This window comes from Caenorhabditis elegans, chromosome X, assembly GCF_000002985.6.
Source record: "Caenorhabditis elegans chromosome X".
Lineage (NCBI taxonomy): Eukaryota > Metazoa > Nematoda > Chromadorea > Rhabditida > Rhabditidae > Caenorhabditis > Caenorhabditis elegans.
The window spans coordinates 12,536,152-12,592,101 of record NC_003284.9 but is presented as its reverse complement, the minus strand read 5'-3'; the positions used below and the strand labels follow the sequence as shown (position 1 = coordinate 12,592,101).

Genomic DNA, 55,950 nt, shown 5'->3' with positions numbered 1-55,950 from the left:
GTTCTACCCTATTCCTTGATATCGTTCTTGTCTCACAGGTCGACACGAGCCTGACTTTTCAATCGCTTTTTTTATTGTTGTGTTCCAAATATTATTCTCAATTTTCTGCCCATCTGTCTTGTTTCCGCATCATATCTGACAGGAAATGTCAAAAAAGGTCGTTTTTGCATTGACGGCAGTTTTGGACATTTGTTAGCTCTACATCATCGTTTCCTGAGCAATAAATCAAGACAAAAGTGCAAATTTGCAAACAAGTAATCTATGAACTTCATAGTGGTAACTGCAAAAACATGACTGATCACTTTGTAATTACTCAGTTTTCCTATTTTCTACGCATATTATTTTTGCTCTCCATTTTCCAAATTTTCGTGTGATTTCTGCCAAGAAAATTAAATGTTTCATCTGTTTGATTTTTCAGGAAAAATCTAGGTGGCACTCTCAAAGGAAAACCGGTTCCCAATTTTTAGGCGCAATGAATTCTATGTAGTCATGGAACCTATGTTCTATGTTCAACCTATAATTTTGCCTAAGAAAACACTGATTCCGTTTTTTTGCAAATTTGGTCTAGATTCATAAGATTTTGGTTTAAATTTTCTCATTTTGTTTTAGTGTGATTTGTTAGAAATTTTAGCCTTTTAAGAAAATTTGCACTTTTCAAAAAAGCAAAAGTGGGAATATGACTCAACCCAAAAAAATCTGAAGTGGTGAAATTTTGCAAATCGAAAGTTACGAGACCCTTCCTTGCTATTTTGCACACTTCAAAATTTGCAGAATAAATAATCAGCTGCTCTACTAATTTCCGGGTATAGAAAAATGCAACGAGGTAGATGGATTCGAAAATTCACTAAAAGCTGCTTTTTTGGACACTTAATTTCTGTTGAATTTTGTTATTTTTGTTGCTGCTAACGTTTTGATTTTGTGAACAATATAGTTCTAGAGAGAGCGAATTTAAGCTCACTAAGATCTGAAAATCAAGTTAAGAAATTATCAGTCACAAGGAGTTTATTCATAAGTGACCTAATAGTGATGTTGCAAAAAATATTCAAGAAATATTTCTCATTTTTGTCCCTACTTTCTTTCTCATTAACCAAAAATAATTGACTTGTTTGCCAAAGATGGAAACCTATCAGATAACTTTTTCCAAGAAATATCTTTTTTTCCTAAATATTTTCTGATCATCAATGATCAAGAACGAGAATAGACTGCCATGAGAATGGTAATTTAAAATCCGCCAATTGCTATCCAATTTGTGGGTGTTTAAAGTGTGGGACGGAGAAGCTGGGTGGGTGGTCGAACATCGGGCGTTAGTTTTTTCAGTTGATTACACTAATATATCCGGATATTTAAGATGACAGTATTGTAACAGATGAAAAATGAGATAAGATATTGTTCATAAATATTATTTCTTACTATTTTATTGAATATGTATTTTTTGTGGATTTGCAAAGTTTTTCAAACTGAATTTTAGCTAGTTTATTATCTTATCAGCAGTAACAAAATTATTTCTTTTTTGAAATTTCAAGTGCAGTTAAAAATATGGTTTATTTTGTGAAATATTGCGGTAGTTTTTTTCAATCTAATGCGCGAAACTTCTATTTTGTCTCCTCATCGCTTTTTATTTTATTTTGAATACACCATTCTGATAGATTTTCTACAACAATAATAATGTCAGTTCTGTTTTCTTTAATTAAGAAAAATATAAAATTATGTTTTCTAAGGCTCAGGAAGTAACCATGTTTTAACCGAAATAGAAACATGACACGTGGTATTGAATTGAACAAATTTTGACAAATAAATAAAAATTGAACTCATCGTGTCCAAATTAAAAAGTGCCGTAATTTTATTCAATTTTTAGTGTTAGAAATCTTTTTTATATCCCAATTTTTGAGATAATTACAAAAAGGTGGCCAATTGTGCTAATAAAGAATGTTTTCTGCGCACCCCAGAGAATCAAAAATTTTTGATAAGGCCTTCCTGAAATGAATATTAAATACGATTACCTCTTCTCTCATTAAAATGTAGTTTTTATTCGAATTCCGTGACTATTAGTATTCCAGTGAAAATGACCAAATGAAATAATTGTTGCATTAATTATTGATACAAAATTCGCTTCATGCTTTGGAAAGTATTCACCAAAAAAAGTTGCTCCTTTTTTTTCTCTCAAAAACCCAACACTCCTTCCCGTTTTTGAAAAACCCAAGAATAGTTGAGTTTAACAAGAACCCAAGTGGCTAGTTTCTCGCTAAACATCTAAGTTTTTTTCATCAATCTGATGCACTTCTCAAAAGAACCACCGCCATCAACCGCCAGACGCCAGCCGCCATCACAACTCTCACACGTTTCCCCTGTTTCATCAATCTTTTGGCTGGCGCGAGTTCCACCCCCCCCCCCCCATCTTTCCATCCAACAAGAAGGTTTTTTGAGTAATCTTTCCCCTTCTAGATGGAAATCTACAAAGCCTCCAATCTTCCGCGCAGCTCCTCCTTTGCTTTTCTCCCCCACGATTCCCTGAGACCACAATAAAGTATGTGCCACGCCACTTCTAGTAGACGTAGAAGAAAAGAAACGCGTAATATGTTTTGCCCGGTTTGAAGATGAAGAAAGAATATGTCATAAATTTGAGAAGTGGTGGGGGGAGGGTGCCCTAGATGCTCGTAGTCGTATTCATTTTAGTGTGCTGGTTGGAACCACCCATAACTCAAACTTTATTTCGTACATTTTATCCACCTGTCATAAAACATAAATTCAGCAACCTCCAACCTCTTGTCAAAATGAATTTTGAGCAAGAAAGAAAAATCTTTCTCACAATTTTTTCCAGATTAATAAAGGTCCCACGGTTGCTCGTTACGTGTGATTCACATCACATCTGCTCAATCCGCTTACGGCATGAATGTGTCCAAGTAATCTTTGAGCACTTAAGGAAGTAAGATTCAAATGATATGTCTCGTTTCTATCTCAGAAATCAACTTCGTAACAAATTAATACATATGTACTATCAAAAGAAAGAAACAAGAATTTTGAGGAGGCGTGCCGAGCAAAACAGATTCTACATATTATTTATAAATAAAGTATTAATTTGATGAGTTAAAGTTCAATCTAATTTGGGCCACGATATTTGCGGAGGCGTAATTGTTTTAGAATTTAAAAAGTCTAAATTTAGTATTTCTTTTTTTTGCCAAATTAAATCATGTATCCACTAGGTTTCCCTCTTATCTTTAGGGCGAGCAAAATTTGAAAAAATCACTATTTTCGATACAAATAGTTATGAGATCAAACGTGAAAAAACGGTTTTTCAAAACAATGTGTTTTTTCCAAGTTTGAAAAATTTTTGAAAACTGGGTGGGGTCGCGACCCCAACCCGGCCGACCCAAAAGATTTTAGGCTACCCACACTACAGGCCTAAGCGACAGTAAGCAAGTTGTTAAAAATCACTCCAAATTTAGAAAAAAAGTGGAAACAATTTGTATGGTAACCTAACATAACCGATTTTAGAAATTTCTAGAATATTTAGACCAAGTCCCTACTGGCCCTTAAGTGAGATATTTTAAAACTACCAATTTTAAGAGCCAAATCATAATCTAACAAACGGAATCATGGTTTCGGTTTGCGAAAACTACAATGAAATACAAAATTTTGTGACGTAAATACACACAAATTTTCTGTTCTGATCAATGCTCTGCATTCAATCGAATAAGGTATTCACGTCCGGTTAATGCGAAATCCGAGAATCATTGCCTGATTAGGTAGTCAACATCGGAATTTTTGATTATTTTTTTGTGCAATTGTTATATGATATCCAGCACACGTCATTGGAATAGACTGTTGAAAAAAAAAAGTGTACTTAGGTGAAAAAACGTTTTCATGGCCTTTTCCTGTGTGTGATTCTATGCGTTACTCTATACCAATAACATACGGTTTTAAGAAAAATTCAAGCTTGCCAGCAATGTGGCCAATTATGAAATTCGTAAAAAAGACTGCATTAGCAACTGATTGCATTCAACTATTTCGGTATTTTTTCGTTCCATAAACTATTGGACACGAAAAAAAATTCATAAACCCTTAACTTTATTTATTTATTTAAACTCTAATTATTAGATTATATGATGTCAACCGATGCACAAAATTGTCTTTAAGTAGAGTATAAAAATGACCAGGTTGATAAAATTACCGTATTGTTTCCATTAGTGCATCACCACTTTGCTCAACTTTAACTGCTCATGTTCCTGTTGGTTTTAGCTGTGATAAAAATTAGACACTTGAAAAAATAATTTTCAACATTTTTCTAAACTTTCGCAGTTAACTATTTATTGATATCTTCCAAGTCAACCAAGGAATAACTTTTCAAATTTGAGCAATGGGGAGCTGCGCTGATAGGAAAAAACGGAATTTCATAATAATGGGAAACTAAAAAAGTGCATTTAATTTTAATGATCACATTACAAAATATTTATCTAAAGCTCAACGATTACTTCCTCACTATTCCATCATACAACCTTTACTCAGCCTATAATCATTGCTCTCTTCTTGACATTTATCAAATGCATTGGTTTTGGTATAAGAAGTTTGACTTCTCCTGGGAGCCGCCAGTCTGCTGTTAGCTCTTGCACTTTCCCGCAGTATAACCCCGTGATACTTTTTTTGTAGACTACGTCTGTAGTCAATCACATGCTCGTTGGAGCAGTTTTGTACGTTGATGATTTATTAAAACAACATCGTAGTGTATCGGGTCTTGTAGACGTCGTCCTTTGTCACCAGAAGCCCGTAAACAATTCACTCGGAAGCTTATGTTCATTCTGACTCAACGAGCTCTCTTTTTCTTCGGTTCTCCCCATATTATTAGTATTTCCATTTACTCATTCCCTTGTCATTTTCATTTCTTATTTTTCATTTCTAATTTTCATTCGGTATCCGCAATTTCCTAATTTTGAATTTCTCCTCTTCGACAGACCATTGGTATCTTGGCTTGCGTGTCAACTATATTAAACAAGTGACTCTTTGTAATGGGGGCTCAATGGGTTCTTTTTGTGAGCTTTTTAGACATGCAAGATGAGGAGTGGAGCTCTTCGCATGCTTTTCTGGTTTTCATGCGTTTCGCTCGAACGTCTTGTACTTAGAGACTTCTTTCCTATCCTCATTTTTCTTCTTCGTTCTTTTTCTGTTTTTTCTGACAAATCCTATTTCCAATTCCACTTCTCGCGGTGGTAGGCGCCAAGACGAACAAAAATGCCGACACCCAAGAAATTCATTTTGTTAAAAGGGTTGAGAGCTATAGTTTGATGACCTACTACAGTATTCCAAGACCTTTTTGGTTGCCAGCTCTTTCTTTCAGCGCCCGCCTCTTCTTCCGTTACATGGCTCCTCGCTCCGCCCTTTTTCTTAGATGTTGTACTTTACGATAGCAAACGCCTTCATTTCAGTTTTGTGTCTAGAACTCGAGAATCTCGATGCCCATAAATTTCTAGTTCATGGTTTTTTCAGAGCAATAATTTTTGCATATACTCTGTTGCTTAGCGGCCGCGACTACAAGGTCCTAGCTTTTTCTTCTCTCTCAATGGGCTCAATTGTGCAAGCGACACTTGTCGCGTTCTTTTTTGTCCCTTTGTGACGACACGCATTCACATTACGCTCATTCCAAATGTAACACCTTTTTTTTAGAACGGCAATGGAATCTTGTGCGCTAGTTCAGTTGGAAGCAACCGAAGAAAAAAACTTGCTCAAAGACGAAGAGGACAAGGGAATTTCACTGGAACAAATGCTTGGCTTGGAGAAGATCGGTGTCGAATTGGAAAGTGACTCAGAATACGATTTTGTGGAGGAGTCCGTGGAAACTGATAAAGAGAACGAACTGGAGCATTCTCCAGAATACGCAGAGCTGGTGCATTGGAGGATTAACTTCAGAACCCGTAATCACGTTCCAAGTGATCATATTTTTGTGGATACAACTTCATCAACCGAAGAGTCGTCCTCAAAAGCAATGAATCAGTTCCTGAAAGGACCAGACGGGTTAGTCAAGAAAATGTAGAAGAAAAAAGCAAACATTCATACTTGTCGTGCAGTCTTAAGCCTCACATAGCACATTTTTGTTTTTTAGATTAGGGAGCGTTTTTAACCCAATTTTGCTATTTTTTTTTTAAATGATTGTCACGTATTGGGCGCCAAATTTTGGCTGGAAAAATAGTCGTTCTATGCGTTGGACACATTTAGTAATATTCATCATATATTTTTATCATATATCTTTTTTTCAGGGAAGTTCTGGCGAAATACTTTCAATTCTGTCACGAGCTCAAAAACACTACATATAAAAATGTAAGAAACTGCTGATTTGTCACACAATCACATCCTCATATTGCAGAAATACACAATTCGGCTCGACGCCTACAAAATGACGTTCAGTGAGCGCGACGACAGCATTCTCATACGTAGCGATGGTGACTCCACCGTCCACATGGGAATCTCCAACAACACTCTGTTTCGCAATCGGAATATGGCAATTGAGGAGCTGAGAAATATGCTCAGCCAGAATATTCGCGTCTACAAATCATTGTTTGTAACCAATCGCTCGCAGCAGGTAGATAATTGCTAAATTCGACAAGGTTACCTAACATTTTAGATGGGAGAGATGGATCTATCAAAGTGTGTAAGTACAATTACCGCCGAAAACCTTACTGTTGTCATGGATTCTTTCCCGAACATCATTGAGATTGTGAAGCTTCATCGTCCAATGCTCAATAAGTTCACCCTAATGTGCTCCGGCGAGTACGGAAATATCATGGAACTAGAGCAAGTGCGCAATGCTGCCAACCTGAAACTAGACGGACTTTCAAAGATTACTGATGATCAGCTCAATTCCATCACTGCCACAAATTTTGAGATCACTTCTAATATAATCACTGATCAAGGAATCAATAGATTCATTAAGGTAATGCGGGAATTCATAGAGCAACTTGATTAGTTAGACACAATCAGCAATGCAACTTATTTTCTATAATCTTCATGATATCGCTTGTCAGTGTTATAATTTTGAGAAAGATGATTGATTTAATTAATTAAAAAATTCTCATGAATAATACCAAATACTTTTTTACTTAGGATACTTAGTCGATCCGTTCTTTGCCTACGGCCTGGAGCACAGTTTTCCAAGCTTTTCGGTTCTTTGCTTTTTAGTGTTTATAGAAAAAAGAACTATCCGATCAACATTTATTTTGTATAGAAATACAACTAATTGAACGAAAATCTTCTTCTTTCAAAATGTTAATGATTCTAGATCAAATTAGACACAAGCAACAAAAAAACTCCCAGAACCATTAGTCCTCTTTTAAGTGAAACGAAATAACTGTAATTTGATTTCTAGGCGCGTCTTGCTGATGATATTCCGGACAACTACTTCGCATCAGTGGGATGTCGGCACGGAAACTGGAAGATGAAGGAAGTGCTCAGTGGCTTGAAGTACACCGCATATGACGACGAGATGGCATATGTCCGCAAGAAGTAAATTTTCCAGTACATTTTTCATCTAATAGTGACGTTTTCAGTGGAATGATTCCAATCAACGTCTTTGAAGCTGATTTGGTAAGCTTGCCAACCACTAAACCAAATGAACGATTGGTAGTGATTATCAACAAATATTACTTTGAATGCTTCAAGGAGTCCATGAAGCCAGATCTTCTCGTCCATGATACCACCCAGTTGCCATAAAATCTTTGATCTCTTAACCAAATATCATTAGAACAAATTTTTACGTTCATTAGCCGTAGTGTTTGAAACTTGAGATTAATTTCTAAGTGCTAAACTTTTTTCTAAAGTAATCAAATTTCCATATTTCGAACTCATTCTAGTGGTAATGCAAAACTGGAATTCAAACATTCATTACAACTAGAATGCCTCCAGTACCGTTAGGAGTTCTCTTAACATGCCAATTCACTATTTTTGTTTAAAGTTTACAAGCTGTCTGTCTTCCGTTCTTGAAACTCCCATTTCCCTGACCAAATGGCATAACCTGAAAACCCTGCTTACATAACGATCTATCCCTGATTTTTTTACTTTTAAATGTTCCATCCATTTGTCTTAATCATAATCATAATTTTCCCACTGCAATTTTTACTCCTTATCCGTGCTTCTTTTTTCTTGAGACATTTTCAAATTAGTCATGTGTAGTAAAACCCCCAATATCAAACCATAACACTGTGAAACCCTCTGGAATAATGAATACGAAAGTAGTAGCAAGGTTGCCGTGTAGTCCTGTCCCTTCTCCTTTTGTCTTGTTTGTAATTTGCAGCTGCAGATCTGAAGTTTATGAAATCAATAAATCTGAATATATAAAGTAATAGTTGTTTCTGTTTATTAGAAAACAACAGTTATGATTTGGGAGATAGAATATAAAAAATGTGAAAAAGAGTGAAGATATTATACTTGTAAATGTTAAAGGACAACAGTAAGAAAAAATGAAAGAAAATTGAAACGTTCGGAGCCAACTTGAACAAATAAAATGAGAAAGAAATTAAGCGGACCGAAAAGGGAAGAAACCATATTTGAGCTTGAAATTGGAGTTGGACGATTTTAATCAAACGGAACGTGAACAAACTCCGATGGTTCAATTGAGGTCGTGAATCAAGTATGAGATAAATTGGTCCGTTCAGAAAACAATAGATCTGAATAATGAAATTGCGGCCAGGGAAGAAGAAAACAATGGAAACGGTAGAAGGGAAAGGATGTTTTTCGGGAAAAGAGAACATCTGAGCAAGAGAATAAGAGATTTAATGACGGGAAAAAAGAGATTAAAAGTATCAACAATATTACATAGTAATGAGGATAGTATCAACAAACAACAACAATTTTAAATTCTAAAAATTTAAATAGGATAATCGGGAATGTCAAAACCGATTTGGAATCTAGAAACACAGTTCAGCCTTCATCGCAGCCTCTAGAGCGGCAAAATCCGCGGCATTCAACTGCCGAAATTTATTCTCCAAATGAAGAACAATAGTGAGAAGGACTGGATTATTTTCCTTCTTCAGTTTATTTTCCAAAACATTGTATAAATAAACTTTGAGTTTATCATCCTGCTCAAGCTGACCACGCCGAGCCTCGATAAATTCTTCAGCGATCAAAAGATCCTCAGCAATTTCTGCTCGCTTGAGAGATGCTCGGTCCCACACTTGGGCGGGCAGGCTTTTGAAAATTTCGTTAGCGTGTTGTTCCCCTGTAAAAATTAAAGTGACTATTAAAAACAGGGCAATGTGTGAAATATTTATAAACAGAAAATGTATTTATCAAATTCAAACCTACCATTTTCACAACCTGAGAGATATTTCAATTGTTGCATGAGAAATTTCAGATTGGCTTTGATACGGCCAATGTGAAACTCTTCCGGCTGTTCAGGAAGTGTTTGTTTGCTGCAATTAAAACCTTTTTAACACTAAAAACAATAATAGGCAAAAATGTGATTTATCAGAAGAAAATCATTCTAAGTAGGCTTGATAACTTCAATTTTAACATTTTAAAAATTTTTCCTTAATTTCGACTCTGGAAAAGTATGTATGTATATTCTTCATTAGCACTTTGCTACCGCTAGTCCTAATTTGAAAACGGCTAATTCTAAGGAAATTATGGGAAAAATTGTCTTAATTTCAAAAAAAAAGTAATTAAATTCGAATAAGATCGTGAAATTTTTTTGAATTTTATTTTCATTTTGAAGAATTAAAAAATTTAAGCATAACCCGAAGAAGCCAAATTCAAAAGTTCGCGTTTCTGTTGAAAGAATATTGAAATTTAATTTTTAAAATTGTATTAAACTTTTCGACTTACACTGGCAATTGGCAGTTTTCCTCGTTTTCCCAGATTTCGATTCCATATTTACAGCTAAAAATTGACTTTTTTGTCTTTTTCGTTCTTTTCATGTTTAAATCAAAAATGTTCGTTGTCGTATTTGAAAATAAAATTTTTTATTCGTTCCAGTACTATTTGTAAACGTGAAACTTAAAACCGATTCGTATTACCTGTCCTCCGCATCTGAAGAATCACTGAGTTGACTGATGTCTGGTTGGAGTATCACCCTAAAATGTTGTAAAATTAGAATAAAACCTTGATAATAAAATTATTTCACGCGCTCTAAATTTTCTAAATGTTTACCCCAACAGGCCTTCAGAAAGTTAGTGCTGCACCCCTTTTTTATTGCGAGAGTCATCTCAACAGTTTCGAAATTTTGGGTAATGTTTTTGTTTATTTTGTTTTTGATTACTTTTAATTTATAAACATAATTGAAGTATCATTTATTTTTGCTACACAAATTCACACTCCTTATGAATTTGTGTTTAAAATATGAGATTTTGTGACTAAAAGCTAGCGATCTCCAATTGACAAAGGGGTGCGAAAATTAGTGCTGCAGCCTCCAGTAGTACTGAAGTCTATAATAGTGCTGCATTCAAAAAGTTTCTGGAATTTAGTGCTGCATCGCAGCACGTATAGAGAATATACGGTAATAAACGCTTACTTGGAGACCGGGTTCTTTTGCTTCTGGACTGACGATTTGAACGAATTGTAACTGCAAATATATAAATTGGATAATATGACAAACGGATTTAGTTTCGGTTTAGGATTTAGTATAATTCAAATAAAAATTTTTTTAACCCAAAAAAAAAAAAAAAATTCTACTCACCTGTTTCCAGTTTCCAAAAAGACATCACGTTGGTTGACGTCTGGTTTGAGCACGACTCTAAAAATTTAGAAAATTAAACTTTTAAAAATTTTGATATGTTTAATTAATTCAAACATTACTTCTGTTAAGAAAAAATTTGATATATGTAATAAACACTTACTTGGAGTCCACGTTCTTTTTTTTCTGGGGTGACGATTTGAACAACCTGAAATTGCAATTATAATATATAAATGAACAGTATTACAAACGAATACAATGCCAAAATAATTTAATGACTGTAATAAAACTTTTCAAAACAAATTCGAAACTTTTTTATTTCGAACCGACAAGTAGTGGAAACTGAGTGTGTCGAAAACTTTAAAGCAGTGTCGCAGACAATATTGAAGTATGAATGTTTCAAAACTACCTAGAACGTGAAACTGGAAGAAAACACATTTTTTGATTGACGACTTCTAAAAAATAGTGCAAACTGAGATTTCTCCGTTTTTTTACTTGAAATAATACCAATTTTTTTTTGAAAATGCTTTCGTGATCTTTGATCATTTTAGCTCGATTTAAATAACTTTTAATCATATCCCCACAAGCCGTAGTCCACTTTTAAAGAAATCAGTATGAAGCGCTTTTTTCATTTTTTAACCTAAGGACTTACATGTATTCGGCATTCTTTTTCTGGATATTTTCGATCTCAAATAGTTCATCAAGCTCGTAGAGCCAGTTGTTTGATTTTCTCCTTTTTGCTAGCTCATCGTGTTCGTCGTTTTTATTTCTGAAAATAACTTTTATTTAATGTTGCATTCAAAACAATTATATTTCAAATGTAAGATGTATATATGTTGGATACTTTTAAAAAAATTGAAAATGTAAAATGGGAACTACTTTTTTTCAATGTTGGTTGTGACACCAAACATTTAAAAAACAAATGGAGCCCCTCCCCGAAAAATTATTTTGAATGAAATTAAGATAATATGTGTATTGAGTTGGTCCCAAAAACCCATACATAAAAACCCATATACTGGCGTGGTCCATTTTGAATGTTAAAAAAGAAACGAGTTTCCTCAAACCATCAGTTACTGGAAAACAATTTCTGAATTTATTTTCAAATATTCCCTTTTTTAGAGTAGTAAAGACTTATTAAACTTTTAAATTTTATAAACTAAAACTATGCCAACTTACATACAGTTAAAACTCCGTTTCAAATATTTCTTATTTAACTAGATTCAATAGCTTAGAAAATAGCCGAGTTTCCTGTCTGAGAACAAAAGCATATTAAAAGCAACAATTATTCGTTGCATTAGTTTTTTTTAATTTTCAAAATGTTTGCAACGTTGAAATCACCTAGGATAAAAAATTTATGAAAACTAACCGCTTGGGCATGTTGATTGTTTCCAACAAAAAAAATTGACGATGAAGTTTTCTGAAAAAAATTATTCTTGCCAGAATGTTTACAGAAACATAAATTAATTTTTAAAGGGATGATTTCGTACAGAAACAGAAGTGGAATCATACCAGCGGCAATAACAGAGTCACTTAAACCGAGTAAATGCAGTTTTGAATGAATTTCTTTGCTCCGTTCGAACAGCCGATATAAGTTACTTCCATACAAAAACTAGTAGCGAGAAATGTCTGTTAATTTGTCCTGAATCACAATTAAAGTAAAAAAAAAAGACAAAATAAAGATGAGCGACATGGTTTATGTTGATCAGTTAGTGTGCTAGAGATAGAGTGGGAGAGAGATAGAGAGAAAGTGTTATGGGCATGGGCGCAGCAACAGTTGAAGGAAGGAGGCCTGAGAGGAGAGGGGCTCACAGTAACGAAAGCGGATGCACCAATCAATGAATATGTTTACATTACTGGAATGGTGAACGCGCGTATCCGAAAGGTGGTAAATCAAATTACATATCTCGTTAGTGAGATGGTTATTGTTCGTAAAAAAAGAGTTCTCAAAAAGTCTTAACCACAAGGTCATAGTTACTTGGGGATCTAAAAAAAAGTATAGTAGAAAATATGTATGAAAATCAACAGTGTGTACATTCAGCCTTTATTCTTGATTTATCTTGATTTGAAAATATTTTCATTTGACAAAAAAGGCCAAGGAAATAAATGCATAAATATATGAATACATTTGTCAGAGCACAACATTGCAATTTATAACCATAATTTTCTCAAATCAAGTTGCCTGCTTTTTGGGAAACATAAAAGAATTTGAATTAGTGTTATTACGTAGTCTTACAAAAATCCGAGGACGAAAGCCAATGTTTTGAAAACAAAACAATTTGTTGCCAAAAAAGTAAGCCGGTAAAACGGAAAAACTGTGGAGAAACATTTTTAAAAAAAAGTATTTCATATGCTGCAACTTTGGTAAAACCAAAAATGACAAAAGTACTAACTGATAAAGTGAAGCGATAGAGCTATGAGACAAGTTGGAAAAATACGGTAAATTTGTATTTCGCAATAAAAAATTAGATAGCTTCCTGAAGTTGTTCAAAATAAAAGTCTCAAAAACTTTGGATGTCGATTTTTCAATTGTTCCTTTTGTTTTTTCTTGTTTACCTTGAAACTCTCAAATTCCTGAAATTAGGGGTGGCTATAGGTCGACCTAGGTCGACCTGCGACCTAGAGGGTTAGGTCGCGTCGCGACCTAGGTCGCATTGCGACCTGCGACCTAGCGACCTGCGACCTAGCGACCTGCGACCTAGCGACCTAGGTCGCATTGCGACCTGAATTACCGACATTTTGTTCTCTTTCGGTTTTGCTTCACTTGAGTTGTTAAAATCCGTATAACTCGAAAACTAAAGATTGCAGAATATGTATACTAACAAATTGCTACAAATCATTGAAACCCATAAGTACCATAGTTTTCAAGTTGAAACAATTTTAGTCAGCAGCAAATCCGGCCTATGTCGGCTGTTCTAACTTTTTTCGACAAGGTGTCTTATGGATAAGAAATCGAAAACAATGTAAAATAAATGATTTGTAGCAATTTGTTAGTATACATATTCTGCAATCTTATGTAGTTTTCGAGTTATACAGATTTTAACAACTCAAGTGAATCAAAACCGAAAGGGCACAAAATGTCAGTACTTCAGGTCGCAAAGCGACCCAGGTCGCTAGGTCGCAGGTCGCAAAGCGACCTAGGTCGCTAGGTCGCAGGTCGCAAAGCGACCTAGGTCGCTAGGTCGCAGGTCGCAATGCGACCCAGGTCGCTAGCTCGCAGGTCGCAAAGCGACCTAGGTCGCTAGGTCGCAGGTCGCAAAGCGACCTAGGTCGCTAGGTCGCAGGTCGCAATGCGACCTAGGTCGCTAGGTCGCAGGTCGCAAAGCGACCTAGGTCGCTAGGTCGCAGGTCGCAATGCGACCTAGGTCGCGATGCGACCTAAATGAAAACAGCGACCTAGCGACCTAGGTCGCACTCTTGCCACCCCTACCTGAAATCCATAAATCTGAATATATCGAATCAATGTTTTTATGGAAGAACAATAAGTTTAAATCAAACATGCACAAATACAAAATCGGGGAAGCCACGTTGAGAAAAAATTGAATGGGAATGAAAATCAGAGAATACATAAAATGTCAGTTTAGTACAAGAACACTGTAAGTTTTGAGCAACACATTACATGCAAAGTATGAACGGGATGAAGATATCATAAATGAAATGATTTACGGGTAACGTTGAAAAAAAAACATACATGAAGAGGTCAGAGTTTTGAGCCAGCCGGAGCAATTGGGATGAGACAAGAATCAAGTGGAAATTGAAAAAGATCAAAACAAAAAAACAATCAGTTTCGTGCACGAAAATTGTTTGAATGAACTTGTATAATTAATCAAACTGTGTAAAATATTGCAACAAAATAGAAACGGGGCGAAGTTATCATAATTGGAAAGGTTGATAGACAAAAGTAAGGAATCGAAGACGGAAAATTAAGAAATTAAAGCAAATCGGAGCTGCAAGGGAAGAAATCGGGTGGAAATGAAAATCAAAAAGATTCAAAAACCAGATCTGTGCACAAATTACATAAAATCAGTAAATTTTTAATCATTGGTAAATTTGGAAAGAAAATATCATCATGGAGGTGGTAATTTCACGGAATAATAAACATGATCGAGAGAAATGGTGAATCACATAAAATTTGGGAGAACAGGTTTAAGTGTCGAAATTTGAAAATTTGAAAAACTAAAACACCAGAAAAATCTCAATATTAAATTAAAGAATACGCAAAAAGCGTCCAACCAGCTCACAATCTAAAGACCCAGCTCAGCCTTCATTTCGGCTTCAAACGTGGCGAACTCCACAGCATTAAGTTGACGGAATTTAAATTCCAAATGGAGAATAAGACTGAGGAGAACTGTATCAAGTTCAATTTTGATCTTATTGCTCATCAAAGTGTAGAGAGTAACGGCATGATCATCGTTTCCATCGAGAAGCTGGCCAAGTCGGAGTTCAAGAAATTCAATGGCAATAGGCTGATCGTCCAAAACTTCGCTTTTCTCAAGATACACGCGCCTTTTAACTTCAGTTGAAAAGGCGCGCAGGATGGGTCCCATTTCTTCTCCTTCTGTAAAATGAATAAATGATACAAATTTAATGAAAAAACTTAAACTGTAGTACTCATAGTCAGTCAAAAATTTTAAAGGAATGTCTCAGTATCGAATTCGCTCTTTTGGAGCCATTCCAAATTTGAAAGCAAAAAAAAATTTTAAAAATGCTCTCTCTTCAAATGTGTAAAATGAAAAAGCATTATTTTTTTTTCTATTTTTTTAATTAAAAAAACATACCGTTTTGATTTATCTGAGGATCTGAGAAACGCTCCAGTTTTTCGAGAAAAATATTTAGGTTGCATTCGAGGAGGTAACCATCTTGATCTTTTCGGGGAATTTCGGGAGCATGATTCTGGCTGAAATAAAAAAATATATTCAAAAATTAAAAACTGATTTTTGATTTACGGTTTTTTTACAAAAAAAATTCGAAATTGCGTATAGCTTTTAACTTTACAAAAGTGAATTTCTCTTATTTTCAATTGAAAATAGTACATATAAGTTTCAGAGTCATTTTTTTTCTTGTTTTCTTTATGAGTTTTAAGCAATTTTTAAGTTTTACAAAAAAAACTGAAATTTCATTTCATTTCAAAAATATGATTATGCTTGATGTTTAAATGTTTTTTACTTTCAAACTCACATTGACTGTTGGCTGTTTTTCTCATTTTCCCAAATACTGATGTTATACTCGATCCTGAAAATTGAATTCTTGTTTAAAATTAATAAATTTAAACTTAAAAAAAAGTAAAAATTATTCTCACTCTGGACTGTCCAAGTCTCGTGCATCCTCTTGAGAAAACTGGGCGCTGAAAAATGTTCAATTTTTTTCAATGAACTTAAGAAAGAAGTTGTTGAAAGAAGTAAGAGCAATATTTAAAGAAAAATACGGTAGCTTTACTAACCTTTCTTCAGTATCTGATTCAATACCGAGATGAGCAACTTCCACCTTGAGTGATGCCCTGAAAATAATTGAAAAATTAAATAAGCCTCGCAACGTTGACATGATTTCTGTTCTAAGGTAATTTTCATAGCAACTTTCATAAATGTTTAATTTAAGTTTTTAGTTTAAACTTTTAAAAAAAGCTTACATGGGATCATTGGCATGTGGTTCGTTGGAGGCTTGAAGGGCATAGAACCTACAATAAGGTAAATTTTAGAATTCAAATTTTTCATACGTGTTCATGTTTTGTCAAGTTTTTGAGCCCTCCTTCGGATCTCCATGTATAACTATAAAAAACTCTGTATTTGAAATTCTGGACAACTCACTGATTTTTCAACGGAAACAGGCTACTTTTTGAGCTTTCATCTTTTTCTCGGTCAGCTCCATCATTGTTCTGGTTTCTGAATAAAAAACTTTAATAAACGGTGTACAAAAATGTATCGTACCGCTTAGTCTTTGAAATAGCCAAATTTTGAAAAATGAAATAATAAGAGCCTCCTTGAAAAAAAACAGTTCAAAATTATAACAACTTACATGGTGCTTGGGTTGATTGGTTTATTTGATGGCCGTGAGGCGACGAACCTTAAAAATTGTGTTTGAAGTTTGAACATAACTAACATCAAGATCTGCTCTTGAAACTTTCATTATCGTTGAATAAATTTTTAAAAAACACCATTTTAGAAATTCAAATAATAAATCCTTATCGTATTTCTTATAACAATGTTTGAAGTTATGAACAACTTACTTTTGTACAAATTCGAAAATCCAATCGTTTACGCCATTCTCATCATTTTGATTCTGTTCATTTTTCATTTGATACCTAAAAAAATCGATTTTCGTTGAACACATCTGCATGGAATGAGGAATTCAAAACATTTGTGATAGATGGAGTTCTGATGTTTTGATGTTGGTAATGTATGTTATTTCTTAGTGATGACGTTATATGGAGTTATTTTTTAGCTTTGAGTTTGTTAACTTGACCAAAAACGCATTTCGAAACTGTATTCTGAATCCAAGTATTTCAGAATTTTTGAAGAGAAACCAAATTTCAAAATTGGGACGTGTTAATAAAGATAATCACTGTTATTGATTATTCTGTCTCTAAACTAAAAATCGGTATTTGCGATAGTTTTCGAGTTTTTTTTAACGTTACAGCACATAGTCTACAAAATAGAAATTCATTAAAACTTGCTTTTTGTCCATTTCGATATTTTGTGGAAAAAGTTCCGACGACGCTTTGAAGTGATTCTGAAAATAGTAAGTTTTGAACAACTTTTTTATGCAAATGATATAAGAAATATAGAAATATCAATAAAATGATGATAAAATAGCAGTAAAAGCGAGTCTTATGTAAAATTTTCGAATGGTCCAAAGCAAAAATGAGGATCAGGCTAACCTTAATAAATTAGAAACTCAGTTAAAAAGTAAGCAGTTGTTTTATGTAAAGGACTGTCGGATCAATAGTAATCTCCACGAATAAACGTAGCTTGTAGCAATTTGATAATGGCAAACTGTATTCTCAACTTGAATGGAAAATCATGCTTTATATCTCGTTCATTCAACAGCGCGGTATAGACAAAAATGTGCTGGGCAGTGTTAACTACAAAAACTAATGAAACTTTAGGAATGAGAAGCGGAAATGTATCAACCAGGTGGCCTGGTTTGACCCTGCGATGTAGCAATCCAATACCAAAACAAATGGTTGTGGTAGCCAAAATCAAATTTTTTTCAACTAGCGCGAGCCAAATATCTGTGAGAATTATCTGATAGAAGTCCAATTAGAATTGTATAAAAGTGACAGAAGACAGTGCCATACGTGCTGACAATACAGAGTTATCTAGATCTTCAAAGTTTTGCTGAATTCCAAAAGCGATGACAACCTTTTTCTGCTCACAGTAAAAAGGCATTGTCCTGAAAAAATAGTTAGAAAAAATTTTAAAAAAGATGAAATAAAGATGAGTGGCATGGTCCATGTCGATCAGTTAGTGTGCGAGAGATAGAGAAGAAGGGGATAGAGAAGAAAGTGTTATGCGCGTGGGCGCAGCAACAGTTGGGGGAAGAAGGCTTGAGGGGAGAGGTGCTCACAGTAACGAAAACGTCTGTACCAATCAATGAGTTTGTTTACGTTACTAGAACGTCGCACGCAGGACAAGAAAGCTGAAGGCAATATTATTGTAATTGGCAAGCTTGCAAAGATCCCTGTGTTCATAAATTTGAATACCAGATGAGCGGCTTGTTTGACCAAACTAAAAATATGAATCCGTGAAAAGTTTCATGAAAAATCTCCGAGGACAAGGCCAAGGATGCCGGATGTTTCAAAAAATACGGAAGTGAAAGTTTAAGGGAAGAGGCCATAGCGGAGAGGTCCCGGCAGTTTTGCTTGACCCGGGAGATCAAAATATGTAAAAACAGGACGGGGACTGATGATAACTAAACTGTGCCTAAGAAAGGACTGAATTGGCCGTTAATGCACCTATCTCTGATGAACTGAGTTTATTAATGTAATATGCGACTGTCCCCGATATGTTGAAAAAAATCACAAAAATAGAGAGGAGGATGTCAAATATCTCATTTTTCTTGTAACATGACCGTCCCGCAAATTTGAACACTTTTTGAAAAACGGCAAAAAATTAAAACAGTGTGGCATAGACTGGTAAAAGTCGAAGACGGCTGGAGGAAAGCGTGTTGAAAGCAAAAACATTTGGTATTCAAAACGGGAGACGACTAAATGGGCATATTGTCAAAAAACGTTTCCTCAATTGGAAATGGGAATCAAAAGAGAATCATTAATTGTTTTGAAAACTAAATATTTCGAAAGTTAAACACATTTAAGTCTCGAAGTTTGTTCAAAGATTTGGAGAGAATTATGAAAACCACCTAAACTACTCGGCATGGTCATGAGAGTGATTACCAGTAGATAGTGTTTGAATTTCAATCAAATAATGTAAAAGAAAAGTCGAATATTGTTATTGAAAAGAATGGGCCATTATGATCAGTGAGAGATTGTTTCGTTTTAAGGATAGAGAGCGAGAGAAACAATGAGGAAAAGTTATGAGTCACAGCACAGTTAATGGGATAGGAGACTGTGCTGATGTCTGCACCACAAAGCATTTCGGTGCTAGGCTACGAGATACAAAAATAAAAACCGCCCGGGTGGTAAAAAAATATTATTTGACTAGGTCAAGATATGTAATAGGAATAAGTGTTTAAACTCTTATAATTGTCTTGTTGAAAAACCGAAACATTTTTGTAGTGACATGTATTTATTTAACCTCGTTTATCAAAAAAAAAACCAAATAATATGTATTTTACAAGAAAAATTAGATAACAATCACTTTTTCGTGCAGTTATTTTAATCCAATTCCATTTTCTTAGCCTTCTTTAATGCACGTGATCGGTGCATTCTTTCCGCGTTTTTTTTTCTTCGAGCATCTCTTTCCTCAACAGTTTCGTATTCCAGAATTGAACGGCGTTTTTGAGTTTGGTGTACCTTGCGCTGATGAATATCTTCAGGAGTTTTAATTTTCCGTCGCTTTCTTTGGCGATGATTTGCTATTTGTCTAGGACTTTCTTCCATTCTATTTGAATGCCAGTCAGATTGAATAGCATAATATTGTGGACTCGAACTCACTGTCTCCGAATTATTGACTTGGTTTTCGTTTCTTATTTTAATAATTATATGATGAACGGCTTGTTTTTTCATTTGTTCCAGTTTTAGTACATAATATTGGTAATTAGGAACAGATCGTGATCACTATTGCCCAGTGATGTGACCTCAAATCAGCAAAGATTTCAGGATGATACTTACAGTGTGGTCTCGGCAGGCAATGTCAGAAACGACTACTGGTTTGAAGTCGAAAACAAGTAGAAGCAGAAGAAATAAATTCAAGATTTACTGTTCCCACGATTATTGGTTCATTTGGAAAAGGTTTTATGTTTCAACAACTTTTTCAAATATAAGTTGTGTCCCAATTAATTCCAGCTGCTTACCAGCAGGTTTGTGATCCTATTCAAAGTCAAGTTTTCCAAAAAAAAAAAGTGATTACCTAAATGGTAATATCTTATCTCATTGCAATGATTAGGATATCAATTTTTACACTGATATAAACCACAACTGGAAGAGCAAGATAACTTTAGTAAATACATGAATACTTCACGCTCATACAGTTCCCGCGTCAAGCTGAATGTGTGCTGTCCATGCTACTCTGAGTAAACATCATTCGGTAAATGACTTATACCAATTTTAACGCAACCTTAAATAACCAGGTAACACCAGACTTCGACTATTGCTGAAATTCGAGTAATCATCAATAAAAATCCGTTTCCGTTTGATTGAAAACTGACCCTGGATTGGTACCTGAAATTTTCTACAGAAGATGCTTGTGACTGTTACGCCTGCTGCATAAAAGCTTCTGAGCAACGGATATGACAAAATGCTATAATATAAATTAAAAAAGTTTTTGATCATATAGATTATTGTTCCAATACAGAGACAGTATGAATTTTGTAAAGTTCAGTATTTTTTGAGTTTTTTTCCCATCATCTTGAAAATAAATTAAATCTTCATTCACATATCCTTTAAATAAAAATGTGAAATTTTTTAACCTTCAGGCTCAGAAATAATATTTTACGAACCATCTCATCAGAATTATAATTTCATTCTTCTCGAAACTGATAATTTCAGCAGAAATGCTCCCTTAATTTGGACAAAGGAACCCAAAGCGCAGTCTGAAGAGGAAAGTGAAGGCGACACCGTAGTAGGTATACTCGTGGGAGTCGTGTTTCCTGTTCTCGGCATTAGTCCTTATTGCCGCGTTTTTTTTTCCGAATTTCGCGCTTGAAGTCACCGCCACCGCAGCAGTCCGTTTTCGTCTTCTTCTGCTAGGAGGGATAAATAGTAATTGCCGCTTTGAATGTAATACTTTGAATTGTGGATTTCATGTTTGAAGTATGAAGTAAAGTGTTGGATAAGACTCCACAACTTGAATTTGACAACACAATAATATGCTTCATAAGATGAAGATTTGAGTAACTAATACTTATGGAATCAATATTATCCTAACACTGAACTGATAATTAAATTTATCTGAAATTTCAATGATATCTAACAAGCTGTTGTCAGAATACCCTCCAATTTTACTAATTCATAAGTTTCCTTAAATTCCCGAGAAATCACCGATAGTTTTCCCACATTCCAAGAACCCAACAACATTCGACTTGTAGTCTTAAATACTTATTTTTGAACAACAATTGACTTTGTTTATTTGGTCGGTAGTGCATATGCGAAGTATTAATAATATTTTCCTATAATTTTTTTTGGAAGCTAGAGAATAGTTTGAAATGCTATATGTCTTTTTGATCAACATGAGATTGAATTTTCCGGATTTGTTTTCGATTTTTATTCCATCACTTAGCTTTGAAATTTGTTATGAAAATATATAATTTATTTATAAATAACTCTCATTTCAATTACAAAATTTTGGATTGATTCTCAAAACCTTCTCCAAAAACAATAAAATTATTTGGAAAATGGTAGCTTTATTGCAGGTTTTGTCTCTTACTTTTAAAAAGCAAAATGAAAGTTATTTTCCAATGAATGTAAATTTAACATATTAATTTAAAAAATCGATTTGCTAGTTTTTAGCTCCAAAAGTGCTACATTGTGAAATTGAAGTTAAAATTTCTAAAACTTTTTTAAAATTTCTTTGTTTATAGTAAAAGAGTGATGAAAATACAGTTTCTATCATCTTAGCTTTAAATGCCGACCAAAAAACTTTTTTCCAGCAATGGGGTTCTCTATTATAGCTTGCTTCATTTCTGAGCCTTAGCTTATGCCAAAATATTGGAAATTGAATTTTCTCCACACACTCCAATAACAGTTACTGGTTTATGAGTACTGTAACTAAATTTAGGACTAATACTTCTTTAGTGGTAAATTCCAATTTTTCATCTAATTGAAAGCTTCAAAGATCTATCCGAGGTCCGTTTTTCTTAGAATACACCTCTCTCACTCTTTCGCTTCACAATTGAATGGCACAAGTTATAACTTTCATTCATATCCTCCTCCTTCCATCTTTGTCCTTTCCTTCTTATTTTCACTTTTCTCAATACACTAATGACGCGCACATGTGAGAAGTACGAGTCGAATATATACATACATGCATAATAAAAAGGAAGAAGAAAAAAGGCACAGGAGAAAGAAAGTAGAGCCAATTAAAGTTTTTCACACTGAAACATTGCTTTGAAGAGTGAAAATAGAGGATGGAAAATGGTTTCCTACTTTATGGTTACTCGTATTTCTAATTTTGTTTGTTAGGAAACTGGTGGTCTTCGGATACTCTGATTTTAACCTCATTTACGAGAAGAAGTGTTTTTATTTCAAAATTAAATCATTAGATTAAAAATGCACAGTTCCAATCTATGACTTTGTCTATTTGTTTCTCATAGTCGTCAACGTTTAAAATCCCCAGCCAAAAAATCTCGATATGGGAATCAAGAAGAGTCTGTGAAATATTCATTAGATTGTTGAATTGTGTGTGAGCTTGGGGTGCTTCTCTCAAAGGAAGATGAGCGCCGCGTTTTTTTTTCTATTTTTGTCAGTTTTGGGTATTTATTCAAGTCTTGTGAATCTGGATATTTAGTTTAACCCGATTCCAGTCAATGGTTTGAAAATTAGGGGTTTCTAGAATTCAACAAAGTTTGAAGAACACAACAAATCGTGTTGGTGCATCGAACTTTTGACTCGCAACGAATTGTTTTTCATGTCAACTTACTTGTTTGTATCTTTGTGAATTTTTCTATTGCATTAACTGGATCAAGGTTTTAAGCGTGAGAAATCTAGTCAAAATTAGTTATTACAACAGTTATTCAACACATCGTATTTTTCCAATTAGTCTTGCGAACCGTTACTGTATTTACTATTAGATCGATATTTATCTTTATTTTCTTTGAATTTATCGAAATGTTTCAATTAAATTATTGCTATAGACTCCAAGTATCCTCAAAGTCCCGAATTCATTCATAATGAAACGATTGGAAATATTCGGTGACTTTTTTCTGGCGGTTCAAAAAAAAAAGTCCATTTCAGATAAAATTTCGATTTGTCACTTGCATCAAACATAAATAGGGTTTATTTAATTTCATTTGCTATTGCATATTTGAGTTGTTTATTATGCCAATTATTGGTGCTTTTAAATTGATAGTTGTACAATTTTGGTCCACTGTAAAGGGTAACTTAGTCAATGAAAAACGCGGAATAAACAAAAATCGCAAACTATGGTGGTAATTAAATAAAAACCAAATTTAACTGATTTACAGTTACTTAAAACCATATAGACTTTTAAAATAGTTTCAAAAATTCACTTACGAAAAGCATTTTGGTGAGATTTTGAGCACAATTAAGTTAAAATTAAGCTCCTTTGAATTCTAGGAATTTAGTCTTTTAACTATTGGATCGAATGTTTTAACAAAAAGTACTAACGTTTTATAGAGAACAAACTTTTGCATCATTAATCAATAAAACATTTAACCTTAATGAGAAATCGAAGAAAAAACGTTTTTTCCAATAGAAAAAGTTTCGGTTGAGATTCGCGTATTGTACCCGATCCTCAATTACAATGAGTACATTGTGCTCACTAAGACAACAATATGTGGGCATCGAGAATTAACTACGTTGAACTTGCTGATAATTTGAAATTGCTCGAAGCTGTAATATTAGTTACTCTCAACGTGACAACATTTTCAACTTAATAGGTTTTTAATGGTAGTGAATTAAAAAAAATCTAGCCCAATACAGAATATTCAAAAAACAAATAACTTGTAAGCTGCGATATGTGGACTTTGAAACATGTTAATTAACAACAAAGTTTATGAAATAAATTTTATACCCGATTTCTAATCTGATATTTTTCATGTTCCCTTTTAATTTTATTTGTTAATTGATTATTCTTTTTTGTTTGGTAATGTGACTTTTGAAAGACATCGTATGTGCTATTTTCAACGACAAGTTTAAATTTGACACTTATTCCGGAAGATCACAAACACGAAACAGCTGACTTTTGTTATTCAGACATCTCAATAAATTGATCTTTCTATAATTGAGATGCCACCCCGAGTCATATCTGTGTCCCTCTTCTTCTTTCCTTTTTTCTCCAGTAAAGAGTATCCGAATTCAGGAATGAGAGGTCCAGCTTACTCACTCTCAGCGACTGCAGCAAGATATATATGTTGTATTTATTTACGCATTTTTAGATTTCTCCTTCCTTTTTCCTTTTTTTCCATTCTTCACACCTCCTTCATTTCGTTTCGTCATCCAGATTGACTGCGTTTCAACAGCGTCTGTTGTGTAATCGAGGAATCGAAAAGAAATTAATGGGCACATATTTTCTATTTTCCTGAAAGCTCGTCCTTCTTCTTTTATATTGTCAGTATTGTGCATTAGTTCGATCGCAACGGAACTTCATATGATTAATAGTGAATTCTAGAGTCTGAGCCTCTAAATCAAGGCATATGTAGGTACGTTTTTTATGGGGATGTACGTGCCTCATGCCTTACTATTTCCCATCTTGCATTTCGACGTGTATTCCGGTGTTTGGTGTTTGCAAAGTGTCTAATTGCGGTTTTCTCATCCCAATTATTTTTGAAAACTTTAATAATGGGTGGTCTTACGAGTGTATTTTTATTATAATAGACTTTAAATAAGTTCAGAGAAAAAATTTCAAAGTGTTTTATAGACTGAGTTTTAGTAATTTTAAAAATCGCACAACTCCGTCTTAAAAAAAGAGCGTCGCGAAAAGAGAAATTGAAAAATATTGAGACATATACATATGAGAAAAATGAGCTTGAAGTTTTTTAAAGTTAGAACTGACCCGCTTTTTTTAGAAAACAATTATTTTAAGTAGTAGAATTTTGGTCGATTTTAGCGGCAAACTCCTTGGAGTGAACGGATTTTTTCCGTTGTTTTTTTTTCAATTATTTGTATAAATGCCTGAACTGCATGTTTTTTTTTATTATTTCCCCCATTAGATAGGACAGGCTTCTTATACATAGCTTTGCCAATCTTAATGAAACATTCCAAAAAAAATCGGGACAACTTTTGATATCACGAGTTTTTTAGTTTTTTCCAAATCAAGCAACGAGCCATTCGATACAAGACAATGTAGCTGAAATGTGACGATGTATTACTCTAGAAGCTTCTCATTTGTCAAAACATTTGATATTTCTAAATGAATGGCGAACATGTGTAAGATACACTAGAATTTTGAATGAGGGAATGAGAACATGTTACGTTTGCCGTTTAATTTCAGTTTATTGCCAATACAATAAACTCAGTAGTTAAAAGTGGAGGTCGCTCAGTGGGATAATGATTTAAAACCACTCCGATGCTGCTAAACTAATCAAATATCGTAGTTACACTTTTCAAGAAACCTTTTGAGATGTTTTATTCTGAGTCAAAAACGGAGAAAACGAGCTTGCGCCACTTTTGGAAAATCAACGACTTCCAAAAAAATAGGGAAAAATGAATTTTTCCCGCGCTTCCACATTAATAATTTTCAAATTTTTTTTTGAACAATTTTAAGACAATATTTGATAGTTTTAGCACCACAGAACAGGTTTCTAATTATTTCTCATTGGGCGCACTCCACTAGCGTTTGCAAATATTGATTTATCATAAACTGGAAACGGGCGCTATGAAAAGATCATAAACAGCCGCATGGACTTGTTGGTCTGTACCATTTGAACAATAAATTCTGTCAAAACACTTCAAAAACATTGATAGTTTAGAAAGGAGCCGACATTTGTGTAAATTTGTTTTTTTTTTTTTGGAAAATTAAATTGCTTTAGTGAAATTGTAGGAATCACGGCTGTGCGGCTCGAGCTGAGAGCCGACTTTTTTAAGAGCCGCTCAGAACTGATAGGAATATCAAGCAAATGAATAAATTCTCGACGCACTACAATTATCGGAATCAAATTATGAAGGACTCCAAAACTATTTGGTAGAAAAAAGAATGTTTGATCCTACAAAATGTTTAACATTCGACCAGGAACAAATTTTCCCCCTGATTCGATTTGTATTCAAAAGTAACACCTTCTACATTTCCTTTCTGCCGCATTCATCTTTTCTATTCTTGGAGCACGTACTAATTTAATAATACTCGACACGTATTTTTAGATGTCCCTTTCGTTATGGTTGACATGCTCCGACAGATTGATGCATTCCGAACATTAGACCACGACTGGAACTGAATACATTAAATTCTGAATTTTTCGAGCAATGTGACGCAAGATTTTCAATGATCATCTGAAAGAAAAATGGCACTGAGATTGAGTGAGATTAAATTTAGAAATGCACCTGTGACTAAGAATGATTTATGAGCACATCAGCTGGAAATTGGCATATGCATTTTTTTTTTGCTGAAATTAAAAATTAAGTCTCATTTTAGTAGCTGGGTGTTTGATTTTTTCAAATGTACATGATTTCCCAATACTTCCCTTTTAAACTCATTCACAAATCAGTCGTCACTTTCAAGCAAACTGCTCTACCCACACATTTGGTTTTGAAACTTTGTATTTCTCATTTCGGGAAAGTTTGAAGATAATTACTTGCTTCTAAAGTATTGTGTTTTGTAGAAGATTTTAATTATATTGAATCAGGGTTCTCTTTAGTTTTAGTATAGCACCATAATGATTAAATAGTGTTATGAAAAATTCAAAAAAATGTTTCTTTAATTTTCAGGTGTTACTTTAAAAAAGAGCTTAAATGTAAAATTTAAAATATTGTCTTTATTGCAGTGACTTTTATTAACCTTTTAATTAATTAACTCCTGTTCATTTAATATTCTGATGATTTTAAGTGCATGACTTTCAAAAATAATAAAAGAATTACGGTACGTGTGTATTTTGTAGATACATCGCGCTCATCTTTATTATAAATTTTAGCTGACTGTAGCGTCTGACATCCCAATTAAACTTGATTTATTTTTGCACTAATCCTGATTGGTATATTTAGATACAGTACTCCGTCAATTATCCTTCTACTTCTTGTGGAAATTTCACAAATTCTACATTTTCACCCCACTACTGTCATGTCATCATTTTCAATTCTCATTGACAACCTTTTCAAAACCTAAAAACACAACATGATTCGTGCGGTTTTGCAAAGAAAATACTGAAGCACGAAGAAAATGCGGAAGAATACATTGACAAATCATCATTTATTTCTCTCCTCCCCCGGGTTGCCTTGTCCATTCAATTGTCAGAATAGTGATCTGGTGAGGTGCTCGCCGCGAAATAAATGTTCATTTAGCTGAATGATATCACACCGACATTCTGGTTTTAGAACAGTGACACTTTTCCATATGTCATCATAGAAGTAAATCATTTCATCGAATATGTATACAGTACAACAAGAGGCAGCATGTGTGAACAGTTGTAGGTATACATAAAGCGTCATAATTTTAGTGTCACTGGGTATGTATATTAAGCAATTTCCATTAAAAAACGCCTCTGTGATTTTTAGTTTCTTTTACTAATTTCCCATTCAAAGAAAAGAAACAACTAAGTACTATATCCCAGACTAGAAAAAAAGTTTTAATCTATGTATTTGCAATTTTTAAATCTACGTAAATGTTTTTTGCTACTCGAACTTAGCGCTCAAGTTGTATTTAATTTCTTAGATCTTTACATTCCTTACAGCAGTACTTATTCAATAGTCGACATAAATTCACTTATAGAATTTTGAATTTCACAAAACTTTTCCTTTGGTTTTGTCTTCGTGTATACGCTACCTTTAAAGCTCCTTTCCAAGAATCTTCAAGTCTTGATCACGTAAAGTTCATTTACCGGTAAACAGGGTATATATTATACATTCTTTCTTCCATGTAATAACAAGTTTGAATTATGAATATTCTATTGAAAAATCTCCATTCTATTTTTATTTTGAAGGTGTGCCACTGTTTTGGAAGTTTATCATTGTAAAATCCATAACATTCGAAAAAAATTTCTAGAAATTCTAAATAGTGAAAAAAAAATCCTATAAAATGGGATAAAATATACTCCGGAACCATAAAAACACATGTAAATTGAATATTGCCAATACTTTTTCGCAAAAAAGAAATTGCCCCCACGCAGGATTGAACTACGGACCTTTGGTTTACAAGACCAACGCTCTACCACTGAGCTATAAGGGCACACGGCAAACAGGGTTGAGTGTCCAGTGAAATGATGCAAAGAGACACGAGAGGGAAAAGGGAACGCGAGAAGGGGTGCCTGGTTTACTGTGTAAGAGGCAGGAGAGAGTGTGAGGTGCTTGTAGTCGCCGAATTTTTCCGTTTCTGTTACGGCGAGACGTGAACGTGTTCGCACTACTTGGCGATAACAACTCGACAATAAGAAGTACGTGAACTCTCGAACTCTCTTATTATTATTTCACGTATTATCCACATGTACATTCCTTGATCGAATCTATCATATTCGATCATTCCTCACTATTCTATCATACTCTTCTGCTTTCTAATAAAGCTCTTCTATTACTATTACAAATCGAATATATAACACTTTCACTTTTGAAAATTGTTTTCAAACGCTGTGAAACCATTTCCAGTCATATGTTGTTTTGTCACTATGTCTGAAAGTGCAAAAAAGAACAAAGACTAGCAACTCACAATAAAAGATGTAGCTTTACAATAGGTTCCGGGTAAAATTGGTGGGTAGGTGGGGAAAATTTTGCTAACAACTTTATGAATAAGTCTGGAGAAGCTGAATCTGAGGCGTCTTTTCACTGTTGTTTTAAGTCACCTCAGGGTTTTACAATAAAACAAAGAAAATTATTAGAGAAGGTAAGTTTTTTAAATGATCCTTTCCAATCTCTTCTGGATCATATTTAATAATATACAATACAAAAGATGTTAATGGAATTGTCACAGAACATTTTAACTAAAGTAGGCCTTTAAAAAGCCAATTTTCAAACTCCAAAAAAAAGAGACTAATGTTTAATTTCTATAAATTTGAAAATGTCATATGTATCTTAAACGCTATCGAGAATGTGTTTAATAACCTTAAAGCTTCAAAATTATTTTTTGCAGGATTTATATGTTATTAGTATTTACAATCTTAAATGGCTTCTTCTGGTGTTTGTTCCAACATATACAAAATGACGTATCTCTTTGACCAGCAAGTGATCCTCATTGGGTGAAAAAAAGGAGGACAAGTTCATTTCGCTCCTGTCCCGACGCCTTTCTAACAAATCAGAAGAAAAGCTGGAGGGGGAGGAGGAGGTGTTGCTCTCCTCCTACGAATCCTTTCTTGTTTCCCTTCTTTTTCTTTGCGTTTTTTTTTTTGAAAGAGAAGGCAAGAGTTTCATGTTTTATTCACCCTTCTCGTCCCAGATTCTTACCCTTTTCTCGTGCAAAGTGGGAAAGGAAGGGTTCAACTGTTTCATGGTTTTCATGATCCGCTAGACCTTCATGTTTTCCTGGCCAGACGCTTTTCATTCCTTACGTAGGTATCGGGTTTCTGAAGTTTTTGCACTTTTCCGGGTAGGAATTTGATATCAGATCTTTGCATACCATTTTTTTTATCAGTTGAGAAATTGTTAAATACCACTTCTCTTGTGCCGAAATGATCATATATCATAGTTAATCTATTTTAAAAGTTCTTTTTAACAATTAAAAATGGCGATTACTCTCTAGAATAAAATTTTTTGTCACTTTTTGAAAACAAACTATGGATATTCTGTTGTATGTTCAATCCCTACAGTGTTTTAAAATTATAAATCGATATACCTAACAATAAGTAAGTAGACCATACAATTTGAAAACAAAATTACATTACAATTTCCAAAAAAAAAGGCAAAGCTGAATAATCAGCCCTTTTTTAAACAAAATAAAACAATTTTCAAAACGTTTTGGAAAAGTTTTACAATGACATTTTGTCGTTTTAGCGCCATTGGAGTGATTTTTTACAATATCATCACAGGTCCTACTCCACCTTTATTTGTAATATGTATATTTCAAAGTGAGAGTATAAATAATTAAATTAGAAATGATAGAATTTTTCTAAATCATTTTTTCACAAAAAAAACCTGTTTAAAAACATTCTCGGTCTTCTGGCTAACAATTCCGCTTGTTAAAAGTTGCTCTGCAAAAATGAACCGATCGTGACTCTATCTTAATTTTACCGTACCCTTAGAGTAATAATTGAAAGTGACAATTGGTCAAAGTGAATTGTAGGTTGTCCGTGATCCGCGACCGGCTCACACCGCTCTAAAGGGTCCGCGTGTCACTTCAAAAACTCTGGCCAGCCCACCCCCACCTTTACCTACCGTCATCACCGCAACTCGAACAATGTCGGCTGCACGTTCAACATCACCCCTCCATATTTCATTAAAAATTAATTTGCTAACACAACACATTGATTCTATTTTTATCTCAAAGTATCGATAATTTTTGGGTTACTTTTGCAAAATGTGTTCTCATTGAATAGTCTTGCAATCCATCATTTTTCATGTTTGCACTTGTTTTTATTAGTATTATTACTCAAATATTCCACACTCGTCTAGACTTTGCTCAACCCATTCTTCAAAATAATAACTCAATTAACACCCCTACTTACCTATGAAACCATGTCACGCAATATCCTCACTTCATCCCGGAGGTAAAAAGTTATTCATGAATAAGTCGATGACCTTTTCGAATATATAAAGCAAAAAAAAGGTGAACCAACTACTTCCCTCTTCATTCATTTTTTGCCTTTCCCGTCATTCTTCTCCTTGACCTCCTCTGCCGTTGATTTTTTCCAATTACACTGTGGCCGTTAATCTGATGCTGCTCTGACGTTCGCTTAGACCAGACAAGTGTTGAAATTGAGTTCATTTCCTGATAAGTTATCACATCATTTTTTTGTAGAGTGGGGGGGGGGGGGGGGGGGTTGCAATCGGAAACTTTTTGAGTTATATGAGCTTGCGTATTATTGAATTGGAGTTTTTTGAGTTTTCACTGATCAAGGTATATGTTGAAAAAATCACCTGTTAAGCTCAACTTTATTGCAAAACTTGATGTTTCTTAGAAACAAAGTGGAGGTGTAAAAATTTCGAAATCACAGTTTCAACTTATATTACATTTACATGCCGAAAAAGGTTGAATTTTTTAACTTCCTAACTTTATATTTTGTTGTTATTGCTTTTGATTCCCAATCCCCTTTCCTGTGGAGGGAGTGAAATGGGTGTATGTAGTCGGAATCGTCCACTCCTCCAGTACCTGGCCCTCTCTCCCCGTGTGTTCCAGTAAATCATCTGAATGAAGTGTAAAGCGGTTAATTAACATACTCGCCTGGAAGTAATTTTTCTCGAAATAATTAATTTTTGAAAAACTGCATAATTTAGTTTGTTATTTTTTGAATGTCTGAACGTAGTGACAATGCGAAACTTTTTTAATTGACAGATTGACATCATAACAAAAACAAATTAACTGAGGTGACATAAGCAAAACATTATTACCTTAAAAATAACGTTTATTTATAATAAATGTTGATTTTCCACAGAAAATTTGGAAAGTTGTATATGTAATAGTTTTTTTTTAGAAATTATAATGAACAATGTTAGTTTTTATTTATTTTCTTATGAACAACACCTTAAATAACCAATTTGATGATTTGTAGTGAAATCGTTGAAAACTAGTTTTAGCCACAGAACACAATCCTAAACAATTTCTTTCTCATTTTTTTTGTGTAAAATATTCTTAGGTTGATTTTAACAACAATTTTAACCGGTTCTCTAAAGGATAAATCTGAAAAATCAAACATATCATATATATTTCAGTGCAAATTCGAAAAGTAGAAACTAACAATTTTTGTTGAAAATTGTTCTCACCTTTATCAATTTCTCAATTACTCTTTATCAAAAAGCTTTCAAAAAAATCAATCAAAAACTGAAAAAGAATTTGGCGGCCATGTATAAACGTTTTAAAATCTGGTAATTTGCGTTTCGTCTGTTAGAAAATTCATTTCGAGAAAAAGTACGAAAAAAGGAAAACCTGGTGATCAGCAGAAATTGAACTAACCTAGTTATCCAGTCACCAGTCAATCAGAATCCTTCTCCTTTCACTCTGCTCATCTATTTTTGCCTTTCTGTTTTTTTTTGTTAGAATCATCCTACGTTTTTCAACCGCATTTTGGAATTCATTCAATCTTGTTTTCTGAAATCTGCCCCGTTTGTTGTTAGTGTCAGTGTTAACCTTATTATCCGAAACGGCTGCATTTAAAAACAGTGCTAGTTGCAAGGGAACTAGAACACGATTACATGAGCGAAAACCAAAATTTCACCCCAATTTTTTTTTGGCGCCTCAGGCGATTTTAGGCGTATTCTCGTACCATTCTCTGTCCTAAAGAATTTGCTCTAAAAGAAAATATTTAAATGAGTACGAGATCTTAGCATTCCGAGAATTCTTCTCTCATCTCTTGCTTCCGTTTTCTATTTGCAATCCAAATTTTTATTTTAGTAAATGATATCGTCATTGTGAAAAAAAGAAAAATGACATGTTCACGTTTGTTGAAACACATAAGTTTTAAGAAACTCTGAATGTCAAATTTCTAAATAAAATATTATGTATTAAAAAATGCTAACAATAGCTGATGTCATAATTAGCATTTCCGTAGCATGTTTTTATTTTCTTTTTGAATGTCAATTTCAGATATTGACCGGAATAAAAGTATTTTTTAAAATTCAGTTTCAGATAAAGGAAAAACATGTCAAAAATGTTTGAATTTTCGGAAATCTCTAACACTATACAAATGCATAAACTCATAAATTTTGAGAAACGTTTAGAATACGTGAGAAAGATTAGAGTAATAAAACGATCACAACTTTTTAAAGAGTACAGTAAAAATGTTGAAATAGCTCAAACTTGAGAGACGTTATAAAAAAAACATTTCTTGGCAGTCGTCATAGATCAAGAATCACGATCAACAACTTGATATTAATAATATAATTAAGTACAAACTAATTTCTGTTACGACACAAAAAGTTGAAGAGTTTAGGATAATTCAGCTTTATTTATTAGTAAATTTTGAAACATCATGACAAATTTGAGATTTTTTAAAAGCGGGTTATATTTATGAAAAACAAAAAAAAAACAATCAAAATAGCTAGTTCTTCTTAAAGCTTGATGTAGCTTAATTTTTTTTAAATATTCTCCCGCACTCTACAAATCTTTAGCGCCAAAAAGTGCTTTCGGTTGTTTTTAAAAATGATCAACTCAAATTAATTTAATTTTGTATTGTATTTTTAACATGTTTTCCCACATCTTCCGTATGTTTTTCCCAGTTCATTCAGAGTTCTATAGTCCTACAAATGCAAAAAAAAAGTATTTTGTCTATCGTATTTGAAATAAAATTGTCTGTCGTTATCTACGAAATCTTCATTTTTTCCAGTTCATTGCTTTCAAAATTTAACTTCTAAACTTAAACTGAACCATCTTAAATCTAGAAATGTGCAAGTTTATGAGCCGAAGACTTTTTCAAATGTAAAATTCTGTTTTTTCAAAGTCACCTTTCTACATTATTGTTTTCTCTGAAATCTGAAATAACCTCAGTGACCGCGAACAAAAATTCAAATAAATAATGCGCAAGCCGAACAGAAAGTAGAATCTACAAAACAAACAACAAATTGAAGCTTTTCTACTTCCGCGTGCAACATTATCCCAATAATTACATATTATTTCCTCTGAAATTGTGTGTTTTGTTGATTTTTCTACCTATGGATTTCTTCGACCTAGTTCCAAAAGCAGTAGCAGACAAAATATACGCGCCTCCATTTTTGACATCCGTTTTTTTTGAGGCGATAATTACAAATGTCAGGAAAATGTATTGTTTTTGTCGACATTTTCGAGCTTCTTCTGTTGATGCCATTTTGAAAACAGATACTCCTTCCATATCTGAAAAAATTTATAAATAGATACCGTAGCTCCCCTCAATTTTCAAATCTTTGAACCGCCACACAAAAAAAGATCTAATGAATTTGGTTTTTGGCTCTTTCCTAAATTATTGATTCTGATGAACGTTGACATCTCCAAATTCTTCAGATGACCGCTTGCTGGTGATTAAGAGAGAAAATGTTGAAAATGTAGCAACAATTGTTGGACCCCTTAATGAGGTAGTCCAAGAAAAGACGTGTTTTTTGTGAAACACGGAACAAGTTTTGCGAATTTTGGTGATGGTTTTTTTTTTCGTTTAACATGTTGTTGCGTAAAAAGTCAAAATTGAAACTTTTGTGAATTGTTTTGAAGTCTCTTTTTAAAAATTGTTTGATGAAATATTTTTATTAATTATACAATAACTACTAGTAATATTAACAATAAAATATGTTCTAAAAATTGAAGTAAGCGAATTTTTGTTTGGATCGATAGTTTCTTGTTTCTAAAGACACCTCAAAAAACAAATCAAATTTTGTGCAAATTGTTTTAATTTTCGAATGTGGAGATATGAATGCCTAGAAAGAGAAGAATATAAATAATATTTTTTTAATTATACAAGAAAAATGACAAAAATTAAAAGGCCGAAAACACGATGGTTACTAGATTTATTATAATTCATAATTTGTTTGTTTAGGGTACGTTTGAAAAAAGTAGTGGTTATCATGCAGTTATATATTGTTTTCTAACTGACTTATTTTCTAACTGACTTCTGTTTTCCGACTGTTTTCTAACTGACTTATTTATTAAATCACAAGGAAAAACTTAAAGAAATTCCAACAAGAATAGTGCAGGGTCATATTAAGCATATTCTCTCAAATTGTGTTTTTGTAGTTTTATTTGAAACATAGTTTTACAAGTTTCATTTTTGTTTAGTTTCACCCAGATCTACAATTGTTTTTTACTCTGTTAACTACTGGTATTCACACATTGTGATTTCCTCCTGTTTAAAGTCTACAGGAAGTGCGCCGGAAACACGATGATATCAATGAAAATTGCAAAATCACGTTCTTTCTCTTTTCGAAGCTTTCTTTGGATAACTCATTGGATGTGTGAAAAATGCCGGGCCGGATGTGGGTGGGTTGCACACATTTATTTTGCAAAACGAATCTAGAAATGAAACGAGTGAAACAATATAACCAATGATCGCCTAGCTTTTTCCTCCAGTTTTGATCAAAAAAGTATAACGAGGAAGGGGGGCTCAGAAACTGATGAATTTCTCACAGCACCTACCAGTACGTGTTGTTGTTGGTGGCCACCCGAAAATGCAACTCACACCAACTCAAACCCACTTTTCGATCCGGAATTGCAACTTCTGGATGAGAAGCTTTGATGCCTAAGCATCGTATTTTTTTCCTATCCTTATTTCCCTTTTGTTCTTTGTGCCCTCTTTTTTAGTCGACTTTATCCTGCTTTTATTTCCATTCATTGTTCTGCTTTCTTGTTGAATTGCGTGAAATTCTAGATACGTTATTTTCCTTCCTAGTCGACTGCTTCATTTATGGAGGAATCAAGCGCGGGTTGTATTCTGCTCTGACTCTTGAGATTGTGCTAATTTTTTATGAAAAGCTAGTTTCGACCAAAAGTTTTCATTTTCCTTGTTTCAAAAATTTGACGTTTTTCACACATGGGTGTCAATCATGGTGGGCATGACTTTCTGTGACAGATTCTTGTTCTAATGTTTTTCGATCCCTTGGATAAATGTATTCTTTAAACTGAATTTTGCGGAAAGTATTTTGATATATATAATAATAATAATTTAATCTAATTTATGGATAATAAAAACAACAGTTTGTTAATAACGTTTTTTGTTTGAAAATAAATACAGTGCAGCTCTTATAGTTGAACAATGTATAGCGACTGACGGACCCGCTACTAGTCGGTTGCTTTCCATTTTTCAAATAAGAAGTTAGTAACAGTAAATTTTTTTCCGCTTCAAAATTTAAATTCAACACTTATTTACAGTTATTCTTTTAATTGTTTAAAATATCATTGACCGATAGCTACACGCATATTCACAATTTGAAAACTGTGTAGAGTTTTATTTTTCCAGATTAATTTTAATAATCTGCAACTTTTCTATAAATTTGAATTATATTGGAATATGTAGTTCTTTCCAACACTTTGGAACTTATACGAAATTTTTTTATGAAAGTTCAACAAAATTTATGCGCCCAACTCCCCACTTTTTTCTGTAAATGCCCAACAATTCTGAGTCATTCAAAATCTGCAAGCAGAAAAATCTAAAGAAAAACGCTTGGAAATTGAGATGAGCCAAAAATTGAATTTGGAAAATTTTGGAACCACATCACAGCAAACCAAAATTGGCGGGAGGGGAGACAGCTGAAAAGGGGAAGTTTCTTCTGATTTTATTATTTTTCTTTTGCGTTTTAAGTTTCTTGGTGTAGACATCACATGGGTTCCTAGATTTTTTTACGGTTCAGATTGAACATTTAGATTTTAGTAAAATTTAACATAATGTGCAACAAAGACCAAACAGTTTAAAATAAGATATTGATTTTGTTTGTTTCGTAAACATTGATACATCTTTTCTTACACATCGTCATTTTTCATTTTCAGACGTGTATGTTGTGGTTGTTTCCAATTAACAACGTCTCAAATCTTTGTACGTCAAAACCCAAAATTGAAAGTTTTGGAGCTCTTCGTCTTGTTTTCGGTGGGCTCAAAGAATGCTAAGTGTTTTCTGAAACATTAGATGTTCGCGATGACTCAAAGACGTTGTGGTGCTAGTAACTTCATTGCAATCAAAAAATATTTCTGTCTTAGGTCTGCCAAAAATTACTCATCTTTAGGGAACCACAAACCAAAAGTTTTAATTGTTCCGAATATTCCCCTTTAGAACATATCTATTTCATATTAATCTTGCTCAAAACCTAAAACCATACATTTTAGGTTCCAGAAATAATGCACAAGCACATAAAGTGTTGGAACTGTTTTTTTTTACGTCTCCAAATTTATAACATGACATCGAATATTTTTTCTCAAAATTTAGTTTTCAAGACATGAATGTTGGTCATATTTCATTCTTTAGAAAATAATTTGGAGAAGACAGGTCAAAGTGAAGAATACTTTTAAGACCCTAATTTTTTAAAATTTGCTATTTAAAATCAATCCGTTCGTATCTTTTTTTATACAGTGCTGACAGAAAAGGTATCCACTTCTAGGGTTTCGATGATTTTGAACATTTTTCAAATTAAAACTCAGAAAAAAAAAGAATACTGCCTATACTATGACTTCTCTTGTATTTACTTTTACGTTTATTGAACACAAACTTAGTTCCACAGACAATAAACTACCAGATTGCAGGCTGATGTCTGAAATTGATTCTTGTACATCCCTATGGACCATTCTTTCAGACAGTTACTGATTCACCGATTGTGTCTGTCTACTCCTAGTAGTCATACTCACCTTCTAGTTTCAGATACTCTAAATGAACCCCCATGAAATTTTGTGCACAGACTACGAATAGATATCTTGAAAAATTCAAAGTCAGAGTTCAATCGTTTTATTTTGAAAAACCTGCTTCTGTTTACCATGGACTTCCTCAACACTTTTTGACGCCCCATGGCATTGAATTGATACAATTGTTTTTGCCGGCTCTTACGTCTGTTTATTTGTCTATTCAAGTCTCTGGCCATGTGCTATCTGAGAAAATTCTAGGAAAAAAACATGAATGCTAAAATAAAATATGTTCCGTTTATTTTTTCGAAGTTGTGGATCCGTTTATTTTTCATTCCATTTTATTCCATTTCGTTATTGCAACTATTTCACTGATTCATTTTTGCACCAAATTTATTTTCGGGTATTTATTTTATTTTTTGATGGTTTTTCATCCTTTTTGCTTTTTTCTCTATGCATAGCTTTTTTGATTTGACTAATAAACCTTAAGAGATCTACTTTGTCGTCTTTCGAGCTTTTTCTCTGAGTTAATGTGCATAAAATTATTTTTCATTGCCCCTCGGAGTTTTTGAGAGCTTTTATCGTATTACGAGACAGGACAACTCCCTCGTTGTGCCGCTTTTATTGTTTTTCTCATGTTAATAGCTATAGATTCGCTTTGCAGATTCACGATCATTCAAAACCTCAGACGACGTCACTCAACTAGTTAAGTATACCGTAGAGGTACCGTAGTCCAACTTGATTTTGATGAACGGCGGATCAAAGAAAAGAACAACTTCAAAAGTACATGTATACATACTTCAGCTACTGACGCTTGAACTACTCGAAAATTGTAGCTTATCGGTGAAAATGCAGGCTAGAAATAGGCATTTCAAAATTGCAATGTATACCGCCTATTTTCTGTGAATGGCCTTTGAAACCAAAGTTCAAAAATTTGAAAAATCAATTTTAAACCCAACTTTGAAAATTATGAGTTCTTGGTTTTTTCTGGAAACGTTTAGCAAAAAGAAAATTTAAATAAATGCACAATGTTTTTTTCGTTTTGCAGAAGACACATGAACTTCAAAAAAATTAAAAATTAATGTATCCTCTAAGGCAAGTAAGTTGACTCTAAAGTAAGTGAGGCACAAAGCACGCAAATTTTGATGAATTTATGGGAATTTGTGTTACCAAACGTAACCCGCAGTGTAACTTAGCCGAAATTTTTTTGCCGGAACACTTTCAGTTTTTGCAAAAAAATCAATCTCAAGTTACGATTGGAAAGTTTTTTAAACGAACAATTTTTGAAATTTTCGATGAGCTTTTTATCAAATCACAGCTGAAACAAAGCGGACTTTGTGAAGATTCATGTTTTTATTTATTAATGTAATACATACGAAAAAAAAAACAAAATTATAAATATCTGTGCAACAAGCCCACAAACTTTTCACTGACTTTGTTGTTTTTATGGATAATTCCAGTGTTTCTTACTAATTTATAAACGCTGATAAATAGTTATGTATTTTGAAAGCAGTCTCTGAAAAAAAACACGATATTAAATCAAAAAAATTTTACAAAAAAGCAAAAAGATTTGATATACATAACATTGTAACAGAATTTACGGCCTTTCCAACAAAACAAGTTTCTGTTGTCTTATAAAAATTATTCCAAAGATCTGGGAAAGTTCATTCAATATCCCCAGCGCTCATTACCATTTTCTTACGCATCGCACTTGGTCTCCGAACCTTCATTGCATTCACCTGAATCTTAGATAGCAAATGACGAAATCAGCCCAATCCTCCAATCATCCAATCGCAGACTTGAATAATCAACGCAACATTTGCACATCCTTAGAGGTCATCCCCGCATGACTCTATCATCCTTTTCTCCGAACCTTTTTTCCTCCGCTCTCCGCCCTCCATTCTTCTTTTTCCTGGCTTCAATCCCTTTTTTTACAACCAAATGGACCCTCTAAGACAATTGAGCAACGCCTGCGGAAGAAGGGCAAGCCAATCTGCAGTCGGTTGGTCCTTTTTTATTATTTACCTTACACTTGTTTCCGTTTTAATTGTTGCGATCTTTGTACAAGAAGAAAATCATGTTGGTTTTTGATGAAGTGAGTTCGGAGTTCGAATTGTTCTTTCAACTCCAAAAATCGAAGCACTTTTGTTTTATATTTTCGGTTTCACAGTATAACAAAAATTTGTTTGTAGAGTCATGTTTAGATTAGTATATAAAAATGTTAAATTCCACAAATTTGATTGAAAAACAAAAGTAGTGATTATTGTTTGTGTATTTCTCGAAACTTATTTTTCCAATTGTAAGGAAATATGAAATCAACTAATTCTATGGATAACATATAATTTAGTTTTAATTTGAAAAATAAAATAATGTTGTAGAACTTTAATGTAGTACACATTGAAAAAAAATAGGTTTGGCGGTAAAGCTTTCTAGTTCACCCATCTTCAAGTAATGCAAAATTGAAGTTTTCTTACCTGTTCTAGTTGGTTTTGAAATTCTCCTTAAACAAATTAAAGATAATTTTATTCAATTAAAAAATATTTTCCAGTATTTGACTTTTCACCAAAGTTAAAACAACTTGAAAAAAAGTTCAAGGTGTTTTCACATGTTCTAGTCTAGACTAGTTTCTTCAAAAGTGAAAAGACTTACAAAGGCAAAAATCCTTTGTCATTGTAATCCTCCGCCATAAAATTTTGTTTGTTTTTTTCTAAGAATCTGAAAATTAACTTTTCCGCCTGTCTTGCTCCATTTTTCTCATTCCAACTCGATTAGTTTATTGCATTAGTGCAGAATGTACAAACGTTTCTGAAAACAAACGCTTTTGGTGCCAGATGTTGAGGATAATATTAATCTTTTCTCACAATTTCTTCTTGTCCATTCTTTCTTTGAATTTATCTAAATACAATTTGTTTCAGCCCAGCTTGCCTTGGCACCAGGCTCTCATTTAATCACGGTAAGCCTCTCGGTCACTGTAAACTATATAACCAATCGTTTGATTTTCAGATATCAACACAAAGTTTACGGAGAATTGCAACTGAAAAGTTGTTAGGTGAAGACACATATACAGAACAATGTTACTGGAAATTGGCACAATAACAATCGGGAATATAACCCGAGCAAGAAAGTTTGGAGAAAGGTAAGTTCCTGAAAATGGAAAATGGGTCCCCCTCCGCATTTCAAATGAGGTGTCTATTAGTTTCTGGGAAAGTTGAAAGAGAAACCCTCCCACAACTCAAGTGTTAAAGTTCTAAGCCCAAATTCAGACACTTGTGAATATTAGATTATTGCCTATTTTGACGAGCTATGGTAAAAAAAACAACACTAATTTCGAGTGAAAACTCCAAAATTGTGGTGCACTTGTCACACCATCACTCATTCTCTGACAAATCTCGATTGTGTTTTTGAGCCAACCAGCTCTTATTCGTCGCCGTCAAAACTTTCTTAAATTGAAATCACATCTCGAAACCTTCTTCCGTTTTGCATAAAATTGAATTTAGTTCAACAAGTTTAAAATGCCACCCCTTTTCTAGAAAACAAATGATGACGTTTTCCACGTTTCTCAGTTGAGAACGAGTCATGCGACTTTCAATTGGTGAAGTTCTTTTTTTTTTCTTCTGAATTGGTGTTTTTCCATTACCAAAAAAAAAAGGGTTTTTGATCTTTAGATCAACATTCTCAATTTTTCGGTGCCAATCAAGATTCTTGGTGCATTGCGTTAGACAATACTGAATTGCAGCTAATCATGTAAAACAAGAAACAAATCATTGGCAAAATTGAGAAATTGTACCCAGTAAAACTAAAAAATATGGATCAAAGGGTGGTGTGAGTTTGTTGGGTGTTTTTCGCAGATCAATGGCAATTCGTTTGTGATTTTGAAAAAAATCGCTACAATTGTGAACATTGCTCTTTTTGACTTTTTGCTAACGATTTTACAATAGCTCAAATGTTGAACTTTTACTTTTCAAGATTCTTATAGTAAGACTTTTCTTGAACGATTTAATCTAGATTTTTTGGATCCAAAAACAGTATTCCTCTTACTCGTTGTACTTTTTGGCACTTCATTCTCCTACGGACCAACCACTTCATCTTTGCAACTTTTCGCTGACCTAAGATAATCAAATTCCTTAGAAGGAAGGAAAACTTTGAAACTTTCTCCCGCTCTCTCGAGTTTTTTATACCACCCACCTATAGTTCCTCTCTGTCTCTCTCTCCGTACTCATTTCATTAATGACGTTTTAAAATAGAGCCGCTAAAGAATTGATCTTATATATTAGGAGAGAAACGCATAGTGTTCGATCTTTGATGCTCAAAGCTCAAAATGTTAAAAATGCCAGCATGGTGTTATTATAATGTATCTGAAATACAAAATTAGAAGGTATCTGCAGAAATGCTGACGTGAAATGTGGGAAGGGGAAAGAGGAAAAAAGTTTTTACGATTGGTTGTGAGTAGGCGGAAAGATATGTTGTACAGCCAGTGGGGACATGATTAAAACCGTTTAATATTGCAAAAATGATAAAATATTATGATAAACTTTTCAAAAGCTATTGAAATTTTTTTTTACTCCGAGTCAAGATTTCAAAAATTTCATTTTGATATTTGGTAATTTTAGCACCACTATTGTAATGGTTTTCAATTATTTTTCACCTACCGTACTACAGCTTTAAGATTGTCACAGCACTCCGCTTTTTCTTTTGTTTCCTTTGAACCTGCTGAAGAACATGATTTTTTTTCCAAAATCTTTAATAATTTGCAATATTACCGTATACATATTTCCTGGTTGTTACGGACCTCAAAAATAATTTTCAGTTTATATAATTGTGATGTGCTTTTGTTTTGAAAACACCACATTGTCTAGCCCATTTGCTTTTTTTAAATGAATTTTTTATGAATTATGAAAACTACTTCCACTTAAAAAATCAGTGGTTCTGGGAAAATAACCATTTATTTCATTCCGTCTTCTTGTTTTTTTGACCGCGATGAACAAATACAAAATGAGAACATTAAAAGAAAACCAAAGTCACGAGACAACGTAGGCACCCAATTGTCTCGTAATTTATGAAAACACCAGTCACCAACCTAGAAGTACACCTTTTAGCCGGTCCCGATGAGGAAAACAATGAACAAAGGTTGAAGTTTTGCTATATGCATGTTTGACGCAGTCTGGCTTGTCCGGAACAAGATGTGCAATAGATTCGAGCTTTTGCGAATATTTTGGAAGAAATAGTAAATGGCCCGATATATCTAGATGAGACTTGGACGGAGGAGTAAAGTGGAAATTCGTTTACTTCATTCTATTTTGTGCTTAAAGAAGATATTTATCTGAGAAGCGTTGGGAAATGCATTTAACGGAAAAAGCCTTTCACATTCAAATTTTAATTTTCGATTCCTTGGCCAAGTTCATGTTGCGCTGCGATAGGCTTAGTATAATATTTTCGGAAGTTATTTGCATGTTCAGCAGATTGCGTCACAAATGCCATTTGTCCGATCAATTGAGCTTATTTTTATGTTACTATTTGGGAGGGTTGAGTAAGAAAATGCTAACTAACATCGTTTTTTGTCTTTTGAGATTTGAGAAATTTCTTATTTGCTTTCTCATCATTCTTTGTATTCTCAAAAATGAATGTGAACCTTGGAAAACGCTTGTAAGTTTTTTTTGATTCTTGAAGAGTTGAAACTGGGCAATTTTTCAAATTTATAGTAACTCGCAATGTTTTGAGAAATTTTCAATTTTCGGTTCTTTTTGAATATTACACATTCTACGTATTAGTTTCAATTTTCAAAATTGTTTAAAACGTTCATAATACACATTTCTCCCTAGAAAGAATGTTTAATTATTTTGTAAAGGTTCTCCCCAATTGATCACAAAAACATGTTGCGCATTCTGCTCAACTTGAATGCTTGTATCAATTATGAATGATGGTTTAATTTGAGTATTCACGCGCAAAAAACGTGAATCATGTTTTGCAATTTCTCACGTATGTAATATGTATTACCCCATCCCACCCAATATATACAGCCTCCGGAAACACATCCTCTTTTCTCATAAGCTTATCGTAGTTTTTTCTCATCACATTGGGACATGTTGTTTTCTTTTCTGATTTTATATTTGGTTTATAGTCTCAGGTTGCGTAAAAATTTGATGAGTGACTTATGTACTTCGAAAAAGAACCTGGAAGCTAAATATGTACATTTTAAGTTCTTCTTAGCCTACAGGTTTTGACGAGAATGCTCGCTCATTATCGCTTTTTTTCAATATTTAATCAGTTTGAAACAGCAGAATTTTGATCGCTAAAAATTATAAGCTTATCGAACAAAAACAGATAATCTGAGAGGATATTAGAGGATATATTTAAAATTGAGAATCGTGTAAAACTTCCTATCGGCAAAAATATATTAGTTGTTAGAATCTAACTTAGAAACTCAAACGCCTTTAGCGGAGATTGATAGCGTCAAATGAAATCTCAGCAGATGTCCAGCGAAACAGTTTGTTTACTCTTGTTTTTCAACATACAGTTTTGTGGCGTTTAGTTTTCCTGTTATTTTCGAATATCATCGCAATCCCAGACACAATCCGTACGTATTTGAAGCTCCTGAATACGGTAGAGATACTACAGAGTTCTCAAAATTTGAATGATCTCCCTTTCCTTCCTAAAATATTCCGTCGCATTTTTTCTTCGAAATTTATTTCTTCTCATAATATTTTTGAACTTTAAAATAGATTTAATTCTATATTCTTGAAATTATTTGATATCACTTTTTCAGACAATTCGGAAGCCTTTCAATTTTTTTGAAAACAAATTATAAACAAAGTTGTACATAATTGGATGTATGGCATTTATCGCTCGAATTAGAATACAAAAGAGGTGCAAACCAGGAACTAGAGATTCGGATTCTGAATTAGTGAAAATAAAGTCATTATCTTTATTCCTTTTTTCTTCAACATTCCTTCTTTCCTTCAACTACAAAACTTAAGTATTATATAAGTATTATAAGTTGTATAAGTATTATAAGAAGTATTATAAGTAAGTATACAAAACTTACAAACTGCTTGGGCCGTTTGGCTGCGTGACTTTGAAACATCAGTAACAAGAACTCAATTGCCTTGTTTTCCCTTTTCCGGTGCAACAAAAGTTCCTTGTATAGGAAATCTTCAATCGGTGGAACTTGGAAAATTTTTTTAGAGACTTTTTTCCGAAAATTTTTAGGACAAGCTAAATGTGATAAAATATGATAAAATATTCCTTTAACAAAATTCAACCTTTTGAATGTATTTTCAACTCCTCCCTTTTCTGTTTTTTTAACTGCCTGATTCTGAAACCTGCAATCTATTTATTTTACTCACCCAAGGCAGTGAAGCAAACGCAAAAAAAGAAATGCTCCACAACAGGTTGGTTAGGAAAGCTACTATAAATAGAAATGAAATCCTATGTGTTGTTATTGCGAGAAAGCTTCTAGCTTCTGGACGCGGGGGAGATAATCCAGTTGTGGTTTGAATTCAAAAAGTTCAATTTCTTCCTCTATTCATTTCCACAAATAGTGTCTAATCCCTTTGTTGACTACATTTGTTCGCCGAGGTTCTGCTGAAAAAGGGCGTCTCTAATGAGTCAGTGTGATTCAATTAATTCTCTCTTTTTCTCTTCATCCATCAAAAATTGTAATCATTCACAAAAATTTTCATAAGAATTTATATAAATATGAGCGGCTCGTGCCTCACGTATTTCCTCTTTTTTTTCTTGCAGACTAGAGGTTGAGATAATTCATTTCTCTCATTTTCAGCACGGTAAACAAAAATGAAAACCTCGAGGGATATTTGGAGTAATTTGAAATATGATGTAGTCCTAGTTAGTTGAATTTTTTTGCTTGGGCTAGTTTGTAGTTTAATAGTCAAAATTAAAAAATTGAAACGCAAATGAAACAAGTTGGAGTTTTGGAATTTGGGATAACGTTGGGACAAAATGTACATCAATTAGAGAAGAATTTTAAATTTTAAATTATCCTGTTCTTTTTAAAAATTAGAATATCCTGACTCTCCTTTTACCTTTTTGCATCTTTTGATCTAAATGACCTTAACTCTACCTTTTCCCAGTCAACACCTCTTATTCGAATTTCCCGGAATCCGTTCTAATTTCTCTTTCCACTTTTTCATACCTTCACTCATTCCATCATTTTTCCTCTTCCTTTTTGGCTAAATTCGCATTTCCTGATAATTTATTTACATTTTAAGCAGAGAAGATAGTTTAATTTAGTACATTTTCTAGAATAGTCACACAAAACACATGTATGGCTTAAAAGCTGAACCTCTTGAACATTATAGGTGCTTTCAGGATTAAGCCAATTAGATTTTTATTACTTGTGCAGTAAAAAATATTTACGGAATCTTTTTTGGTTGAAATTCGAGAACCATAAATCAAGAAATTACATTAATATTTTCAATTTTCGTTGATTATTCGAAAACATCAAAGTTTTCGTAATATTGTACTAAATTCATTATCATCCCTACAAAATATGATCAGTGAGCTTTTGTCCAAATTCAATTGTAAGTTTAGTTGTTCTTTTTGAAACATCTGATTCAAGTGAAGTGATCCCATAAATTTTGTGATGAATGGGGAAATGAGAAACATTTAAAGGAAAAAACCCATTTTGTTTTTGTTTGATGGAGGTTTAAACATGTTTTTTGTTGTCTAAAAATAGTAATTCTAAAATTGCTTTGTTGAATTTAATAGTTTGTGGTACAAAGTTTTGTGGGAATTTTTTGTTTGCTCCTACAATATGTCATGTTATCTGTATATTTACCATAGGTATCAACCTAAGTTTTGTTGCATCGAGATTGAATATCAAATTTTTGGGTACTTAATTAGTAGCCGTACCGCAAGAATAAAGTATTCATTTATTTCTTTTTGAAAATCTATCAAAGCGCCAGGTTAGGTTGCGCTTTCAGGCTTAAAATTCTACCATTTCTGATCCTAAAACTAAAAAATGTTATGTCAATTTAAATCCATCGTTAAAAATTTCGAGCTACGGCTACTACATAAGTACCCTGTTATACAACTGTGCACATAACTTTAAGTAAATGATAGATTTCTGAACTTTAAAACAAAACTCTTAGGCAGTAGAAGACAATTTGAGGAAACCCCTTTTCTATGCCCAGACATCTTTCTTTAAAAATACATTCTGAAATTGGAGAGCGTGAGACCCCCACAATGACTTGCAACATCTTAATCCCCCACGCTTGCGGGCACGTCATTAAACACATCTTCTCTACACCTTTTACTCCAAATTATACCAAATTCTTTTCCTCAACTAATCCAATCAGATAATCGTCATAATTCACTTTATAACTCCGCGTCTTACTTAGTTCCGCCCCTCTCTCAAATATTCGACAAAGAGTCTGGAATTCGAATGCAATCGCGATATGTTGTTCATTCAAGAAATCTATCCGAAGATTCTCGTCCGTTCGTACGCGTTGGAGCGAAACAATTTCCACGTCTAAGGACTTAAATTCTGTCTGACTCGTGCCGTTTCCCCTTTCGTTCATTTCGTCTTTCTGTAAGCTTCAGAAATCGGACACCAGAAGAAGAAGGAGAGAGTCTTTCAAAACTTTCGCCCAAACTTGAACCCCTCCACATTCTTTTTTTTTCCATGAATGCCTGTTTGTTCTCCTGTTCCCTTCTCAATTTCCATTGGTTTTTGTTCTCTAAAGGCACTAACCGTTTAACATAAATGCAAATCAATTCAAACAAAAACCAAATGTTTGTACTATAGGTTTTTGAAAAAAAACTTGAAAATTTTAGTCATTGTACAAAAAACATCATGACATCAGTATTCTGCTATTCAGCTAAGATTCTTGTTGTCGTCATTTGATGTATCCGTTCGTCGGTGCAGGACTTCCACATGGCGCAGTCGAAACCATGTTAATCTCTGAAGTCAAATGGTCTAAGAATTCACAGTATAGACGGACTGCAGGTGTAAACTTATCCTATATATCACCCAAGACGTATTACCTTGTCAGACTGCATTTACACAAGTAATCCCACTTATTATATGATGTCACGCGTTATAAAACGGAAGCTTACTTATTGTGGAACAGGTGGAATACTCAAAAACATTGAAAATTCTTACAATTTCTAAGTAAAAACCTTATGAATGTTTTGTACGTATTATTATTCCCATTCTTCCATTTAGTTGTCAGTTTTTCATTGCTCGGGAAGATTTGCATAAATATCGCCATTGACCAGTCTACTCCCCAGTTTTTTGATCATGATTTTTCACAACAATGATCAATCAAATAAACATCATATCATCTTATCCCGATTAAGCGCCCTCGCAATTTTATTGCCTCATCTTCTTAATAATAGAAACCATATGCTCATTTTTGGCTTAGTTTTTGCTCAGTTCAATTTTCCTTATTCCATCGTAAGCGTTAAGTCTAGAAGGCTTTTTGTTATTCACTTTTTTTCTTTGCTTTTTACTTTTCTCTTTCTTCACGAGACAAATATTGGTATTATTGCTCATCTCTCTACTAATAAAACTCAACAATTTCGTTGAAACTTGGTCTCTAGAGTTTGATGAGTTGTTTGTGTTATTTTTGATCTAAATTTTCAATTTTGTGGAAGTAAGGCTTGCAAGATAGACAAAGACAACAAGAAAATAAACGAAGGGATTGAGGAAGAATAAACTGAAATGATCATGGTTAAGAAAATAGGAAGAAAATAGAAGAAGAGCGGCCGGCTCACTAGGTTAAATTATTTTTGTGCTTGTTGTGGGGAGCGTTGAGTAAGACCTAGAGCAAGGAACGCGGTTAGCAATCCCTGCCGTTTCCAAATCTCCAGAGACTATGCGAAATTCAGAAGACACGGGACATCAAGACAGATAGGTACGGAGTAAGACCTTCAAATTGTTTCTTCTCTTCTTGATTACTCTCTTGCTCCTCTCTCGTCCATTGTGCTCTTTCCCACACACTGAGCAAAAGCATCGTCATTGTGGAAAGTGAGCTTGATGTGGTTGGCTCAAACATCTGACCAGCTAGACTTGTCACTTGTAAGATATCACATCGCACTTCCCAATTAATCTTAAAATCCGCTTGACTCATTTATTTTTGAATTCGTTTTTGTTTGAAATTGTAAACTTCGGAATAGTTCCAGACCGATTCAGAACTAGTATGATCACCTATGAAACGTGATTTCTGAAATATTCTTACTTTTTTCTAGACAACTCAAGATCTCGATCGGCCAAAATTGTATTATCCTCGTAATCATCATAACCATTTCCGATATTCTGATCACAACGGCTTTCTTTCGAATCTAGTACGTCTCACGTACAACTGCCCACAAACGATTTCCATGAAACTGATAAATAATTAAAGACTTTGGACTTACCAAGAGTTCAAACAGGTTTTATTTCGTTTTCTATTTTTGAAAAAAAAATCATTCCAGTTGGACGACAAAAACAGTTGTAGAACTTTAATAATAATATTTATTCTTGACACAAAAAAACTTATCGTATTTGTAAGGGGAAAATAGACCCATAATTAACAACGTTTCTATTAGTTATGCATTTTACTGTACTCATGATATTACTCCAATAACAAATAATTTATCTGAAATAGCACTTTTCTCCTTCTCCCTGTGCTCCAATACAGTCCAGACACATATTAATTTTCAACACCACATCACGCACATCTTCCATAGGAAATTAAAAAAAAAATACATTAGACTTCCTATTCATATCAAATATTTCACATCATAATATTTTTGTTTGCTCATTTTTCAACACTTTTCTGATTCATTTTATTTTTGTACGTTACGATACCTACATCAGTTATTTTTCACCTGCCGTCACTTATTTTAGATATTCCTTAATTTTGACTACGTATTACTCATTGTTAACATTTCTGATATTTGTATACTCAAAGCCATTTGGAAAGAATCAGAACAGTGATTTCAGTTTTGATGCTGGCCAACTAGTTGAATAACGTGATGAGGACCATTGAGTAATTAGAGAAAACATGTTTACGAATATAGTCGGCTAAATTGAGAAAAATACCTAAATAACTGGCAATAAGCTCAGAACTGAAAAACAAAAAATTGCTAACCATCCCGTGAATTTTTGATGTGTGCCTGTCTATGCCGTCATGTTCATCTCATGTGCTTTGTTTTCAATCCCTGGTCTCTTGTAATTTTTCTTTTAAAAAGAAGTCTGCTATTCGTGACAAATTAAAATTGAAAATTCATATATCTTTAGAGTATAGCCGTTTTGAGTCAGCAACAAACAATTAGGTGCCACTTCCGGGACAGGCACCTCTGAAATAAAAGGAATAAGAAAATAGTGAGATATTCCCCCCTCACTGATCAAACTTCTTTTTTTCCCTTTACTACGTTTACCTATATTTTTATTCTGTTAGTTTGGTCGAAAATTGGTGGAGGATGTCTAGAATTTGCAGGATACAAATTGAGACTAAAGAAAATTGAATTTCTTCAAGTCTTCTCGATTTCTTGATTTCTAGTAAAGCTTCCTTTGTAACTACTGTAATAGTTAGTGAGAATAATTAAATTTTGGCGCCTGCCAGTCATTTCTAGTGAACAAATATAACATCAATACTTTGAAATCTAATTTTCTAAGTAGCTCGGGTAATTTTTTTGTTCACATCACTCCTTACAACACAACTTTCTTCAAAAATTTCACGTCTATATTTAGTTTCAATTTTTCAAAGGTTGAAGGCGTCTAGACTTCGATGAATACCAAAATTAAAGCAATCATAGTTTTTTAGGTAAAGTTTATGAATCTGCAAAGTCATACTATAAAACTGATCTTAGAAATTTTTCTTGCAGATTTTATCTTAATATTTCAAAAAACATCGTTATGTTCCCATTTTGATTTTTGGTGTAATGGTCGTGTTTCTACGAACAAAAACGGAGACACCCCCAAAAATTTTTGAGATGCTGTTTTTGAAAATAATAAAGGCAGCTGTCAGCTTTATTCATTTTTCTGAAAAACAATTCACTGTCATTTTGAGCTAATAGCTGCAAAACCAACAAACGTAAAAACTCAGAAAGCATTCAAAAATCGTAAAACTTGAGTTTTTCTCAAGAAATACGATTAAGATTACTGTAGACAAATTTATAGTAAATTGAATTAAAGTGTAATTTGATAAATGCATGACTTTCTCAGATTTATTCATTTTCCACATATAAACTCTAATTGAATACTAGGAACTGTGTATGAGTATATCATTTGTTGAAATGCTACATTTTTCTGTTAGTCTAGATTTTTTAACGAGTTTGTGTCTTGGTAATTGTCGTGTGTATTCATTGTTCACAGCTTCTAATAGGAAAGGGTTATTTTCAAAAAACGTTCTGTACTTCGCTGGTAGGAGTACTGTAGTTTTACTATTTTTTTTATATAACAGAACTATTTGTTTCTGCTTTGAAAGCATAATTCGAATAATTACGTAGGATTCAATTTTTCTTGATACTCATTTTCTTTTTTGTCTAACCATTTCATTCTGACACATAAATTACCAATAACAGATTGATTGTCTGTACTTTATGTTATTTTCCTTTCAATATTTTTCCTCTCTCTTATTTCTAAAAGCGGAAATGAAAAACGACTCTGAGAATTAATTTTCTTCATTTCTTCTGTAGGCGTAACTGCACTTTCTGGGATTTCTTTTTGCTGTCATAATACGGGAGTATATTTTTTTAGAGGAATATAAAACTTTTAATTTCTATTTCAGAATGAATGGCTCCGATTGTCTGAATCTCAACTCAGAATTATGGTTGTATCGAGAAGATTTGTCATCAAGGGTAAGTTTTAACACGATATTAGGAACATTTCAATAATAAATACTGTTTCAGTGGTACATAATGTTAGTGTTTGCATTTCTCTACCTGATAATCATTGCCGCCGGAATAATTGGAAACTCATGTGTGATTTTGGCAATCACAAGGAACAAGTGAGCTCATAAACATTCTTAATCGAGTATCATAATCTTAACCATACAGATCACTTCAAACTGTTCCGAATCTGTTTATTCTTTCTTTATCATGTTCTGATATTGTGGTATGCTGCACATCTGCAACAATCACTCCGATTACTGCATTCAAGAAAGAATGGATCTTTGGAGAGGCTTTATGCCGAATTGCACCATTCATTGCTGTAAGCTCAATTGTCAATTGTAACCTAGCAACATATTTCTTCATTCAGGGTATCAGCCTTTGTTTCTCAACTTTCACATTGACTGCAATCTCCATCGACAGATACATCCTGATTCGATTTCCGATGAGGAAACCTATTACGCATTATCAAGCGGTTGGAGTGATTGCTGTAAGACTAAAATATGCAAACCTATAGCAAATATAATCTTACAATTTGCAGATTATTTGCGCTTTTGCTGCAACCATCACATCCCCAATAATGTTCAAGCAAAAGCTGGGAGAGTTTGAGAATTTTTGTGGGCAGTACTGCACGGAAAACTGGGGAGCCAATGAAAGCCAGAGAAAAATTTATGGTGCAGCTCTGATGTTTCTTCAGCTCGTCATTCCGCTTACCATCATCATCATATCCTACACTGCGATTTCTTTGAAGATCGGACAAAGCATGATTCTCAAAGGGGCGAAAAAGCAAAAAACAGACAATTGGGAAATGGAATTAAGTGATCAACAAAGAATCGCTGTGAAGAGAAGACAAAGAACTAATAGAATGCTTATTGGTATGGTAGTCGCATTCGCTTGCAGGTAATAATTGAATCTAGAGTATCATGTGAGCATTAGAAAATATATTTTTCTTCAGCTGGATTTGGTCAGTGACGTTCAACATTCTGAGGGACTATGAATATTTGCCAGAGCTCATCAAAACTCAAGAATATATCTTTGGAATTGCTACACATTGCATTGCAATGACCTCAACGGTAAGTAGTGTTTAATGTGAAGATACGGACGTTCTAGCAAAAATACTATTTAAACATTTTTGGCTTTAGACTCTTCTGAAGTTAGTATTCAGGTATGGAACCCGTTACTCTACGCAGTGCTCAACCTCCAACTGCGTGCAGCATTCATTGACCTGATGCCTCACTGGCTTCGTCGTCATTTAAACCTGGAAGGAGACAACAGCTCTCCATTGCTCAACCATCCGACGATGACAATTACAAACAAGTACGGATCAACTGCAACAAAGGTAAACGCCCGTTCGACGACACTATGCACGTGACCACGCGATGAAATCCTTTCTCTTCACCAAATGGGATTTTCTATTACTTCCCTTTAGTCCACATGTTTTGGAACTTCTTTGAATCTTTTATATTTGCACTTGTGGTGATTTTTTTCACTCTATCTTCTTGTACACAACTCTCTTCACCCAGAGCAAATAATTCGAAAATTGAAAACATCGAGGAAAAAAAAATCTTCGCATGGTTTGGACTTTTCCAAAACAACCGTAGAACACGTTTTTAAAGTTTTGTGCCAGCTCGTTGTACAAAACCAAACAAGCTTCAAGTTTGATATAGAAGCTTTTAGGCTTGACAGTTTTTGTACAGAAATCTCGACATCTTAAACTGATTGGCTGATGTTGGACGCGCATGATTCAAAGTGAAGAGTTCATACAAGATTGTTGGAAAATGATGATGGGTGTGCATGATGTTTGTTGATCGGGTTTTTACCTGCAAAACTTGGAATTGAAAGAAAAACGTCTCCAATTTGATTGTGGTGGTAGTTGTTCATTTGAATACACGTGATTTTGCATTAGTTTTCTGAAAGCCGCTTCTTGAGCTTCTAAGCGCTTTTATTGATTGATTTTCAAAATTCACATTCTAGTTTCCAGTTCGAGTTTTCAAATTAGTAGTTTTAAAAATTGTGAAACGTGTGTTTACTAGAAGCTCATCGAGTGAGAAACCGGTGTAAAATTGTTTTCTATATGAACCTCTGTACCTCTTCGAACCTGAAGGTTTTGATTCCAGACTGAAACACCCTTAATAGTTTGTAGCACGTGGTTCCCATTCTCTCCATTTAAATGGTATCTATCTCTTCTCCCTTATGAATATATTTGCTAGCAGATTTAAGTGTAGTTTTGGCATAAATGAACGAGGAAAATGTGGATTTTTGAAAAAAAAACATGATTAGAATTAGAATTTGTTGTGAAGGTTTTTCCAAATCTTATTACTACATTTTGAGGCGGAATCCACAAGTTTACTGGCATAGTTTATACTAAGGAAGTTCAATGGTTGAGCTGAATACAAGGTGAATATCGGGTAAATATCTGGAATCAAATCCTTTATTGGTTTTACTAGAAAAATTGGAGACAGGGTAAGAAAACTGTGCGACAAAGAAAGAGTATGTAATTTTTGATGAAAATTAAATTCATCTCAATTTTCCGTAAATTCATTGTAATCTTCTATCTTCTTCACTCACTCACCATTTCAACACACTTTGCACACTACTCTTTCTTTCGGTGCACAGTCTTCTTCTACCCAACACTTACAAACGATGGGTTGTTCATACTGCAATTTCAGACCGTCAAAGCAACATACATTAATACCAGCAATGGACAACCATACGTGTCAACAAGTTTAGTGGGTAAAGTGCAACCAGAAGCACCTAGTTTTAAATTGTAAGTTTATAAAGTGGAACGTGGAATTGTTCTTGATAATCGATTATAACCGAAACGTGAAATAATAAATATTTTGATCACGTTTTAGGTCACGTGCAGAAAGAGCCGCATTGTCATATGTTCTGTGAATCTGGTTGAACCGGAATTACAAAATTTGCAATTACAAAATCAGACTTTTGCTTAGCGTCCGTTGTTATCCCGATTTTGCCACAACTGGATTTATTTGTAGAATTCAGTTAAAAAATGACAAAAAACTATATGATAAATATGATAACAACACTGGTAAACTTCAATCTTCTTATTTTCAGTAACGGATCCGGCCGCAAAAAGTCGGCAATGATGCGAATTCTAGTGCAAAAAAGAAATGCAGAAGAAGAAGAGCAACTAATCACAAAAGAATCACCGTCACCACCAGAAATCCAAATGGATACTCTATGTGCGGCATCCATAATCCCTCGAAGGAAGAGTGCCCAGCCAAGGTCCACAAATGAAAAAGTTGTGCTACCAAGGAAGGCTTCTTTCTAAATTATGGCCCTAGTCCCGCTGTTTCGGTTACTGCCGGTTGATCATCTTCTTCTGTGAACAAAAATGAATTTAAACGTGTATTTTATTTCGAACTTTTCAATTTTTACCCAACTTTTTGAAACAGCAGTTCCAGTTTTCTTCTAGCGAGTTTGTACAGCATCAAGCACACAGTTCCCAGATATCGATCAATAATTTATAGAAATTATCACGTTGACTCCATACGCTCCATATTTTATTATTCTACATTCCTTGAATTTTTTAATTGTTTTCAAGTCCAACTTACCACAAACAGATTAACACCTTGCAACTGGTTTTATGTATTTATTACCGATGACTGCTAACAAATTTTCTAAATTTTTGTTTTTTGACCTCTCACATTTCATCCCTTATTTTTGTATGGGAACGTTTGCCGTTTCAGGCAATTGCTTTTCGTGTTCCAATGTTTGTCTGCTTATGTATTTACAAATAAAATCTGTACTTTGAAATTCAATCAGTCAGAAAAAATTGTTGAACATTTTATGTTTTTTGAAAATTTCTTTGACTAGCACAGCATTCCTTATTTTGTTCTACCTATTACGGGGATATCACAAAAGTTATATCAAATCAGGTACATTAAATTATTTAATTAGCGGTTTATTTACGTTGCAATCACATTTTTTTCAGGAATTATTACTTAATTGTATTTGTGTTTTCTTGTGAAACGCGGTACTCGATTAAATTATGATCAAACTCTCAAGTAGGTTCAACTGATCATTTCACTTTCATATTTTTTTAACTTTACATTTTCTGATAAGCTTTTCAAAAAATAAGTTGTTCGTCCGAAAATAGTCTAATTTGAACTTTTATAATAACCGAGCTGATTTAATATGGCGGTTGGTTAAAAAACTGTTTTAAAATTGCAAACTTGATTCATTGCTAATAAATATTAAGTATTTTAATGTTAAATTCGATTTTTTAGATCGTGACACTTTTCAGCAAGTCTTATCTAATTTAATATTGTTGTTATATTCTAAATTTTATTTTTAATGTACCATAATTTTAATCAACTTTCAGACGAGAAGGAGATTTTACTTGAAATTGAAAATATAAAGACCAAAATAATAATTTGAAAAGTCAATCGTCTTCAGCTAACTATCTAACCTAAGAACTTAATATTAAACAAATTTTCTTTCAGTTTCTAACACGTGCAATAAGTTTTGAACATAAATATTTTATATCCTTTAAAATATATTCCGACCGTTCGTAGTCCTAAATATTTCTTTGAGCTATGTTTCATAAAAGCGTACATAGTACACTGTTTTAAGGGCTTTTTTCTC

At 33.6% G+C, this 55,950-nt stretch overlaps 4 protein-coding genes and 7 non-coding genes across 14 annotated transcripts; 5 read left to right on the top strand and 6 right to left on the bottom strand.

Annotated features, from left to right (window-relative positions):
* Positions 1-2,259: 2,259 nt before the first annotated feature.
* T24D5.9 lies at positions 2,260-2,407 on the bottom strand. Its single transcript, NR_072284.1, has one exon. It is a non-coding gene; the product is annotated as an Unclassified non-coding RNA T24D5.9 (non-coding RNA).
* Positions 2,408-5,649: 3,242 nt separating this feature from the next.
* T24D5.2 (DUF38 domain-containing protein) lies at positions 5,650-8,320 on the top strand. Its single transcript, NM_077703.7, has 6 exons — positions 5,650-6,003; positions 6,246-6,306; positions 6,353-6,568; positions 6,611-6,919; positions 7,352-7,488; positions 7,533-8,320. Exons 1-6 carry the CDS (start codon positions 5,663-5,665, stop codon positions 7,693-7,695), a joined length of 1,227 nt encoding a protein of 408 aa, NP_510104.1. The 5' UTR covers positions 5,650-5,662; the 3' UTR covers positions 7,696-8,320.
* Positions 8,321-8,337: 17 nt separating this feature from the next.
* Positions 8,338-12,028, bottom strand: T24D5.3 (RXT2_N domain-containing protein; the record flags this gene model as incomplete). Its single annotated transcript, NM_077702.2, has 9 exons — positions 8,338-9,199; positions 9,286-9,392; positions 9,805-9,858; positions 9,996-10,052; positions 10,490-10,540; positions 10,655-10,711; positions 10,815-10,859; positions 11,304-11,420; positions 12,018-12,028. 9 exons carry the CDS (start codon positions 12,026-12,028, stop codon positions 8,889-8,891), a joined length of 810 nt encoding a protein of 269 aa, NP_510103.1. The 3' UTR covers positions 8,338-8,888.
* A 2,864-nt stretch (positions 12,029-14,892) lies between these two features.
* T24D5.1 (DUF1716 domain-containing protein) lies at positions 14,893-17,329 on the bottom strand (the record flags this gene model as incomplete). The annotated part of the gene is made up of 10 exons (NM_001375155.1): positions 14,893-15,206; positions 15,427-15,545; positions 15,827-15,880; positions 15,948-15,992; positions 16,089-16,145; positions 16,275-16,322; positions 16,453-16,527; positions 16,661-16,708; positions 16,872-16,946; positions 17,319-17,329. The coding sequence occupies 10 exons, from the start codon at positions 17,327-17,329 to the stop codon at positions 14,893-14,895; spliced, it is 846 nt and encodes a 281-aa protein (NP_001361825.1).
* A 3,534-nt stretch (positions 17,330-20,863) lies between these two features.
* Positions 20,864-20,968, bottom strand: T24D5.10. The gene has a single exon (NR_072282.1). It is a non-coding gene; the product is annotated as an Unclassified non-coding RNA T24D5.10 (non-coding RNA).
* Positions 20,864-20,968, top strand: T24D5.8. The gene has a single exon (NR_072283.1). It is a non-coding gene; the product is annotated as an Unclassified non-coding RNA T24D5.8 (non-coding RNA).
* Positions 20,969-22,848: 1,880 nt separating this feature from the next.
* 21ur-14743 lies at positions 22,849-22,869 on the top strand. Its single transcript, NR_072281.1, has one exon.
* A 5,362-nt stretch (positions 22,870-28,231) lies between these two features.
* On the top strand, positions 28,232-28,318 carry R01H5.2. The gene has a single exon (NR_072280.1). It is a non-coding gene; the product is annotated as an Unclassified non-coding RNA R01H5.2 (non-coding RNA).
* On the bottom strand, positions 28,243-28,314 carry R01H5.t1. The gene has a single exon. It is a non-coding gene; the product is annotated as a tRNA-Thr (tRNA).
* Positions 28,319-32,159: 3,841 nt separating the features above from the next.
* On the bottom strand, positions 32,160-32,221 carry R01H5.1. Its single transcript, NR_072279.1, has one exon. It is a non-coding gene; the product is annotated as an Unclassified non-coding RNA R01H5.1 (non-coding RNA).
* Positions 32,222-40,417: 8,196 nt separating this feature from the next.
* Positions 40,418-55,124, top strand: npr-4 (G-protein coupled receptors family 1 profile domain-containing protein; the record flags this gene model as incomplete). Of its 4 annotated transcripts, none has more annotated exons than NM_001307874.4 (11): positions 40,418-40,462; positions 40,513-40,645; positions 51,243-51,312; positions 51,364-51,461; positions 51,511-51,664; positions 51,713-51,832; positions 51,884-52,242; positions 52,298-52,415; positions 52,508-52,659; positions 54,012-54,109; positions 54,418-55,124. In NM_001307874.4, 9 exons carry the CDS (start codon positions 40,581-40,583, stop codon positions 54,070-54,072), a joined length of 1,197 nt encoding a protein of 398 aa, NP_001294803.1. The 4 variants fall into 4 exon arrangements, with proteins under 4 accessions (NP_001294803.1, NP_001300304.1, NP_510101.2 ...); NM_001313375.3 differs by having other exon boundaries at positions 40,425-40,462; positions 52,508-52,681; positions 54,418-55,120; NM_077700.7 differs by lacking the exons at positions 40,418-40,462; positions 40,513-40,645 and having other exon boundaries at positions 51,244-51,312; positions 52,508-52,681.
* Between the last annotated feature and the right edge of the window lie 826 nt (positions 55,125-55,950).

Coding starts and splice junctions, on each gene's coding strand:
- T24D5.2 (NM_077703.7), top strand. CDS start 5,663: ATGGAATCTTGTGCGCTAGTTCAGTTGGAAGCAACCGAAGAAAAAAAC. Junction 6,307..6,352: donor AAAACACTACATATAAAAAT/GTAAGAAACTGC, acceptor CTCATATTGCAG/AAATACACAATTCGGCTCGA. Junction 6,569..6,610: donor TAACCAATCGCTCGCAGCAG/GTAGATAATTGC, acceptor CTAACATTTTAG/ATGGGAGAGATGGATCTATC.